The 69,822-nt window shown below is 49.3% G+C and overlaps 1 protein-coding gene across 20 annotated transcripts; it reads left to right on the forward strand.

Annotated features, from left to right (window-relative positions):
- The first annotated feature begins 31,840 nt into the window (after window positions 1-31,840).
- On the forward strand, window positions 31,841-58,930 carry PSEN2 (presenilin 2). Of its 20 annotated transcripts, none has more exons than XM_070501408.1 (15): window positions 31,915-32,053; window positions 32,587-32,728; window positions 32,870-33,140; window positions 37,119-37,466; window positions 37,996-38,031; window positions 42,100-42,260; window positions 44,264-44,478; window positions 45,658-45,799; window positions 47,648-47,715; window positions 48,369-48,589; window positions 49,275-49,373; window positions 51,922-52,005; window positions 52,382-52,483; window positions 56,180-56,298; window positions 57,602-58,300. In XM_070501408.1, exons 6-15 carry the CDS (start codon window positions 42,120-42,122, stop codon window positions 57,755-57,757), a joined length of 1,347 nt encoding a protein of 448 aa, XP_070357509.1. In that variant the 5' UTR covers window positions 31,915-32,053; window positions 32,587-32,728; window positions 32,870-33,140; window positions 37,119-37,466; window positions 37,996-38,031; window positions 42,100-42,119; the 3' UTR covers window positions 57,758-58,300. The 20 variants fall into 20 exon arrangements, 18 of the variants coding, with proteins under 18 accessions (XP_070357507.1, XP_070357508.1, XP_070357509.1 ...); XM_070501414.1 differs by having other exon boundaries at window positions 52,385-52,483; XM_070501409.1 differs by having other exon boundaries at window positions 37,381-37,466.
- The last annotated feature ends 10,892 nt before the right edge of the window (window positions 58,931-69,822 follow it).

Below are 69,822 nucleotides of genomic sequence, written 5' to 3' on the forward strand. Positions count from 1 at the left end.
AAATAGAAGTCATTGTTCAGACAGAACTCACTGTATCCACATCCACAATGATTTCAATTCCTTGTAGCCATATCAGCACAGCCCCATTACCATGGACCACTGATTTTTGCATTGCACTGGGAAGTAATCTCAGTTACTATGAGAATTCTGCCTGAACTTTTAATGAGTAGGGTCAGGCCCAGGGCAAATCCTCTCTGGGGCCGAACTTTCTAGTGTAATGAATAAAGCACACACACCATTAAGGAAGGGAGGATGCTTCCAAGACGTCTTTCCAGCTTTCCTCTCGAAAGAGTTCCCTGTGAACCAGCAGTTTCTCCCTAAATGTAATGAGCTCCTTAGTGAATGTCCTCACGTCCCCCCGCCCCCAATCAACACTTAACTGCTGAAACTCATTGCCTGGGAAACTGTTCTGCTAAAGGGACGCTGGAAAGGATGTGATCACATATTTATATTGATTATTATTGAATTAGTAATTGTTGGCAAGGTGTTAACTTTTACCTTTCTAAAGACTCTGGATTAGGATGTTTGAGCCTTAAGCCCAAGGAATAAAAATGTCTAAGGGCAGATTTCAGGCAATGGAAATCAGAAAACCTCTCCTGAACAATGTTTTGTCGGAAAAAATCTTCCCGGGATTAGCGTTCTTCAAATGAAGCCATATATAAAACCACTCTACCTTAATTGCCCCTTGTAAGATCCAAGAAAACACAAAGAACTTCCCCTGGGGGCCGTGGGACCATTTAGAGACGTGGATTTGATTTCATAGCAGGTAAAATTCCTATGCTTTCCCGAATGCCCGCTAACAATTTTTCCCCCTTCCTTTATGCTTCTTAATTCTCGAAAGCCTCTATATAACATTTAATTTTCTGGTCAACATTCTTGGTTCAGGGTTTCCAGAGCATCCTCAGAAGTAGAGGCTCAGTATAAAATCTCCTTCACAGAGACACTCACACAAAACTTCTGATTTCCAAAGTGCTTATAGACTGTCAAGTGACTCAGAAACACCAAGGACGAGTCCTGAGGGAGAGCAGAGGGAAAGGATGACTCCATCGGAAGCTGCCCCAAAGAAGACACATCTGTCATGTCCTTGACAGGGTTCCAGGCTGAGCCTGAGCTCCTGGAGGCAGGATGTGTATCAAGGCTCGGCTCACATCTGGCTGCCTCGTCCGTGAGAGCTCTCAGCCCCAGAAAGGTCAGGAACACTTCCCACTCTTCCCCCCAACCTGGAAATGCTACCCTGGGGCAAACTGCCTCTGAAAGATGCTTCTAGCAGCTCCCTCACCTGTGTCTGAGGAAACTATGTTGGTAATCTCTCTCCTCCCCACCATGGGTGCTTTTGCAGCCCACTTGAAAACCCTTCCTCCCTCATTATCTGGGCCACAGTCCCTCTCTGGGACCACTCAAGGCTTACAGAGGACCAGCTGCTCTGTGGTGCTGTGATGCTCTGCAGCTGTAATTGGGAACTAATGTGCACTTTGGCCTCCATTTCCCAATCCAACTGAACAATTTGTCCTGGCTGGAAAAGGACCACTTCACCTTCCAGCTGCTAAAATTGACAGGCTGCTTGCTACCATGCCACGAGGTGATGTATCTGTCAGAGTCCATAACGGCAAACGAAAAAATCCACACTGCAAGATTCAGTAGCAAACTGACTTACTGAAGGCTGCTGTGTGGCTTACGGAATCTCCAGGGAGGCCAGGAAATCAGGCCTGGAGGCTCTACAGCCTGGAACAATACCAAATCTTCCTCCCACCATTGCTGATTGCAGGTGCCATTAGCATCTTAGATACTGAGAAGGGACACCACCACCAGCACCTCTGCCACTGCTGCCCTGAGATCTAAAGGATGCTGCCCCCAACTCCCTAGGAAAGAGTTCCTCCAGGCGCTTTCTCACAAAGGTGCATCTGATTGGTTGGGCCAAGGTCACATGCTCATGTCCTGGTTGTGAGGGATTCTGGGAAATGTAGTTCTGGCCTAAAAGTCTCATCAAATAGGGAAGATATTTGTTCAAAGATGCTAAGCAGTCACAAATATGACACATATCCACTCTACATGGCCCCTCATTTTAGTCATTATGGCCTGAAAATAGGCATTATATAAATATTATTATTTATTATATTATTCACATATTATGCATCTATTTTATATCTGCTGGTTACCTTCTCTTGAAAAGGTAAGGCAGTGCAGTTGGTGTTTGTATTAGCTTACTGTGGCTGCTGTAACAACTTACCACAAACTTAGTGGCTGAAGATGACACAAATTTACTACCTTATATTCTAGAGGTCAGAATTCTGAAGCCAATGTCACCAGGATAAAATCAAGGTGTCAGCAGGTTGGCGGTCCTCCTGGAGACTCTAGAGGAGACTGCTTCCTTACCTTCTCCAGCTCCTAGAGACTGCCTGCATTCCTTGGCTCATGGCCCCTCCCTTGTATCACACCAACCTCTTGCTTCGGTTGTCACGTCTCCTACTTCTCTCTCCAATCCTCCTTGTCCCTCCTTTAAGGACCCTCATGATTACATTGGTCCCACTCAGATAACAATCCAGAACGATCTCTCCCTCTCAAGGGCCTTAACTGAATCACATCTGCAAAGTCCTTTTTACCACATCGAGTGATGTATTCGCAGGTTTGGGAGATTAAGATATGGACATATTTGGGGGTCAGTATTCATCTTTCCACATCCTACCAGGCCAGCTGGCTGTCTACACCAAGGCGTCTGAGAGCAGAGTGGAGTTCCTCTGGTCAATCGACTGTAGTCCAGGGTCCTGTCTCCATCCTGGCCAGTATCACAGAACTGACGGGACATGTAGAGGTTGGCTCACCACCGTCAGACACTCAGGACATTGTTGAATAAACTAGAATGCCAATTAATTTGTGTATTCATTTTTAATTGGCACTATTCCTTTCCAGAGGGGTCTGCCTGGCATCTGCATGTCTGTCTGGCCTAATTAACAATCAGAAGGCTGTTTGGTAAGTGTGAACTCAAGCAGACGGGGAGTGGATGTTCTCAAGGAGTGTTTCACTCAGGTATCGAGATAGCCAGTGAGCTGTCCCAACCACAACAGAGCTCACCTTTCCACTGGCCAGATGTTGCATTTTCCCCTAAGCAGAGCTGAACACAACACCCAACCACCTATCAAATGAGCCAGGATCCTAGAATCATCCTCAGCTCCTCCCTCCCTCCCACTTCACATTCAGTCCATCACCAAGTACCATTTCTTCTTCTTCCTCAATGTCTCCCACAGCCAACCACATTTTTGAGTCCCCACTGCCACCCCCCAGTCCAGGCCTTCTCACCTAGACCACTGTACCAGCATCCTAATGGGCCTTCCTGTCCCTCCTATCTCATTCTCTACCCTGCAGCCAGACAGCAGTCCAGATACAATCTGACTGCATTGCTCCCTCATTTAAAGCCTCCAATGGCCATTATCCTTAAGATAAAGCCCCCTGTGTTAGTCCAGATCCTCCCAGAGGAGACATCAAGTTGCGATTAAACATGCAAGGGTCTTCTTTGGGGAAATGTCTGTGAGAGACACACGAGAGGGAGCTGGAGGAGGCTACGAGAACCGTCAGACTGCGATGTGAGTCTGACCCCCAGGGAAGGAGAGAGAGAGGGTGAGAAGGGAGGGTAGAAGTGTCCTAAACTGCTGTGCAGTCTAAGGGAGGTTCAGCAAAGTCATTGCAGAGTCCCTGAGCCAAAGCTGGCATCAGAGCAGCCCCGTCCTCCCAGGAATGAGCCTGCCCTGCCCTAGTATCCCGAGGCACTCAGTCATTGCCTGGGAACAGCTGGGGGAAGCTGGCTTTGGTGTGAATGCATTCAGAGCACAGCAGCAGGAACTCCTCCTCAGTTACGCCCCCTGGAGTTGGAGGTCTGCAAGGGGCATTCCTCTGGCTACCACACCCCAAATCCTCTTGGTGCCTGTGGCCCGCCTCTTCTGCTCGTCTTCTCCTGTTCCAGCACAACTTACTCTTTCGAATATCTGAGTTTTTGTACATGCTGTTTGCTCTCCCCGAATTACTCATCTTCTCACCTCCCCTGCCCCCTTTCCCCTCACCCAATGACTTCTTCAAGTCTCAGCTGAAACATCACTTCCTCCCAGAGGCGGGCCCATTCCTCTGCCATGTCTTCCCATGACCCCAGGTTCTTCTCCGTCCACACCATTCATCTCATGTGTTTGATGCCCGACTCGTTCTTCAGACTTGACTCCAGCAGGGCAGGAACTGTGATGATTTTATTCACTGCTGTAGCCCCCAAACCTGACATAGGGTAGGTGCTTGGTAAAATATTGGTTGTTGAGTCAGCAAGGTCACCTGCAAGACCTGGTGTAGGCAAAGAGAAAATGTCACAATTGGGAGAGTGGTCAACCATGGAGGTCCAGAAAAGGGAGGCACAGGAACAAATGGGGCAGAGCCCATCCAGGCACCATTGATTGATTGAGCTCCACAACACGAGCACCTATCACGTGCTATTGAGTGCCTACTATGTGCGAGATGCTGGTAATTAACCAATGAGTAGAACCTCTTGTAGTCTAATGAGGGGCTTATAATCAGTCCAGGGAAGAGACAACCCTGTCAGGCTACTAGAAATTCTGCCTTTTCTAGCAGGTTTATGTGCACCTATTGTGAAGGATGATGTCAAAAATATTTAACTGATGTGGCAGCAGAGGCACTCACCAATCAGAACAGACTCCAGACATCAACATCTAGTGCAGCCATGGAGGGTATTCTAGCTGAATATCCGTTCTGACTGGATGCAAGCAGAGACCTCTGCCACTTACGCTGGAGTCATACTTCTCGCCACACTTGTTCTGAGCCATGGCTACCAGGGATGGGGCCCCCTTTCCTTGCCCCTGCCTGTTGGGTTGGTTGGGCTGATCTAAGTGCCTGATCTTATTTCTCATTATAAGTGATGCCTTCATTTCTCAGTCTCTTGTGAGCCTCCTTGCGTTCCAGCACCACTGAGTCATGGGCAAGATAGAGAGTTTCCCAGCATGCAAGGCCAAAGTCTAGAACCTGGACCACTATAACCCACCTTCTTTAGATCCAGGCCAACTTGTGAGCTTCCTTCTCTGTAACTCTGGATGCTGTGCTGCCAGGCAACTGTCTTCAATGGCTGTCATTTGTGCCTATAAATTGATGCTTGACTCAGGGTGGGTGGAGTGGCCTCTCAGCAGACAGGCCCAGGAGCAGTCTTCTGAGAGGTTGCCTCTGATGTTGGAGGCATGTGGGGGCTCAGAAGCGAGTAATTACAAACTGGTGGCAGATTTAGTCTGAGATCTCAACACTAGACCCAAGGCAGATAGCCAAAGACTGCTAACCAGAGGCTCAGGAATTACTATGAGAATCAAGGAAGAAAGTGCTGGAAGCTGGGCTCCTGGGAGTAGCAGGGGATGGGAAATCAGGCATCGTGTGTGTGTGTGTGTGTGTGTGTGTTCATTCCCATGTGCCCTGAAGATGCAACAGTTTGTGCCCCTGTGACGTGACTTTTGTCAGACTAAGAGGCGCCAAGAGTCTCCCTCCCAATTACTTGTCACTTGTGCATCAAGTTGTCCAAAGAGAGTTTTTGTTCGGCACGTCCCAGACACGGGATGGGTAATGATTGATTCTTGAAGTTGTTCATATCAACTTTTACCAAGCATCATCGGAGCTGGAGGCACGACACAAAGTCTAAAAATTAGCTACCGTCTGGCTGCTGGGCTGTGCTTGGAGAATGGTCACAGTGGTCAGAGCTACACAGTGTGTGTGAGTTTGCAATTGGAGCTGAGAGAAGCCCTGATATCGAGGCGGGAGAGGCACAGCCAGGCTCTCATTCAGGGGCTTCCATCCAAGAGCTCAGTGAAATAATGAAAGCAATTGAGAGGGTTCCCAGGCTCAGGGCAGTCACAACACATCAGCAGGATGCTGAGGGTCCCGAATGGGAAGAATTGAGGGGCGGGGCGCTGGGACACACCACATTTCAGAAGCTAAGATGGGGCCTGCCCAACAGGCTCCTGAGTATACAGGAGAATTAGTCTCCTACTGAAATATTAAAATTCATGGAATTCCTGCACGGACCTTTCCCAATTAGAAGATGAAATTTACATTAGAACTCGAAGATTAAGTGAACGGCACCAGAGAACCTAAGTCCAGTGGAAATTTTCTCAAAGTGGGGCTTGAGGGTCATCAGAAAGCAGGTTCTTGGGCTGCATCATGGGCCTCCCAAGTCGGAACTCCCGAGGGTGCGGCCCGGGCCTCTGCTCTTTTTACTGGTGACTCTTAAGAAGCTTACATGGTCCAAATACCACCAAGAGGTCACACAGTCAAGTGAGGAAGCAGAAGGGATGGCTTCCTGTGCCTCCCACACAATTTTCAACTTTGTAGGAAGTACCATAAAGGAAGGCAAAGTAGATGAATGCATTTTTCTTTGGACCATGCAATTTTTCTTTTATTTTAAAATTTTACTCTGTTTTGAGAACTCAAACTTCAACGAGGACAAAGGCGTTCTTTCCCCTCAATGGGCCTTGAGTGCTCTGTGAAAGGTGACCTGTCTTTCTCCACCTCATGGTCTGCTTTCCAACAGGGAGCTGACTCTCAGGGGATCAGGGCCAAGGTCCCCAAGAGAATATGCTGTTTCCTGACTCAGTGGGGTCTCTGGGCCTGAATACCCAAGGCCAACACAGAGGGCCTGAAAATAGAGCCAGGAGGCCCAGCCCAACAGGAAAGAGCCAGAGGCCTCCCTGGATTTCCAGGGCATGTTCTGAACAAAGGAGGCCTCCGCCCTCTAGTGGAGAGAAGCCGCTTCCCGGCCCTGGTGAAGGACCACGCTGAGAGGTGGGTGCTGAGACCCCCGGCCAGGCAGCAACCAAAGGGGTGAGGCCCTGGAAACACTCCCCCCTTAAGATTCCAGACTAGCAGGAGAAAGGAAAAATTGTACCGCTCGGGTTGACTAACTTCCACGTGATTTTAGAACACATTGCTATAATGTGTAATGTTTTATTCAATGACTCTCTTCGTTATTTCTCAGTGAGATTAAGGCTACTATCACTAAATTCACACATGTAGCATATGGTCCAAGCACCTCAGCCTGCCACACCCAGAGATCTGTCTGGGAAGGCTGCTCTCTTGTGGGGAGCCTGGAGCTTTGGCACAGACGTCCGGGAATGATAAAAAGGGAAGAGGACTCTTCCGAACAGGATATTTGGCTGAATCATTCCAGGCACTTTCTGTGGGGGCAGATGTCTCTGGGCTAAATTGTCCTCTCATCTGAGGATATCAACTCAGTTACGCTTAAATCAGAGAGAGAATGCGCTCCTATCGTACACATCTTGAGAAAGAAAATATACAGATGAACATCTGACATACAGACAGAATACGGAAGATCACAAAGTGCCGACTCAGGATTTGAAAGAAATCAGATTATGACTAAAAGACACCAGGCTCTAAATAAAAGCTTGAAAAGTAAAAGCATATGCCACCTCACACCCATTTGGATGGCTACTGTGAAAGAAAGACACAAAGGAAGGAAAGAAGGGAGAGAGAAAGATAGAGAGAGAGAGGGAGAGAGGGAGAGAGAAAAAAAAGAAAAAGTGTTGATGAGGATGGAGAAATTGGAACTCTTGTTCACTGTTGGTGGGAATGTAAAATGGTGCAGCCACTGTGGAAAACAATATGGTGGTTCCTCAAAAACAAAAAAAATAGAAAAATAGAATTACCACACAATCCAGTAATTCCACTTCTGGGTACACATCCAAAAGAATCGAAAGCAGAGTCTCGAAGAGATATTGCACACCCACGTTCACAGCAGCATTATTCACAATAGCCAAGAGGTGGAAGTAACCCAAGTGTCCCTCAACAGATGAATGGATAACTGAAATGCGGTACATCCATACAATGGAATATTATTTCAGTCTTAAAAAGGCATGAAATCTGACACATGCCACTGCGTGCGTGAACCTTGAAGATATTACGGTAAGTGAAATAAGTCAGACACAAAAGGACACATTTTGTATGATTCCACTTACGTCAGGTATTTAGAGTAGATGAATTTGTAGAAACAGAAAGTAGAATAGTGGTTGCCAGGAGCTGGAGGGAGGGGGGACAGGAAGTTATTGTTTAGTGGGTATGGAGTATCAGTTTTGCAAGATGAAAAAGTTCTGGACAATTTCAGGTGATAATGTGTGTCAACGTGGGTTCACAGATTGTAACAAACGTACCACCGTGGTGCAGGTTGCCATGGCAGGGAGGTTATCTGTGTGGGCACAGGGAGTGTATGGGCACTCACTGTACTTCCCACTCAATTTTACTGTGAACCTAAAACTGCTCTAAAAAAGAAAGTTAGCAATTATTAAAAAAACCAACTCTGCAGATGGATGCTAGTGATGGCTGCACAAAAGTGTGAAAGTACTTAATGCTACTGAACTGAACACTTAAAAATGCCTAAGATGGTAAATTTTATGTGTATTTTACCCATTAAAAATAAAAATAGGGGCCGGCCCCATGGCCGAGTGGTTAAGTTCACGCGCTCCGCTGCGGCAGCCCAGGGTTTCACTGGTTCGGATCCTGGGTGCAGACAAGGCACCGCTCGTCAGGCCAAGCTGAGGCAGCGTCCCACATGCCACAACCAGAGGCGCTCACAACTAGAATATACAACTGTGTACTGGGGGGGATTTGAGGAGAAGAAGAAGAAGCAGAAAAGAAGATTGGCAACAGTTGTTAGCTCAGGTGCCAATCTTTAATAAATAAATAAATAACAAAAATAAATCAAGTGAAAAACCAAAGGCAGAAGGAGAAATGGGCTAGAAAGGAATTGTGATCTGGGAACCTTAGAGGACTGTACCTTTAAAAGTTCCGTAAGTAGAAGTTACAGTGTATTTTTGATATATTTTTGTTTATTTTATATTAACAAAAAATAATTCAAAATTTCAATAAATAAAAGTGCATGGAAGAGGGTGCTTATCAGGCAAAGTCAGAGAACACCTGGCAGGCAGAAGGAAGAAAGCAGAGGGAAATCAACATTTTCGGACCTCTGCTTTGAAGGGAACGTTACTGGGGGCCTGGAAGGAAAAGCAGCCATGGAGAGAATCCGGGAACGAAGCAGGAACTCAGCCCTCACCTAGGATGCAAGTGAATTTCTGTTACTGCTCTGAAGTCAAGTGGGTAGGAAAGTGGTCATTTTTTAGGTTAGAAAATTGTGGTGGAGGGAAATACAAGAAAAACTATTTTGTTCTTTCTCCAAGAACCTTTTCACCACCTCTCACCCGTGAAGCCATCAAGTGAGAGCAGGAGAGGATGAAAAATTTAGAAAATGAGTGCGAAAACGTTAGAAGCAGGTTTGACGTCTGCTTTCCATTTTCAGCAGAGGGGAACTTGGTAGGTGATGTTGAGGTCCAGCGTTCAGTGCTTTGCGTGGTACCAAACACAAAACCCTAACAGAATAAGGGATGCAGGAAAAGCGTGATGAGAAGCCCAGCAGGACTGAGGTGTCCAAACGAGGGAAGCCCCTTCAGAGTGTTCTCCATGGGGAAGGCTACCAACCACCTAAGGGACATCAGAAACTCTGCTGGCAAAAATGTCCGGAGTGTGGAGCACATCCCCTTTAATATCTTCACTGGTGGCAAATCTTTGTCCCTTCTAGGGTGGGCTAAATTTTTGGAAACAGCCAGAAGTTATTCACAACCAACTGACGTGACTGAAGAAAACCAAGCTGACTGCCCCTTTGTGGATCCTAGGCTGATTCCTACAGCAGCTTTAACAGCAGAAACGCAGAAAGAGTTCTGAGCAAGGCACCCGTGTGGCGCTCCCCACAGTGATGAAGTCCAGGGCATGACGCTCATTAGCTAGGTGAGTTGTAGACAAGTTTCCAAACAGCTTTATCTTATCTTCACATTTTGCAGCGTTCATGAATCCCCGATAATTCTGGCCCCCCAGCTTTAAATACCCTCAAGAAGAGTGCTGTGAAGACCTGTAGAAGACCAAAAAGGACTGCCTGGCTGCTTGTTGTCCTTGAAGATGTCGCTGTTGCTAACAGGGGTTGCCTTGTAGACCTGGCTTTGAAAAAGCCTTTGAGACACCAGTGTTCTCTTCAACTCGAGCCAAGACCAGCTGCTCTTTAGTTCGAGGAGAAAGTCTAGGTGCCACGAAGCCTGGCACGGAAACGGTGCCTACAGGGGTCAGACTCAGGCACTTCTTAGCGCTACCGAATTCCAACTCCCCGAGCTCCCCATCGCCGATGCCCAGAGACCAGAGCCCCTCACTGAACAGCCATCTCCCCCAAGGGTCATATTCATCAGATTATCATAATATTATAGCCGTATAATAAGATGGTTATAATATTCCATTTAGAGCATTTCCCTGTTTTTCAGATAACTATTTCTTCTTTGTCTTCTTTTCAGCATTTCATGGTCTCTACTTTTGTTTTACTTTCGAGGAAACAGACCAATTTCAAGCTGTATTAATGAGAAAATGAGGCCATTTAGAGAAAGATGGTCAAGTGCAGAAAAGGGACAAGTGCCCCCTTGTGACCCAGTCTCTCTAGCTGTCACCCTGAACAGCTGCTTCACGCTTTTCTATACAGATGTAAAATATACATGTATAAATAAGAAGAAAGAATGAAATATTTTTTCAAATTTCTATCTGGGCAAAGACTTTTTAAGCTTAGATTGCAGGGAAGATAATACCAAAGAAAAGAGAAGATAAAACATTTAAAAATCTTTATTATTTATTTTAATTTAAGGTGTTGTATGTTTACAATGGGCAAGAAAAGAGGAGACAAAAAACCCCCAGTCAAATGTATTTTATTTTGTTTTTGATCTTCATTAAGTAGCATTTATTTTTCAGATGTTGGAATACCCATAACAAAAAGAAATATATGGTATATATATTTATATATATTAAAATTTACATATGGGGCTGGCCCTGCGGCCGAGTGGTTAAGTTCTCGCACTCCACTGCAGGTGGTCCAGCGTTTCATTGGTTCGAATCCTGGGCGCGGACATGGCACTGCTCATCAAACCACGCTGAGGCAGCATCCCACATGCCACAACTAGAGGGACCCACACCGAAGAATATACAACTATGTACTGGGGGGCTTTGGGGAGAAAAAGGAAAAAAATAAAATCTTAAAGAAAAAAAATTTACATATAGTGAAATAGACAGACATTAAATATACAATTGAATGAGTTTGGATATGTGTATACACGCATTTAATGACGACTATGATAAAATGTACAACAATTTCTATCACCCAGTCGGTTCCCAATCCCCCTTCCAGTTAATCTCCACTCCCCATAGGAAACCGCTGTTCTGAATTCTATCCCACAGAGGAATTTTTCCCATTCTTAAACTTCACACAAGTAGAATCATACAGTGTGTACTCTTTTGAGCCTGGTTTCTTTCACTATAACATTTTTGAGATATTCATGTTGTTGCACAGGTCAGTACATTATTTTTTATTGCTGAATATTCCATTGTATAAATATACAACAGTTTATCCGTTCTTTTGATAGATATTGGTGTTGTTGCTAGTTTTTGGCAATTATGAATAAAGTTGCTATGCATATTCTTGTTCAAGGCTTTTTCTGGACATAGTATTTTATTTCTGTTGGATAGACACTGAGGAACGGAACTGCTGGGTCGTCGTAGGATGGATGAACGTCCAACAGTTTTCCGAGGTGGTCCGATCCTTTTACCCTCCGCCAGAATGAGAGCTCCAGTTGTTCGACATCCTCACCACCCTTGGCATTGTCAGTCTTTTTAATTTTAGTCTTTCTAGAGAGTCAGAAATGGTATCTCATTGTGGTTTTAATTTTCATTTCCCTGGCGACTCATGATGTTGAGCATCTTTTCATGCCTTTTCTCGCCGTTCATATTCCTTCTTTTGTCAGGTGTCTGTTCAAATTTTTTGCCCATTTTTAATTGGGTGGCTTGTCTTTTTGTTATTTATTTATGGAAGTTCTTTATATATTCTGGATATAGGTCCTTTGTAAATATATGTATTGCAAATATTTTCCAACAATCTGACTTGTCTTTTTGTTTTATTAATGGTGATTTTTAATAAGCAGATATTTTTAATTTCAAAAAAAGTCCAATTTATCAATTTTTAATTTTATGTTTACTGCTTTTCTGTGTCTGCTCTGAGAAAACTTTCCTTATCCCAGGTCATGAAAATGATCACCTAAATTTTTTTCTAGAAGCTCTGTAGTGTTAGCATTTACATTCAGGTCTATGAGATAGGAGACAAGGTCCATTTTTGCCATACATTTGTCTGATAGTTCCAGCACCATTTGTTGAAAAGACTTTCCTCTCCCTGTTGACTTACTTTGGCAACTCTGCCAAAAATCAACTGATTATCCATGTGTGGACTCTATTCTGTTCCATTAATCTGTTCGCCTACATGCCAATAGCATCCTGTTTTGGTTACCATGGCTTTCTAGTAGTCTTGAAATCAGGTTCTGTGAGGCCACCAATTATTCCGTTGCTCAACCGTTTTGGCTGTTCTAGCTTCTTTACATTTCCATTAAAAATTTTAATCAACTTATCAGTTTCTACCAAAAAGATTTTAATTTAATTGAGACTTTAATTGGTATGACCTTGAATTTATAGATAAATTTGGAGAGAATTGACATCTTCCCACAAATAAACATGACATATTTCTCCATTTAATTAGGTTTTCTTGAATTTCCTCATGATTGCCATGTGGTTTTCATGGTAGAGTTCTTGCATATATTTTGATAAATTTTTTCCTAAGTATTTTTTTGTTTTGGGTGCTATTAAAAAGGAATTTTTAAATTTTCATTTTTTAATTGCTTGCTTTAAGTATATAGAAATACACTTAATTTTTGTATATTGACTTTGTATTCTGTGACCTTGTTAAACTCGTTTATTAGTTCTAGTGGTTGTTTCATACACGCCTTATAAATGGTTATGTCAGATGCAAATACAGTTTTTCTTCTTCCTTCCCAATCTTTATGCCTTTTATTTATTTTTCTTTGCGTGACTGCAATCATTAGGAGCTCCAGGACAATGATGACTAGTATTGAGAAAAGACATTCTTACCTTTTTCCCCAATCTGATGGGAAAAACATCCAATGTTTTACTATTAAGTATATTAGCTATAGGGTTTTCAGAGCTAGCCTTTATCAGAATGAGGGAATTCCCTCGCATTCCTAGTTTTCTGAGATTTCTATTATAAATGGGTGTCGAGTTTTTTCAAATGCTTTTTCTACATGTACTGAGATGATGATACGGTTTTTCTTCTTTATTCTGTTCATATAATGAATTACGTTGATTTCTAATATGAAACGAACCTTGCGTTCGTGGGATAAATCCTATTCGGACTTGATGTATTGTTCTTTTTATATATTGCTGATTCAATTTGCTAATAATTTGTTAAAGATTTATGTATCCATGCTCATGGGAACATTGGTCCGTAATTTTGTTGTAGCATCTTTATCATATTTCGGTTTCAAGATTGTTTGTTGCTGGTGTCATCAAACAAATTGGAAATTATTCCTTCCTCTTCTGTTTCCTGAAAGGGTTTGTGTAAGACTGGTGTTATTATTTTTTCCTTAAATGTTTGATGGAATTTGCCAGAGAAACCATCTGGCCCTGGAGTTTTGTTTGTGGGAAGATTTCAATTAGGAATTCAATGTGTGTAATAGATAATACTTGTAAAAAAGGAGCATTAAGGGGCCCGCCCAATGGCACAGTGGTTAAGTTCGCAAGTTCCGCTTAGGCGGCCCAGGGTTCACCGGTTTGGATCCCAGGTGCGGACATGGCACTGCTTGGCACGCCATGCTGTGGTAGGTGTCCCACATATAAAGTAGAGGAAGATGGGCATGGATGTTAGCTCAGGGCCAGTCTTCCTCAGCAAAAAGAGGAGGATTGGCTGCAGATGTTAGTTCAGGGCTAATCTTCCTCAAAAAAAAAAAAAAAAAAGGAGCATTAAGATTTTATATTTATTCTTGTGTCAGTTTTAACAACTGATTTTTCAAGGAATTTTCTCATTTCGTCTAAGTTATTGGATTTAATGGCATCAAGTTATTTATAATATTCGTTTATAATCTTCCATCAAGTTATTTATAATATTCATTTATAATCTTTTACTGTCCATAGGATCTGTGATGATATCCTCTCTTTCATTGCTGATAATGATAATTTATGTTTTCTGTCTTTTTTTCTCTTCCTAATCATCCGACTGGGGTTTATCAATTTTATAAATTGATCTCTCTTTTGAGAGAACCAATTTTTGGATCTGTTAACTTTATCATTTGATTTTTATTTGGTTGCTTTCTGCTCTTATCTTTATTATTTCTTTTCTGCTACTTACTTTGGGTTTAATTTGCTCTTCTTTTCTAGTTCTTGAGGTGAAACTCGGGTCATTAATTTTAAATCTTTCTTCTTTTCTAACACTGTAAACATTTAACACTATAAATTTTACCCCAGGCACTGCTTTCCCTGCCACCCTCAAATTCTGATATGTCGTCATTTTCATTTAGTTTGAAATATTTTCTAATTCTCTTTGTGATTTCTCCCTCGTCCCATGGTTGTTGTTTAGTTTCCAGATATGTGGGGCTTTTCTGTTATCTTATTGTTATTGATTTATAGTTTATTTCTGTCATCATAAGAGAACATACTATGTAAGGCTGAAATGCGTTGAGATTTTTTTTTACGGTTCAGCAAAAGGTCTATTTTGGTGAATATTCCATGAGCACTGGAAAAGACTTGACAGTGTTTGTAATAGACTGAGCAACGGCCCCAAAGGCATCTAGGTCCTGACCCCTGGAACCTGTGAATGTTACTTTATATGATGTATTAGTCAGGGTTCTCCAGAGAAACAGAATACGATGTGTGTGAGTGTATAAATTTATACAGAAAGAGAGATTTTAAGGAACTGGGCTCGTGTTAAGGATCTTGAGATGGGGAGATTTTCCTGGGTATCCAGGTGGGCCCTAAATGTGATCACAAGTGTATCACAAGAGAGAGAGGCAGAGGGAGATTTGATTACGATGGAAGACAAGGTGATATAAGGATGAAGCACAGAGAAATTTGAAGGTGCTGTGTTGCTGGCATTGAAGATGGATTGAGGGGCCATAAGCCAAGGAATGCAAGCTGGAATCCCCAGGAGAAATCCTTCTAGAAGCTGGAAAAGGCAAGACAATGGATACTCCCCGGAGCCTCTGGAGTGAGCATGGCCCTGCTGACACTTGCTTTGGGCCCACTGAAGCTGATTTCAGACTTCTGACCTCCAGAGCTATCAGAGAGGAAATATGTGTTGTGTTGAGCCAACCACCCAGTTTGTGGTAGTTTGTGACAGCGGCCATCGGAAACTAATGTAGATTTTGGTACCTGGAAGTGCAGTGCTACTGTAACAAATGCCTGAAAATGTAGAAGTGGCTTTGGAATTGGGTAACGGGTAGAGTCTGGAAGAATTTTGAGGAACATGATATAAAAGGCCTAGATTGCCATGAACAGCTTGTTGGTAGAAATATGGATGTTAAATAAAGACTCTGCCAGTGAGGGCTCAGAAGGAAGTGAGGAGCACGGTAGAGAAAGCCTGAATCCTCTTAGAGAATACCTGTATAGTCATAAACAGACTGTTGGGAAAAATATGGATGCTAAAGATGCTGCTGCTGGTGAAGGTTGGGAGGAGTGAGGGACATGTTTTTGGAAACTGAAGGAACGAGGATCCTTATTATACAATGGCAGAAAGCTTAGCTGAATTGTGTCCTCCAGGGACGAGGAGAGCAGAACTTGTAAGCCATGAACTTGGGTATTTAGCTAAGGAGATTTCTGAGGAAAGTGCTGAAGACGCAGCCTGGTTTCTTCTTGCTGAGTAGAGTAAAATTTGAGAGGTAACAGGTAAATTGAAGGAAGAACTTTTAAGCAAAAAGGAACCAAGACTTGATGATTTGGGACACTCTCAACCTATCCAAGGTGCAAAAGATGCTAAAATTAGGAGATTCATTGTCCAGAAAGCAGACTCTAGAGAGAAGGCCAAGGTTGTGGCTGGACAACCGTTTGCCACTGCTGAAGAGATCGGACATGTGACTCGCGGATCCCCTCAGCCATTTGAGCAGAAGCCAAGAATAGAGATGGGAGAATCTAGGAAAGATCTGGGGCAGACTCCTGTTTAATCATGTGAGTCCCTATGACATACACAAGGCTTCTGAGAATGTTATATCAGCAGAAACACTGCCAGCTTGAACTGAAAGGAACAGGGAGAGGATGAGATGAAAGAAGGCTATCAGACTCCCAAAATTCTACAGACAGGAAACAGGCTGATAAAACTACTCAGCTGCAAGCATGTGCTACCCTTCAAGAAAAAGGAAGATGACTCTGGGGAGGCAAGGGCAGCGGTGGTGGGGGCCTCAAGCCACAGAGGCCTCAAGCCCCTGGGTCTTAAGACCTAACAGAGTTTGCCCAGTTGGATTTCAAAATTGCTTGGGACTTTTGGTGTTGATGCGGGCTCGGTGAGTTGAGGAGTCGAAAGAAAGATTTCTTGGACTCTCAAGGTCTGGCAGTAGTGCTCTTTTATTCAGAGAATAGAATGGAGTAGCATGGGGACAGGACCCATGGGCAGTGAAGAGCTGCTGGCATGGGGACAGGACCCATGGGCAGTAAGAGCCGCAGGCATGGGGACAGGACCCAAGGGCAGGAAGAGCTGCAGGCATGGGGACAGGACCCATGGGCAGTGAAGGGCTGCAAACGTAAGCTGAGGGTAGAGCTAAATTTAAGGCATAGGTATGTGAGTTATCTCTTCAGAAGACAAAGGAAAGACTATATTAAAAAAGTCATTAAAATGGGATCAGTGCATGTGGGGTCTGGTTCTCGGGTGGTCCTATACCTTTGGAGAGGAATCAGGTGGGATCAGGTCAGGAGTCCTGTGCTTCCCGGGGGATGACAGACATCAGGACGTAGCGCAGGGCGCCTTGGGCTTCTCTCCCTGGGGCAGGCTTGATCCTCATCAGTGTCACTCTTGGTGACTATTTGCTTCCTTCAGCTTTCTCGCTTTGGGAGTGGGAATGCCTGCACTGTTATCCTGTGCCTGTCCACAGTTGTATTTTGGGAGCAGATAACTTATTTTCTAGTTTTACAAGTCCACAGATGAAGAGGAATTTTGTTCCAGGATGGATCATACCCAGAGTCTCATTCATATCTGTGTAGGGGAGAAAGAACATTTCCTCTACCTTCTGGGTCCTTCTGGTTCAGCTATGAATTAAATTGACACCAGACAGAATACGAGGAGAAAAATCAAGCAAAGCTTTATAAGATGTACACATGGGAGAGACTCAGGAAAACTGAGCAACTTACCAAAATGGCGGAGGCTCTCATCTTAAATACCATCCTCAGCTAAAGACAAAGGAGGATGTTGGGGATAGTGGTTTGGGATTTCAGTGGGGAGGAAGGCAATTTACATGGAGATGGAAATGTAAATGGACCAACTATAGACAATGTGACCTGAGAGACACGTTTTACATTGCGCTACAGTTATCTTAGGATGTTAGCTCCTTCCTAGAACAGGCCCTTCTATTTTAAACTCTTTCAGGTAGTTGTGGGAGGTGGTCAAAGTTTCTTTCAGAGTCTTTTGTTTTTAAAAATAATCAAGCCAAAGAGACACATTTTGCTGTGGCCAATTCTGATCCCCTACACCTGACTTAGATGACATAGATGATGAGATTTGGAACTTTTGAACTGATGATATTTAGACAAGATTTGGGGCTTCGCTTGATACTGTCATGGGTTGAGACTCTGGGAGATGCTAGGATGGGGTTTTGCATGTGGGATGGACATGACTCTTTGAGGGCCGAGGGTTGGCTGTGGTAGACTGAGTAATGGCCCCCAAAGAGATCCAGGCTCTAATCCCTGGAAGCTTTGAATATTACTTGATATGGCTTTAAAGAAAACCTCAGTCCTCCTCCTTTACTCTCACACTACTACCACACTCACAACACTTCTCACACCAGATGTGTGTGGGTTTTTCCCACACCAAGCAATTCTGTCACACTAGCCAAGTGTCCTACAATTCTGACACTATCTACCTGGAGATAAAGTCAGATCCTACAGGTTAAGAATATTGCTACCCTCCCAGCCCTCTATTAACCCCCCCACACTTCACATGACAATTGCAAGTCCAAGCTGTCACCTGGGCTTCTGACTGGCCAGATATAGATTGGAGGTTCCCATAGCCCCCTCCTCGGGGTTGATCAATTTCCTAGAGCGGCCCACAGAACTCAGGAACATAGTTTACTTACTGTTTACCAGTTTATTATAAAAGAATAATGATAAAGGACACAGAGGAACATCCAGATGGAAGAATTGCATAGGGCAAGGTACGTGAGAAGGGGCACGGAGCTTCCATGCCCTCTCCAGGCACGCCACTCTCCCAGCACCTCCACAGGCTCACCAACCCAGAAGCTCTCCAAATCTCATACTTTTGAGATTTTGATGGAGGCTTCATCACGTAGGCATGATGGATCATTAACTCCATCTTCAGCCCCACTGGGAGAAGGACTGGAAATGGAGTTAATGATCTATCATGCCTACGTGATGAAGCCGCCATCAAAATCTCAATAGTATGGGATTCAGAGGGCTTCCGGGTTGGTGAATATATCCACGTGCTGGGAGAGTGATGCACCCCGACTCCGCAGGGATGGAAGCTCCCAGACCTCAAGCTATGTCTCTCTCCATCTGGCTGTTCATCCTTTATCATATCCTTTAACAACAGATATAAATACATATAAATGACAAATATAAATAAGTGTTTGACTTCTGTGAGCTATTCTAGCAAATAATCAAATCCAATGGGGAGGAGATCACAGAAACCTCTGCTTTGTAGCCAAGTTGGGCAGAAGTTGTGGTAACCTGGGGACCTACTACTTGCCATTGGCATCTGAAGTGGGTTGTGGAGGGCAGTCTTGTAGGACTGAGCCCTTAACTTGTGGGATCTGACACCATCTCCAGGTAGGTAATGTCAGAATTCGTTAAATTGTAGGACACCCAGCTCGTGTTGCAGAATTGCTTGATGTGGGAAAAACCCCCACACATCTGGTGTTAGCAGTGTTGTGAGTGCGGCAGTAGCGTGAGTAAAGGAGAGACAGACAGGAGTGGTCTAGGCAGAAGGGGTTTTGCATGTGTGATTAAAGTAAGGATCTGAGATGAGGAGATTATCATGGGTTATCTATCTAGGCGGGCCCTTAATCACAAGGGTCCTTGTAAGAGGGGGCAAAGGAAGATTTGACCACAGAGAAGAAGAACTGTGAGGACTGGAGCCACATACTACACTTCTGGCTTTGAAGGTGGAGGAAGGGAATACAAACCAACGATGCAGCTCCGGAAGCTGGAAAGAGCAAGGAAACAGATTCTCCCGAGAGCCCCAGGCGAGTGCCGCCCTGCTGACTCCGTGTGTGGGGCCGAGGCAGCTGAGGGCAGCCTTCTGGCCTCCAGGACTGTAAGAGAGTAAATCTGTGTTCTTTTAAGCCATCAAGATAGTGGTAATTTGTTACGCAGTCATAGAAAACTGATACAGTGATGGTCAAATCCCCTCTATCCTTATTGTCTTGTGTGCACACGAGCGTGTATGTTTTCTATCGTTTTATCACTTCCTGAGAGAGGACTGTTAAGCTCTCCAACCATGATTCTGGGTTGTTCTATTTGTCCCCTTAGTTCTCAGTTTTTGTTTCCTGTGCTCAGAAGCTCTGTTGTTAGGTATGTACACAATTAGAATGGTGACGGCTTCCTGATGGATTGTCTCTTTCATTGTTGTAAAATGTCCTTCATCTCTGAGTAACACAGTTTGGGGGTCAGCCATGGATTTGAGGGGAATTGACATGCAGATCTGGGGTTCGTCCCTCTGTGGCTCCTCTTTTCCAGGATGGCGTCCCTCAATTTCCAGCTGCTCTGCCAGCCTCAAACTCCACCCTCTGGTACCCGAAACCGATGTCACTGTGGCTTTCTGCTTGACTTTCAGTCACTCCAAGCTGTCATGGACTGATCAGTGCCCCCAGGAAAGGCCATAAAAAAGATCTCACAAAATACTGATCTCAAGGGTCAGTTTACCCTCCAGTCCTGTCTGCTTGTGGTCGTTCCCCAGTGCCTTCAATAGTATATTTTAAAATATTTTGTCTAGAGTTTATAATTGTTGTCTGTAAGAGGATTAGACTAAGATAAGCTACTCCGTCATTATTGAAACAAGAAATCCCTTTAGTTACAATAGAAGTTTTTAAAACTTCTAAAGTCAAAAAAAAAATTAAAATGCAAACATCTGCTTCGGAAAATGGGGAAGAAAGAAGTGAAGCAGCTGGCTTGTGACCCATTCCTCTTCTGATTACAGGTGGACGCTCCCAGGGAGAGAAAGTAGGCCAGTGACTTGGTCTAATCTCTTGTAAATATCCTGATAACTGGATATTTGCTAGGAGGAGAGTCCTTATTAATCAAATTCTTTCCACACGATGTCTCTGGTTTAGAATTGCCTGTGCTAAACAAATCTAGCCTCTGTGGACTTATGGCTGAAGAAGATCACATTCGTTCTACAGCTATCTGGGATATAAAACGGGGATGTTTCACAAGGAAATGCTCCCCACTGTGTGAGGTGCCCCGCAGACCTCATTAGAGACCTCACGTATCTCTCTGAGCCAGAGAGCACATGTCCAAGCAGGAAGGACAGACCCGGGAACCACCCAGGATGCCTCAGACCCCCACCCCCCATCCCCCCACCCCTGCTTTCCATGTGCCTCTTGATTACTTATATTTGTAAAACTGGATACTGGCAAGATCTCTGCTTCATGGAAATCCTGTTTCATCTGATGCTTTGTGTCAGCTCGAAAATATTCAGACCAAATATGTAAACAGGGCCGATATTTTTCTTACAAAAATTCAGATACGTTAGGGAAAGCATCAAGAAACCAAAAGATACAAAAGCAAAGGACTCAATAGGTAATTCACAAGACAGAAAATATAAACATAGAAAAGATGCACGCCTCCTAGCAATCGACGTAAATTATAACAGGATTTTTTTTTAATCTTTCAAATTTGAAAACAGTTTTATAAAAATGGTAATATCTAAAAATGGGCGGGGTAGAGGGAAGAGACATCCTCACGCCTTGCTGGGGGGGATAGGGGGGAAACAATGCAAATCTTTTGAAAAGCAATTTGATAATATACCTCAAAAGCCCCCATAATTTCATTTCTGCAGATTTAGCCTAAGGAAATAATTGTAAATACAGAAAAAGAGATCTATGCCCTAAAATTTCTAAAACTGGAAATAATCTAAAAAGTACAACAGTAAGGGAATGGTTAAACATAGTGTGGTGTATCCATTCACGGGAATATTGTCCCACTATTTTAAATACTGTTTATGAAGACTACATAATAATACATGAGGATAATGCAATTTTAGGGGGAGAAAGCCCAAAATGGTTTACATAGTGTATTTCCAAAAATAATTTAAGGAAATGCACCAACATGTCATCATTGGTCATCTTTGGGAGGTGGGACAATTAGTCATTGTCTTCTCTTTTGTACTGCTTGGAACTTTCCATTTTCTTTCATGGACATGTATCACTTCACCATAGAAACAAATTTCGTAAAGCCAGAAAAAACGATGAGTGTTGATTAGCATGCCGTAACCCAACATCACCTTATGATTTAGATGTGGAGGAAAACAGTGTAATGAAAGTAAACATTGTCCAGACATACGCAACCAGAGCCAGCCCTGAAGGCCTAGTGGTTAAAGTTCGGTGCACTCACCATTTCCCGGTGGCCTGGGTTTGGTTCCGGGCGCAGAACCACACTGCTTACCTGTCAGTAGTCATGCTGTGGTGGCAGCTCGAATAGAAGAACCAGAAGAACTTACGACCAGGTTATACAAGTATGCACAGGGGCTTTGAGGAAAAGAAAGGAAAAAAATAGAGGAAAGATTGGCAACAGATGTTAGTGCAGGGCAAATCCTTCCCAGCAAAAAAAAAAAAAAAAAAAAAAAGGCAGAATGTTTTCTCTTTATTAAAAAAAAGGTAGGGGCCGGCCCCGTGGCGCAGCGGTTAAGTGCACATGTTCCACTTTAGCAGCCCAGCGATTGTTGGTTTGGAACCCCAGGTGCGGACATGGCACGACTTGGCAAGCCATGCTGTGGTAGATGTCCCACATGTAAAGTAGAGGAAGATGGGCACGGTTGTTAGCTCAGGGTCAGTCTTCCTCAGCAAAAAGAGGAGGAGTGGCAGCAGATGTTAGCTCAGGGCTAATCTTCCTCAAAAAAAAGAAAAGATAGATTGAAGCACATTGACATTTTCAAGAATTTGTTTGAGCATACATCTATTTGAACTGGGCAGCGCCAAACCAAAGGTGGAACTAGGGGAGGGGGTTTTTCTAGAGAAGACGCTGAAGCAAAGCAAGAAAATTATTTGGCCACAACTTAAGCAGTTGCCTTGTTTGGGAAAGCCTAGTTGGCTGTTTGTGATGGGTTGTTCTTCAGTTTCACCTTCTCAGATTGAAGCTCATTGACTGACAGGTTTGGTTTGCTTGTGTGGGCTCCTTGGGCATCAGAGCCACCTCAGTCTAATGGCCTCCTTGTTTAAATATTTCAACATGCATTCTATCTTTTCCCTCCACATTCAACAAACTACTTCCTAAGTGGGAATAACCCTATGATAGCTACCATTTTCCTTCGTAACCAACATATGTAGGATGCTACACAGAACCAGAGAAAACAGCAAAGAGGACGCCAGGCTATTTAAAAGAAAAACGTTTGCTGAACTGTCTGCAAAGCACGTGTTGTGAGTTTTATAAAGCTTGTTAGAAACACAGCAAGGTGAGGTGCACATCCTTGAAACGGTTCAAAGAAACAAACACCCAAATGCTGAGCCCATCGACTACGTGTGGTAGAACTGTGGATGAGGGTGGAGATGCCCGACACAAAACGGCTTCCGCCAGAAGCTCTCCAAGCGACATCTGCAGGCCCCTGGGGCATGTGTGGGCAAGGCGGCTTTGATAATACTAAGACTTTGTTATTTTTTCACTATGTTGACATGTGCACTGTTGGAACAAAAGCAAGGGTGAGTAAAATGGCTAGTGCCTTGGTGTGAAGGACTCTGTGGCACCAAATAGTACCCCTAGCCCCTGTATTCTTCACCGCCACAAATTTGTAACTTTTTTTAAAAGCCAGTTTCAATTGAGAGTGTATTAAAAAAGTAGTAAAAATTATCAATTTTATTTAATCTCCACCCTTGCGTGGTTACTCTTTTTTTTGTCTTTTTATTTATTTTTTGTCTATTTTTTTAAAGGTATTTTTTTTCCTTTTTTCTTGGTGAGGAAGCTTGGTCCTGAGCTAACGTCCATTGCCAATCTTCCTCTCTCAAGCCCCAGTACATAGCTGAATATCCTAGTTGTAGGTCATTCTAGATCTTGTATGTGGGATGCCCCCACAGCATGGCTTGATGAGCGGTGTGTAGGTCCACACCCAGGATCCGAACTGGTGAATCCCGGGCTGCTGAAGTGGAGTGCACAAAATCTAACCACTGCACAACCGGGTCAGCCCCTACTTGGTTACTCTTTGTAATATTCTGTGTATGAAATGGGAAGTGGGCACGGAGTCTTTCTGCTACAATCTGAAGTACCTGGTTGTCTCTAGAAAAAGTACTTCTGTGGTTACGCTTATGTGTAAGCTGGACCAGCTGCTTTTTCTGTAGAACATTTTTGCTTGAAAGTATGACAGACAACCTCAGGTTACTGAGCCTTGTGTATTTGGTAGGCATTTTCTTGAAAATGAACAAAGCGAGCCTGTCGTTTTAAGGGAAACAACTGATGGTATTTGTTGCTAATGAGAAACTTTGAGCTTTCAAGTGAAAATGAGAATTCCAGAAAACTTGTGTCTGCCATGGTGAGTTTGATATCTTTATAATACTTGAAGATCTTTCAGATGAGATTGGTGGTGATATTAACAAATCTGCTGTTTTACATTGTATAACGAAATGTGTCAACATTTGGAAGATCTGCATAATTCAGTGAACCGAGGTTTTTCTAAATAATCAATACATGATGTTATAAAATCATGCATGGGTAAAAGAGTCATTCAAAGTGCAAGATAGATAGGTGGGTTTTAACCTAACAGACAGGAGAAGTTCATCGATATGATTTCCAGTTCCACCCTGCAACTAAACTCTGAGAAATTATAGTTAAATTTGGTGCAGTATCAGAATAATCCACAATGATCTGGAAAGGCTATTAAAATACTCTTATGTTTCCAACTTTAAATCTATGTAAAGGCCAGATTTTCTTCATGTACTTCAACCAAAGCATTATAACACAACAGATTGAATGCAGAAGCACGTGAGAATCCAGCTTGCTTCTATTAAGCTGGATATTAAAGAGATTTGCAAAAACGTTCTATTTGTTCTCTACAGCTGCTATAAAAATATTCCACAAACTTAGTGGCTTAACAACTAACACACACTTATTATCTTAGAGGTCTGACGTCAGAAGCCAACACAGGTCTCCTTGGGCTGACATCGAGGTGTCACAAAACTCTGCTCCTTTTTCGAGGTGCTAGTGAAGAATCTGTGTCCTTGCCTTGGACAGCTTCTGGAGGCCACGCTCATTCCTTGGCTCGTGGTCCCCTTCCTCCATCATCAAAGCCAGCGACGTCGCGTCTCCCTCTGACTCTTCTTTAGCAGTCTTGCCTCCTTCCAACCGCAGCTGGGGAAGTTCTCCACTTCAAGGAGTCACGTGATTGAGCCCGCCTGGATAACCCGGGCCACCTCCCTACCTCAAGGTCCTCAACCCCAATCTTTAAAGTCCCCTTTGCCCTTTAAAGTAACATATTCACAGGTTCCGGGGATATCTTTGGGGGCCGTTATTCTGCCTCCCACAAATGTAAAACGAGGCCACTTTTCTCACTAAATTTTTTTTGCAAAATAGTTCTTTTTCATAAAAATGTTATGTTAACATGTCATTGGTTGTTATTACTTTTAAATGAATTATTATTTTAAAAAATTTCTCGGTTTTGATTTCTAATACAGTAAATATTGGTAGATGTAACCCACATAAAAGCTTTTTGGAGTCCTCAGTTTGAATAGCTTAAAGGAACAGTGAAACCAAACAGTTGAGAATTGCTGGCTTAAATTATTGAAAAGGTGAGACCAGACAACCTAAGAGCTCCTTAAAATAATGCAGACCTCCTCCAAGGGGCAAGGAGACCATCCCAGCTACGGCGCAGAGAAACGCCGGCAACGTCATGTTGTTGGGTGAATTGAACGGACTCTTTCAGGCAATTGCTGGCAATTCCTAGACGTACTGGCGAAGCCCTGTCGAGGTAAGAGCTGCTCCAGGGTGTCCTTCAAGCAGCCCTTCTGTCCACAGTGTCACTCATGACCGGCAATGCCTGCAGATCTGTTGCCGGCACCCGGCCCACGGCTGGGTTTCATGCCAGGCAGACCGGCTCTGTCCTAGAAGCCTATTGGTGAAATTATTTGGACATGGAATGCCATGGAACGTGGCTCTGCATGGCCCGTGGCAAAGAAACGGCTCCAGGCTCACTCCGTGGTGCCCATGGAGAAGGCCTGACATTGTTAGGGTTCATCTATCCTTCTGTTCATCTCCTTTTCACAATAAGCAAGGCTTCCAACTTCAAAAATTCCTACCAAACTCTCACTTAAGAAAATTTCCAAAAGAAATAGTGGAAAAAAAGATATAAGACAGAAGAAGGAAAATGTTAGTGGGTGATTTTTCTTTTCTTCTATTTACTTTTCTGTATTTTCTAAATTTCTTACAAAGTATACAAACTTTATAACAAGAAAAATGACTGTTTTTGAAGTACCCACCACCAAAAACATTAATGCAGTAAATAAATCTTTTAGAAAAGCTTAAAAAGAAAAATATTGCATGGAACTATAAGATGCTAAATGTCAAACAGATGAATCAGATCAGGCTAGGCTAGGCGGCAGTAACAAATGACTCCCAGTCTCAAGGGCTGAAGTCAAGGAAGGTTTATTTATTGCTCAGGGGACATGTCCTTCACGTGGTAGCTGAGGACCAGCCTAGTGGAGCAGCCTCCATCTGGAACACAGCTGGTCTCCTGCAAAAGGGACACGAGAGTGGAGTGAAGCGTGCCCAGGATCTCAGAGCTGCCGTGAAGCACTTCTGTCGACATTGGCCAAAGTCACATGGCCAGTCACATGCTCAAAAGAAATGTATGATGCCCCGAAAGTGAGGGGGCAGAATATTGGTGAACGGTAATACAGTCTGTCATTTCCATGTCAACCAAGACAAATCAAAACTCGAGGTAAAATAGAGGAGAGAGGAAGGGGCGGGAAGACAACCAGCATTCATTGAGCGTCAGCTGGGCTCCTGTCACTTTTCTCCTATTTCTCTTTTAATTTTCTCCATGTTCCTCGGAGGGAGATCATTATATTCCTTCCCAAATGAGAAAACCGAGGCCCACTGAGGTTAAGTTATTGCCCCGGGGTCATGCAGCAAATAAGTGGAAGAGGTGGATTTCAAACCCAGGGGCATCTGGTTCTAAAGTTCATGTGGTTTCCACTGCCTCACACTGTCTCCCAGGCAGTCTTTGGTTTCTAAACTGTGTTAAAAGAAAAAACAATCCTCTGAACACTAAAACCCGAAGCAGAGGCCATCCCTTACCCAACTGAGGTCAGGTTCAGGCAGGCGCTTACTCACCCCTTAGCAACCAGCATGTGAAAAGCAGCTGAGAGTGACGACCTCAAAGGAGAACCAGGAGGGGAATTAATTCATCAAAGGTCACTCAGCCACAGCCCAGCCCATGCACTGACACGGCACCTTCTAGGTGGGGTGGAGAGAGCTGCTGCATCAGGTCAGACAGACTGGAGTTCCACATTTAGTTCTGCCGCTCGTTATCCACGCACACTTGGGAAACAGCTTGGCCTTTCTGAACCTCCCTTTCCTCGTCTGTGAAAGAGCAGCAATAATGCCGCGCCCCTTACAGACTTGCTCCAACAATTAAAAGGCAAATAAAATGTAAAGCCCACATAAGTGGGACCCAGTAAATGTCCATTCCCTCTCCCTCCCTTTCTTGCCTTAAAGAAGTTGATCACAAAGCAGGAATCCAAGAAAGGTACGGTCCTCTGCTGCAGAGATGTTCACGGGCAGTGAGGAAGACAAGCGAACAGACCCTTATAACACCTCGCAGAAATGCCGTGCAAAGGAACGGAAGCAGAGATGGCTGCAGGTGGTTTAGCACGGCCGGTGGAACACATGGTGTATGGAGAACGGGGCTGAAAAGATCTGTGTATTAAGGAAGCTTTGGTTTAGCAGCATGTGAAGGAATCGCAAAATAACAATGGGCTAAACAAGATAAAAGCTGGTTTTCCCTCCCGGAGGCAAAGTAAGGAGGTGAGCACTTCTAAGCTGGTGGCCCCACAATCATCGGAGACAGAGCGCCTTCCATTTTGCTGCTTCTCCATCCTCATAGTCATCATGGTCCAAGATGGCCGCTTGGGCTCTGGCTAGCACCTCCATAATCTAGATACCAAGAAGAATGGGAGTAAGGACGTGCCGTTCTTCCATCTTGTTAACCAGAAGTTACTTACACGGCTTCACCTAGAGCGGTCTGTGGGATTTCTGAGTGGAGCAGCCCATGGGCAGTTGTCCACATGTCTGGGGCCCTGGAGAGAGGACTAAGTTGGAGATTCACCACTGGGCTTCATCAACAGAGAGGTGGCAGCTCTGGGCGTGGCTGGGTTCCCCAAGGAGAGTGTGCACAGTGAGGACAGAACCCCACCGAGGCCTGGAAGCAAGGATGGACAGAGGAGGTGAACTCTGTGATGAAGGAGAGAAATAAGGAGAGCACGGTATCAAGGGGAAAAATTAGCAACCAATAGTGCCCCGTGGTAAAAGTGAGGCTACTTAGGAGGGATGTCAGGGAAATTGACAGATGAGAAGCTCCAAGAATTGGTCCCTCCACTTAAGCAAACATTAGGCTGGCAAAAACTGACAGAATCAGCTTTTTTGAAACTCTGGAGTGTAATTAAATACTTACAGCAACCAGGAGAGTGATTCATGAAGAAAAAGACTCCTAAATTTCAGTAAGAAAGTGCTGCAGCATTTTTGCTTACCTGCCTCCCATCTCCCCCCCTCCCCCGGCCCAGCAGCAGCCATGGGGACAAGAGCCCCCATTCCTGGCGTAGCCTGCTGGCACAAAAACACGGTTGTGTCACTGACTAACGCCCCAAGTAACTCAAAGGAGGTTTGGGAAGCACTTAACTGTTTCTCGAAATTGTTTTCTAGTTATGTTAGGAGATGCAATCACCGACTGCCTTGAACCGGTCCAAACCCCATCACAAGAGTGACACCTGCGCAGAGGGGCCGAGAGGTATCCAAGAGTTACCTCTGCTTCATTTTAATGTTAACATTTCCGCCCCAGGAGGGGCTTAGGCCTTATCACCATAACATGCGATGTATGTGGAGGCATGTTTTCCAACTGCACCTGCACAAGTGAATACCCGTCTCTACCTGTGATGTCAAAGCCTCCCTTTTGAATATTCATTCCCCATGCAAAATAAAAGTTACCTGTTTTCCCTTGCTCAGGGGCCACAACTTTGGAAGTGATTCCTCCTGTTGTCTTTATTTGCTGCAAATAAATCTTATTTTGCATGACCACTACTTCTGGTGCAGGCTTTGATTTCAACTCACCAAGCAGCAAACCCACTTTGGTTCAGTAACAGTTGTGCATGTTGACTTGGCTGGCAGTTCCCCGAAGGACTGGTGCAGAGGCTGAGCTTTGCTTTGGCCCTCTCAGACTGCAGCAGCCTCCCAGGTGGTGTCTGTGGAAAGCATTTAAAGACATATACCACCCACAGCTGTGTGGGGTAGGGGATGGCAGAAGGGATGAACAGCAGACAGACCAAAAAGCCTGGGAAGGAAGAGGCTGAGGAAGAAGATACTGGGGGAATAGGGGCTTGAAGGGCTACTTCATAGACCAGGGGATCCAGACTGCAACACGTGTCCAGGGCTGGACATGTGCTCAGAAAAGACCAGAGAGGACCCTAGGCTTGCATCTTTGGCTAATCTCTGTGCTCCATGCAGGCAGGAAATAAAGACTAAGGCAGACTTATAGGTGGCCTGGCTAAGAGCGGCAGGAGTTCCCAGTTTAGACCCAATCTGCAAAGACCAGGAGAGGTTGCTTCTAGTTTTGGGGTTTTTCTGGCTCCAAGTATTTAAGGAAATGTGTGTCAGGTCAGTGGCTGACCACTGAGATATTGGAACAGAGACCTCAGTGACTGCACATGATAAGGAATACAGTCTGCAACAAGAGTTTGGAAATGTCACTAAACAAATGGATGACTGCAGCCCTTAACAAGCAATAAGAACAAACCTTACAAGGCATACAAAGAAAAAGAAAAGTATGACTCATTCACAGGAAAAAGAAATTGACAGAAACCATCCCTGAGGAACCCCAGACGTTGGACTTGCTATGGCAAAGCCTTTAAATGAACTGTCTTAAATATGCTTGAACAGCTAAAGGAAACCGTGGGCAGAGAACTAAAGGAAGCCAGAGAACAATCATGTATAAAGAAACAGGCGATATCAACAAAGAGAAATTATAAGAGGGAACCGATGGAAATAATACTGGAGCTGAAATGTACAATAACTGAAATGAAAAATTTGGAAAGCTCAAAAACCTGACAAATCTTTAGCTAGACTGACTAAGAAAAAAGGAGAGAAGATGCAAATAAAGTCAGAAGTGAAAGTGGGGTTATTACCATGACCCTTATAGGAATAAAAAAAGGATGATAAGAGAATACTATGAACAATTGTACACCAAAAAATTAGATGCCCTAGATAAAATGGAAAAATTCCTAGAAACACAGAAATTATCAAAACTGACTCAAGAAGAAATAGAAAATCTGAGCAAACCTATGACAAGTAAACATTGAATTAGTGACCAAAAATCTCCCCAAAGGCAGGATCAGATAGTTTCTCTGGGTGAATTCTACTTAAAGAAGAATTAACACCAATCCTTCTCAAACTCTACCAAAAAATAGAAGACGGAATACTTCCTAACTCATTTTATGAGTCTTTATGCTCACATTAGGGGCTGAAAGTCAATCTCCTAATAAAGTACAACACTGACATTTCCCCAAACAGCAACAAACCAGGCCGGGCACCCCATTCCTGGGGATTCTGCAGAAAGAGTTCATGCATCAGTTAGAGTCAGAGTTTGTGACCCTTGAGTGCCCCTACATTTTTAAGAACCTATTATTTTATAATTCTTTCTGTTAATTGTAGTTCATTCCTTTAATTTATCAAAGGTCATTATGTGGATCATTATTTTATCTGTGGAAATGCTGGCCTGCTCCCATTTCTCTGTCTGGTTAATTTAAATTTAAACAGCTTTTTAAAAAATATATGGTTTTTCCCATTTATCTAAGGCCAATTGATTTTTTGACAAAGGGGTCAAGACCAGTCAATGGGGAAAAGACAGTGTTCAACAAATGGTGCTGGTACAGCTGGATATCCCCACACAAAAGAATGAGGCTGGACCCAGACCTCACACCACACACAAGAATTAACTCAAAATGGATCAACAATCGAAATACAAGTGTTAACACCACAAAACTCTCAGAAGAAAACATAGAGGTAAATCTTAATAACTTTGGATTTGACAATAGATTCTTAGATGTGATACTGAATGCACAAGCAACAAAAGAAATGATAGGTAAACTGAACTTTATCAAAATTAAAGATGTGTGCATTAAAGGACATTATCAGAAAGTGAAAAGACAACCTACAGAGTGGATAAAATGTTTGCAAATCATATATCTGGTAGGGGTCTAGTATCCAGAATATATAAAGAACTCTTACAAGTCAACAGCAAAAAGATAACCCAATTTAAAAACGGGCAAAGAATTGAAATAGATGTTTCTCCAAAGAAGATATACAAATGGTAACAAACACATGAAAGATGCTCAGCATCAACTAGAATGAGGTACCCTTTCATACCTATTTTTTTTCAATGGAAAATAACGTGTTGGAAGATGTGGAGAAATTGGAATCCTCTATTCATTGCTGATGGGCATGTAAAATGATTCAGCCTTCGTGGAAAGCAGTTTAATGGTTGCTCAAAAAGTTAAGCAGAATTTCCATACGATCCACCCATTCAACTCCTAGGTATGTACCCACAAGACTTGGAAACAGGTACTTGTACAAGCTTGTTTATAGTAGCACTACTGACAGTAGCTAAAGTTGCAAGCAGTCTGGATGTCCATCAATGGATGAATGGATAAACAAATTGTGGTATATACATACCATGGAATATTATTCAGCCATAAAAAGGAATAATGTGATCCACGCCACAACATGGAGCAACCTTGGAAACATTATGCTAAGTGAAGGAAGCCAGACACAGAAGGTCACATGTTGTATGATTCCATTTATATGAAATATCCAAAACAGGCAAATCCATAGAGACAAAAGTAGATTGGTGATTGCCAGGGGCTGGGGGAGGAAGGGGAAGAGAAGAAGCTGTTTAACGGGTAAGAGGTTTTATTTTGGAGTGATGGAAGCATTTTGGAACTAGATAGAAGTGACAGGGATTGCACAATGCTGTGAATATACTAAATGCCCTTGAATTGTACACTTTAAATGGTTAAGTTTGTTATGTGAATTTCACTTTAATTTTTAAAAAAGTGAAACTACTCAGAAATGTCAAGTTGTTGGCAATCTCTACTCATTCCATGGACCCCAAATCCTGGAATCACAACCGCTCCGTCTGGCCAGTTCTCAGGTCATCGGTAGCAATTTCATGCCTGTTCCATTTCATCTGAGCTCCCGGTGGCTCTGGAGATCGAGAAGAGAGCCGGAAAACGCTGCTACTAAGATCAGCGCCCAGCCCAGCGTCCGGTTGATCGGGGATCACGCGCGCGATGGGCGGCAGACCAGGCCCCTCCGCGCGCCGCGCACCCTCACGCGCGCACCCGGGAAGCAGACGGGGCCAGACCAGGACCGGGAAACGCGGCGTCACCCACGGGGCGGGGCCGGGGGCGGGGTCTGCGCCGGCGCCGGGTCGGCCGGGCGCTCGGCCAGCCGCGTAAACACGGCCGCGGCGGAGCAGGTGAGCGGGCGCGCTGGGGGCGCGCGGGCCGGGCCGAGCGGCCGCGCACGGAGGGCCCGGGGTGGAGCGGCGCCCCGCGGGACGGGCCTGCCCTCCGCGCGCCCCTCGCCGCGGCCACTTCGCCGGCCCGGGGGCTGCGGTCCCCTCGCGCCGCGGCCCTGGCCTCTGCGGCCGGCGCGGGGGCGGAGGGGGCGGGCGCCAGGAAAGCGGCGGGGGGGCTGGCCCGGAACTGGGGGTGGAAGGCGCGCGGTGGGTGGGGCCCCCGAGCCTCGGGCCCGCAGCTGGGTGCCGTGGTCCTCCCCGCCGCGGTGGGCGCGGTGCGAGCTGCTCACGGCCGGGGCCGGGCATTTAAAGCAGCAGTGCACGTGCTCTCAGGGGCGTGTGGTCTTCCTTGCTGGCTGGGACCTCCTTGGCACTCGCCCCAGGGCGCTGCTTTGCAGGGATTGCAGGGGAGGCGGGGGTCTTGTGAAGAACCAGGTTGGGGTCTGGAGCTGGCGATTTCGTTATTAGCGGTGTCGGGCTGTTTTTTCCAGGCATTGACGGCTGTGGGGAGACTCCCAGTGTCAAGCTTTTGAAGCTGAAAGAACCTGAAACAGAAGCTAGTTTCCACCCCAAATTTTATCCATGAGGAAACTCAGCCCACAGAGCTGAAGTGCCTTTGTCCAAGTCTCCCAGGTAGGATACAGCGGAGCCAGGCCTAGAACCCGTTGTCCTGGCCTCCAGTTCTGCTGTCCAGAGCTGGGACCAGACCTCAGCCCTTTGGCAGTTGGGGGAAGTGCTCCTGTCTGTTGACTTAGTGAATATTCCCTTTTTAAGGTGTGAGCTGTTGGTTGGTGGACTAACTGAGCCCCATTGACAGATGGAGAACCTGAGAGGCACCCCATCCAGAACAATGGCAGAGCTGGCTTAACTCGAAATGCACAGCCTGGGCTGCCGAGCCTGTCCTGAGTAACTTGAGCAGCACGGACCTGGCTTCCGGTGTGGATGCCCCGGATGTCTGCATAGTCCGTTCTGTAGACACCTGAGCCTCCAATGCCTTGGCCAAGGCCTTTGGCGGTAACTAAAGGCTCTGGATCAGCTGCCTCAGGTGTGTGAGCCTCGGGCTCCCCTCTGTATGGCCGTGCTGTGTGGGAGTGGGGCAACTGTGGCAGCGGTGTTTTCTGGGCCCAGCTGGTGAAGGCCCCCGGGGTCTCGACTCCAGCCCAGGGCTGTGGCCTCAGCCACCCGGGCAGGCTGTCCAGGTTCCGGCAGAGTGGCGCGGATGTTGTCAGGTTTTCAGGGAAAACTCTCTGTCCTTGGTGTCAAGGTGCCTGTGCAGCAAGCCCAGCGTCTTACTTGGTGTGTGTATGGGAGGTGGATGCCCTGTTGCTGCCTGTTTGAGAAAGAGGAGGATGAGGAATAGCCTGGCCACAGGCTGCCACTCAGATGTGCCTGGAGACTCGTGCAGGTTGTCAGCCTGCCACCCCGCCCCTCAGCTCCTCCGTGGCTGCTGGCAGTCCCGCTGCACGCACCGGGTTTGCCAAAGGAGGGGCCTCCGCCTACCTTGGCCTCTGAGTTATTGATGATGATCATGACATCATAGCTTCCCCTGTGAGTTTGTCATCTGCAGTGAAAAGCTGTTTGCACAGTAGATACCACAGTTACCTTAAGAGCTTCAGTCACACAAAAGTAGCTATTGTCACACAAAAGTTAGCCTTCTACAGAAGGGGAAACTGAGGTTCAGGGGGTTAAGCAGCTTGTCCCATTAGGTGGCTTCAGTGACTGTGAGCCCTGGGATTTGAACCCAGCTGGCTGCGTCGTCTTCATCTTTGGAGTTTTTGCACAGGATGCTTCCCAGGTTTACCCCCGACCCATGTCTCTTCTCTACTGCCCAGGAAATTTCTGTGTGGTCTCCATTAGTTAGGTCTACCTGACAAAGCAAAAAGGAAAAAAAAAATTTTTTTTTAAACAAATCAAAGCAGTGTGTGTAGGTTCCGTACGTGTTTCCACTGAAGACATCTTTGGCTGCTTTTCAGCTGTTGCTTTGATTTTGGGACACTGTTTATTGGGCACTGGCAAGACAACAAATGTTTCTGCAAGTATTTCCACCTGTTGCCTGATTCTAGCAGCTGGGGGCGGGGCTGGGGGAGGAGCGGTGGGGCTCCTAGGCTGGCACGCCCTCCAGGCTGCCACTGGTCAGGGCTTGGGCTGTTCTCCTCACCTTGAGCTGGCCAGACCTGACGTGGGCACCAAGCCTTGGAGAATCACTGTTGGCCTCCAGGCCTGGAGCTGGCAAGGCTGCCATGTTAAAGTCTGGGGAAAGAGTAATTTCGGATCAGCCCTCAGGAAAGACCATGTGTTGGGGAGGGACATCATTTTTGTCCACCTCTTCATTGCCTGGGAGAATAGGTTGCTCATTCATCTTTGCCAGAGCACGGGCTTCTGGGGCCTGGGAAGAGAGATGGAAAGGGTGCTCCCCTTTCTGCTGTACCTTAACCAGAAACTGCCTGACTTTTTGAAAATAAAAGTAATACACGTTCATTCTAGAAAATTGAGAAAGTACTTTTTTAAAAGTCAGCCATTACTCCTCAGCCCAGAGATGAGCACTGTTGACATGCGTTTCGTTACAGCCCTCCATGCACATACATACATTCGTCTGTTAAAATACGAGACTGGAGATGAAGTGTGTCCTTCAGAATTTGCCCTTCATTGAGTGTTCTTGGAAAACTGGATTTGATGGGTGTGTGGGGCGTTTGAACGTGCCATGTTTATCTCACCAGTGCCACCGCGGGACACCTTCCCTTTTGAACTGACCCAGAGAGGCCCTGCCCTGACTCCCGTCCCTGTGCCACGCCCAGGTTGGAGGTCCCCCTTGCCCTCATGTGGATCATAGAGGGGGAGCAGAGCGGGCCTCCAGGCTGGGGTGGCGGGGTGGGGACAGGACAGAGATTTTATTGAATTTTTCCAGCGGCAGGTGATCTGGTGGGGGAGGGGTCAGGAGGCGTTTGTAATTCACTGACCGCTCAGTTGGCTGTGTCCTGGAGAAGCTGGGTGTGAGAAAAGACACACACTTCCCTGCCTGGGGCAAAGGCATCGCCTTATAAGTGGGTATGTCCCTGGAGAGCCTGCGGGATGGCTCTGTGGGCACCTGCGGGCCCATGGCCCTGGGCCCCTGAGCATGTGGCCCTCACTTGTCCGTGGAGGGGGCAGGGAGGAGCTCCCCAGTTGGCCATCTGGAGACCTGGGCTGTAACTGTGGCTTTTGGTCATGGGACTTGAACGGGTGCCCCCTGTCCCTCTGGGCTCCAGTTTCCTTAACTATAAAAGAGGGTGCTGTTCGGATCCTGGGCGCAGACGTGGCACTGCTCATCAGGCCATGCTGAGTGAGGCGGCATCCCACATGCCACAACTAGAAGGACCCACAACTAAAGATATGCAACTATGTACCAGGGGGCTTTGGGGAGAAAAAAGGAAAAACAAAATCTTTAAAAAAAAAAAAAAAAAAAGAGGGCGCTGACTAGATGGCCATTAAGGTCCTTGCCAGCTCTGACATCGGTCCTATGGACATGCCCTCTCTTGCGACAAAATGTTCCCATTGCCAGAGTGCCCTGGGCCGGGGCTGGGCGGAAACGGGCCATCTCCCCAGGGCCCAGATGAGGTTTGGTGACTTCCGTAGCTCAACTCGTGGGTCTGGTGGTTTAGCAGATCTGGAACTTTCTGGGAAGAGCATCAGCAGGCTTCCGTTATCCACTCTCCCTGTGTCCCTGCCTCGATCTCATCTTCATCATAACTGCCGTTGATTGAACACCCGCTGTGTGCCAGACACTTTACACGTCGTCTCTGGTTTTTACAGTCCTCTTGCAAGGTTTGCCGATTCTACTTTTTCCAGAAGAGGAAATGGGCCATGTCAAGTTAAATAAATTGTCCGAGGCCTTGGAGCCAGGGAGTATGTGGTTCAAGTCACACAGCTGGGTGGTTGGAACCTGGTCAGTCTCCACAGCCCCTGCTTTTGACCACTGGCTTGCTGCTGCTTATTAAAAAAAAATTTTTTTTTCTGGGCCCTACTTGAAGATGGCATGTTAGAGGCATGGCCCGTGTGGCCACCTGCACAGCTTCTCTTCTGCACCCCTTCCAGGCTACTTCAGGAAATAGAGAGAAAGCTGCCTGGGTCCTGGGCCCTTCTGAGTAGGGGAGCGCAGACGGCAGTGAATCGAGAGCATGGGTCAAGGTTCATGGGGTCCTATGAGGGTCCCCTGGGGCCTCTGATCTGGAGGATGGAGCAGTCCTTCAGGGCCTCCCTGTGGGACTCAGGCCCCAGCACTGGCCTAGGCCGCCTCCCTGTGTTGAGGAGAACCATCTGGCAAGTGACGTGCATCCCAGTATGGGCTGAGGTGGATGGACAGATGGATGAGGGTCAGCCGGGGCCAACTACATGGTCAGGTGCCCAGGACTCCAGAGACGGGCCGGCAGGGAGGCTGTGGGAATTTCCTCATCTTAGCAAACCCTACCCTCGTATGAGAGAAGGCTGTGGGGACTCCCCAGGAGTCATGGGAGCACCGTGAGGTAACTGTGTGATCCTGGAAAGTGGCCTGTTTAAAGCCAACACCATCCTCTTTGAAAGCGCAGGAGCATTGTTCCGTTAGGCCTGCTGTGAAAAAGAAATGCAGTGCCCGGGATCCAGACCTTTCTCTGCAGCCCCAGGTGTAGGTGGTAAATGCAGGAACTCCCAGTTTGCTTTTGGAGCAGCGGTTCCCATCTCTTTCCATCAGGCTCTTAGTGTCTGCTGTGGCATTTTAAAATCTATTTCCTATTTAGATCCACTGGCCTTAAATTTTAAGGTCTAAACTGTCTACGTTTCTCCGAAATGAAAAGAAGGTCGAGGAAATTGGGTCACCAGGTTTCCATAATAATTGCAGGAACTGCTGACACAGGGCGGAGGGGAAATTCTGAGTCAGACTCCCCTGGTTCGGCTAATTCAGCATTTCGATCCCATTCAGCTGATTAATGGGAGCGAGCAGTGGCTTCTCTGGGTCTTTGATTTTGCATCCTAATCCAAGGCAGCTTTCTGTCACGGTGCTTTCTTCCAGGAAGGGTTTCTAGAACAGTCTCGTACTCTGGACGCCCCCTCCTCCCATGAGCCCCTCTGTTTTCCTGCTGCTCCCTCAAGAGAATGAGAGCTGGTTGCTGTGTGGTTGGGATTTGACATCAGTCACCCAGCCCCACCCCCACCTGCCCGTGAGTCAGCCTCCGGCGGGAGTTCTTGGCGTCACCGGCGCTCCGCTGTGGACAAACGTCTAGCAGGAAGGTTGTTTATCTGCACACATTCAGGTGGTGATTTTTCCCTCCAAGGATTTCAGAATAGCACCAGGCTTCAGTTGCAACTTAGAAGCAAAAAAGAGTACATCCCGGCTGCTCTTTTCTCCTTCAGGAGCCAGGTAACCAGAGGGGCTAGGAGATGTCAGGAGTCCATCTGCTCCCCTCAGTCCAGTGGGAGGAGGTGCGGGAGGAGGCAGGAGTCGAGGAAAATGCCTGAATGTTCATACTCATTTCCCTTTAAAATATTTACTGCTTAAAAACCCCTACAGATGCAATGTGTGTTTGTTATAGAAGCTTGAGAAATGCAGAAAAATATAAAGTAAAAATCACCCACCATCTCACCATCCAAAGATGAGTCTGTAGTCTTGTAATATTTCTTGCCAGTCCTTTGTATACATACGTTTTCTAAGAAAATTCAGATGATTATGTACGTGAAGTTTTATATCTATTAAATTTGACATCTTGTTGTGTTTTTTCATGTTATTGAATATTCTTTGAAATAAGATTTTTTAGTGGTCATGTTAGAAACTCCCATCCGATGGATTAATCATAGGACAGAGTCAGGCATTTCAGTCATTTTTACCTTTTTTACACTTATAAATAACTGTAGCAAACATGTTTTTACGTAATCTTTTATTATTTTCTTAGGACAGATTCCGAGAAGTAGCGTTTCAGGATCAAAAGGTATGAATCTTTTTGAAAGCTTTATTTTTCCTGCCTTCAGAAAGGCCCGCCCAGTTTGTCCCCACAGCAGCCTTGGAGAGCCATTTTCCACGCCGTCCTCTGAGGGGCCATTGCTTGGGGACATTCTCAGCCTGAGCCCTCTCGCCTGCCCCTGCCCTCTCCTCGCCAGACGAGCTTCTTCTCCTCTGCCTGCGGTCGCTCTCTGACCAGACACAGCGTGTTCAGGAGGAGGGACTGTACCTTCTCTCGTCCCCCATTTGGAGCGCGAGCCGTGGAGCAGCGGGGCTGCCCTGCCTCCTCGACAGGGAGGTGGACGTCACCGGACGTGTGCGGCGCTGAGCTGGGGGCCCAGGCTGGGGCAGCCCCAGGGAGGGTCTCCACCAGCTGGGGAATCACCCAGGGGCCATCTCAAGGTGCAGATCCCTGGACCTTTGGTCAGGATGGAGGCGGGGATCTGCATGTTAAATAAGCAGCTTACCAAAGTGTTGAAAAGCGCAGCACCTGACCACCTGGGTCCGAGGGTAACTTTGAACCTAACGCGTTTTAAACTCGTTTCCTCATCTGTGAAGTGGGGAAGAATAGCAGTAGCCAGCCCCCCAGGTTATTGTGCTCAGTGTGGAGTGAGGGCTCAGGGGTGGTCTTCTGCCACCACCTGTCGGGCGGCCTGCACCACTTTAAGAAATGCCATCCTAAGGGGTCCAGCCTTTCCTGGTCCCAAGTCGTGCCCCCAGGTGCTAGGAGCTCAGAGAGGCACCTCCAACCCACTGGGCCCTGGGGGCTGTATCCTCGTTTTGACAGCCAAGACCAGCTCTTCCTGATCCTCCCACTTTTCTGGGAGCCTTGGGCACAGCTTCAGGGAGGGTTTGGGAGGAATTTTGAGAAGTGGGATGGTGAAGGAATCTGCCCAGAGAGTGTCCATTTTCCAGCCAGGAGGCCATATAGGAGTTACGTTTGGCGGCGTGAAAAGCCTGATTTCTGGTTTTCTGGTGTTTCTCCATCTTTTCAGTCCAGTTCCACCCGGAAGGGACGCCGTCCTTCTTTAAGCTCTCCCTCCCCGGGCGGTCCTTCTCACATGGCGGGACACTTTGGGAGACACAGTGCTTTCCAGGGGCCGTCTTGTTAGTGACTGGCTGAAGCCGTGGAAATTCGAAGGACTTAACTCCCCTTGAACCTGGGTCCCCCACTTCTGCCCGAGCCTCCCCGCAGCTCTTTCTCCTTTCAAGAAGCCTCTTTGCTCCCTGTCTGTCCGTTTCCCTCATGCTGTGCTGTTTGGGAGTCCCCGGTGCTGCAGCTGTCATGGTTCCGAAGGGCGAGCTTACCTTCTGCCCTAGGGCACAGCCCTGGACCTCCTCGGGGCAAGGACTCCTCCTGTGCTCCTCCAGTTACTGGGAAGGTAAATCACAGGCATCCCGGAGGCTGGGAGGCACAGAGGAGGGAGATCCTAACTCACTCATTAATTCACATCCCAAACAAAACCGACGTGCTAGAAAAGAAAGTGTTGAGGGGGCTGCCCGTGGCTCTTCCCCCATCTCAGCGCTGCTCCAGGTGGACATGGTGATTCACCATGAGAAAGCACAGCCAGCCCTTTGTGCCGGGGCCCCTCTTTGAGGAAGGATGGACCCACCTTTGGCAGAGTGGGTCATGAGGGGAACCGCTGGGTGCGCAGCGGGTTTGTCCAGGATTTATCTATTGGCAAGGCCGAGCCTCGCAGAGGACGACTCTGAAGTTTCTGCTTGCTGGTCTCCGTTAGATAGTTTCTTCCGTAGAGGAAGGACCTAAAGCTGAGAACTTCCCGAGGTCTCACGGCCTGCGGGGGCTTCAAAGCGCGTTCCCTCAAATTGGGCTCTGTTGGTTAGACTCTGCTGGTTCCAAAGTGTGGCCACCAAGGGCAGATCCACCCTCCTGTGGCCCTGGGCTGAGCCTGGCTGTGGGGAGGAGGCCCCCTCCCCCCTGGGGAGTGCTGCTCAGCTGGCCCTGCTTTCCTAAAACTCAGTCTGTTCAGAAACCTTCCCTGGCTCCCGTCTACTGGATTCAGCTCTCCATCCTCAGTCGGGTGCCCATGCCCTCCCTGGGATGGTCCACCCCACCTCTCCAGCCTCCTCTCCCACCACCGCCTCCCAGGTCCCCACGCTTCAGCCGCATCAGAGTGCCTGGGATTGTTGGAATGGGCCCATTAGGTTCCCCCATGCCACCCATTTACTTACGAGGTCACTTCTTTCCAGGATGCCCCACCTCCTTCACTCTCTGGCAAGCTGTTCCTAACCTGCGAGTCCTTGAGACCTGAGACATCTAAGCTGACAGCTGATAGACTGTCCCTTCTCTTAATCCTGACTCCCGTAGCACAATGTCCTTGTCGCCCCTCCTGGCATCTTCTTCCTTTGCTTCCTTGTGCTGCTCCTCCGTTCCAGTCTTCCCTACCCTGCACCGTGGGGAGCGGCTTCACTGTGAAAGCCCTGCGAGACGACGGGGAGACTGGTAGTGAGGGGAACATAGACAGGCTCTGTGGGGCCCGTACTCGGGGAATGGAGTTGAAATCCACGCGGGAGTAATCCAGGCCGCAGCCCGGGTCGCCGTCTTCAGAAAGAGTTGCAGCCACAGACCTGCAGGCACGAACAGAACTGACTGACCCTTTGGAAGGATCCTGCAGCTTTGTCTGAAAATCGCATCACTTCTGGGGGTGACTGACGTGGAGACAGACCAGACTTTCGGCAGAGAGCCGACCTTGCTGGCTGTCCCTCGTGACATGCAGCTCAGTCCTGAGGGTCTCCGGGAGGCAGTGGTGGGGAGAGCCGGCTCTGCTGGTAGCTCAGCTGGCCCTCTCGGGAGGTTGGTGGGGACCGTCAGATCCACCGGGGTTATCGGAAACTCTCCCGGCCCCTTTGGGCTCTGCCGGGCTCGGCGTGGTGCTGCTGCCTGCACACACCCTCGGGACAGCACCGCAGGAGTGGTGACAGGCTCCCTCCTGTGTGGTCCACGGGTCCTGCCCTGGGCTGCGCTTTCCCACACCGCACACACACATGCTCCCCATGTGGTCTCGCTGTCCCGTGGCTTCGGCTGCCACTTCTAGACTCACGACTCTCATCTTCTGCTCCTCCACTTCAAGGCGGCCCTCTTTCAACCCCTTCATACCCAGCAGGTTCCTGGATCCAATCCACAAGCTCTCCTCTCCTCTCCTGTCTCCCTCCAGGCTTGGCTGTCGTCCTGGACTCCGTCCTTTGTCTGATCCCCTGCATCCGGTCCTGCCTGTTTTCCTCCTCGCCCTTGCTGGGGTCTGTCCCCTCACTTGCATCCGTCCTGCTGCCAGCTTGGGCCCTCTTCGCTGCCCCCAGGGGGTCTTCAGGGGGTCACCTCCCCTTCTTTGTGCTCCTTTCTCGGTTAGTGGCTAGACTGACGTTTCTAAACGCCGATCTGATCTGCCCATCACCTCTGACCTCGGGATGACGTGCACCCCCTTGACACGGCACAGGAGACCCTTCATACCTTCTGCCCCGCAGCGCCAGGCCCTGACTGGAACATTCTTCCTGCCCTCTGCCCTTCCCTCCTACCTGGAAAGTCTCTCTCTAGAAAACGTTCTCCATCTCTGAGATTTAGTTCTTTCTTTGTGCTTCTGCACCTCTTGCTGAACATGTGGATTATATCATTTGTCCCGTTGGATGGTTGGGGTTTTTTTTAAGGACAAAAGTGTTTTTTTTAAACTCATCTTTATATCCCCAGAGCCCAGCACTGTTGTTGGCACACTGTAGCTGCTTAATAGATGTTTGTTGATTGAATGAATGAGTGTGCTACAGTTTGGAGTGGCCCTGACTTTTCTAGCTGGGTGTTTTGTCCCCCTCTCACCCCTGTGGCCTGGATCTCAGGGCTATTCCCTCCTGAGGCCACTGCAGCCTCAGTGGTGGCTCTTGGGGCCTGTTGTGTTAGAGCAGTTGTTTGACACGCATGCCCTGGGGGGGTCATTGCAGGGCAGGACCTGTGTCCAGGCTTTAAGCAGCTTCCAGCCTCCCCTCTCAGTCCTCTGCTGTCTTTGCCTCACGGCAAAGTGGAACGAGGTCCGTGTCCTCCTTTTTCCAGGTGCTTCCCACGGTGGGGCTATGCTCACGTTCATGGCCTCTGACAGTGAGGAAGAAGTGTGCGACGAGCGGACGTCCCTGATGTCAGCCGAGAGCCCCACGCCGCGCTCCTGCCAGGAAGGCAGGCCGGGCCCGGAGGACGGAGAGAGTGCTGCCCCGTGGGTAGGTTCCTGCCTGTGCTCTGAGGACTCCTGTTCCTAATGGGTGGAACCCAGACGTTCCCGGATGTGGGAGGGTGGGTGAGAATGGACCCAGCGGGTGGGCCGTCCACCGTGGTGGAGCTCACGGCCGCGGGGCTTTATCGTGGACTCGGCGCATTTGCAGCCTGTGAAAGGTCGACTGCAGTGGCCCGAGTGAGTCTCTCCATGCAGCCCTGGGCCTTAGATTCACCTTCCTGGTGTGGGTCACTGTTCCCGCAGGGCCGTGAGAGTGAGTTCGCATGCCTGGACGGGTAGCACGGGCTAAAAGGTGGCAGGAAGACAACTGCTGGAGGGGACCTTTGAGGGAGATGGCCAGACGTGAGGAGCATACCCAGTTCATGTTTGACTCTTGAGCTGGGGATGTGTCGTGGTCCATTCAGGCTGCTGTAACAAAAAGACCACAGACTGGGAGCTTAGAACAAGGGGAATTTATTTCTTACTCTTCTGGAGGCTGGAAGTCCAAGACCAAGGCACTGGCACATCCCGTGTCTGGTGAGGCCCCTTCCTGGTTCATAGGCAACCGTCTTCTCCCTGTGTCCTCCCAGTGGAAGAAGGGAGGGAGCTCTCTGGGGTCCCTTTTATAGGGACACTAATCCCACTCATGAGGGCTCCACCCTCATGACCTAATCACCTTCCTAAGGCCCCACCTCCTAAAACCATCCCCTTGGGGCTTAGGTTCCAATATATGAGTTTTAGGGGGACACAGACATTCAGCCCATAGCAGGAGGGGTCCGCTCAGTGGGATCTTATCTCTGCAGCCCACAAGGCAGGAGATTATAACGTTATGGAGTGGGGGGCATGCTTGGGAGAGTCACCCAGCCCCTCCACCTCCCTCCCCATCAGGGCAGAACAGCGTCTGCTTTTGCCTGGATCCTGTTGTCCGTTTTGCCCGCTTACTGTGTTTAAAAACCTTTCCGTGTGGACTTCTTCCTGCCAGCCTTAGCCCCCTTGCTGACCTCTGAGCTCTCTTCTTCTGCCCGCTCTGTGCCCGAGCAGGAGCTCAGCAGCTCCAGGCCACCAAAAGGCCGCTCCTTAGCCTTTTCTTGCTCATCTGTTTGTTTTTCATCTCCTGGAGTTTTTGTGCGTGTTAGTTTTCAGTTCCTGTCCATTAATAGTTTCCTTTCGTTCTTGGCTGAATATCTAGATTGGAATTCTCTGTGCAGGGAACTGACACTGAAGCGATGGTCATTTTTGATTTCTGTTTCATTTGGCTTTTGTTTTAGCTGTTAATCAAATGAACAAGGCAGCCAGTGAATTGCCTGAATTGCCACAATTCCAAAAAACAGAGATTCTTGCGGATGAGTCTGTGCCAGCATCAGGCAGGCGTCCTGCCCTGTCGTTTAGCCCGTGTCCTCCCCGGGGCTTGACGCCCGTCAGCCGCTCTGGTTCACAGCTGCAAATTTGGCATGCTTCATTGGGGGGGGGGGGCAAAAAGCTAAAAGTAGCTTCTTCGTCTGCAAATTCCCAGTGTCACCGTCATAATCAGAGAGTCCTCCTGTATGCCAACTATTCTGGTTTGTGATTTGTCAACCAAAAATGTTTAGTCTCTGTTTTCCCTCTGTCACCTGGCCTGTCTCCTCTCGAATTAGTGTGGCCATGCGAACAGAACCGAGTGGCATCCTGAGGGAGGGCAAAGATCCGTAGACGTGCTCCAAATCCACTAGCCATGAGTCGTGGGTCTGCCCGCTGCCCTCCTCGGGGGCCGCCGCAGCCTCCCTTCTTGCATCTCTAGTGGTTGGTACCAACTCTGAGTCTTCTCTGCTTGTCCCCATGAGGAATTTTCCAGTGTCCCGGATCCCAGCACCCTGACAGCCGAACTACAGCCCCTAGGCTGGTTCTTACATCAGGAAAGTGACATTCAGACTTCTTGTTTCCCCGTACAAGGCACCCATGCATCACATCAGTAGGCCACCTGGGCGGGGCGGGGGGGGCGGCCTGTGGCCCTCACGCTGTGGTTCTCCACAGAGAGGCCAGGATGGCGAGGAGGACCACGAGGAGGACCCTGACCACTACGTCTGCAGCGGGGTGCCTGGGCGGCAGCTGGGCCTGGAGGAGGAGCTGACCCTCAAGTACGGGGCAAAGCACGTGATCATGCTGTTTGTGCCCGTCACGCTGTGCATGATCGTGGTGGTGGCCACCATCAAGTCCGTGCGTTTCTACACGGAGAAGAACGGACAGCTGTGAGTCGGGGGCCAGGGTGGGGGGTGGCACCAGGCTGGGGTAAGGGGCTTGCAGCCTCTTGGGTTCCCCCTGCAGCGCCATGCCACAGTGGGAAAAATTGGGGATGAGGAGCTGCCCAAGTCCACACCTGGTCCATCCACTGCCTCCTGGCTCTGTGACCTGTTGGGCATGTTCCTGACGTCTCTGCCTCAGTTTCCTCCTCTGTACAATGGGTTTGATGACGAGGTTACCAGGAGAATCAAGTGAGTTAATCCACGTAAAGGGCTTAGCCCGGGGCCTGCCGCAGTGCACGCCAGGTGTTAGCGTAGAAGGCAGCTCTTGCCATCCCGCCCAGGCTCAGTGTTCCGGGCGCCGAGTCCCTGTGTGACCACAGTCGGGTCGGTTCCTCTCTGGGCTTCTGTTCCCATGAACGTAAACCATACTGGCTGTGCAGGGTGATTTCTTAGCTCGCTGCCAGCCTCGTGGGGGATTGTCTTTATTTTGGTAAAAAGGACGCAGACAGCAGCGGCACACAGAGCAGTGAGAAGCTTCGCTCTGCCCCCTCGCCCTGCTGTCCGTGGGAGTCCCTGCTGAGTGCCTGCTCTGAGCACCTTTCCTTTTTAGTTGGGGAGTTTTGTTCAGTTTTGCGTTGGTTCCTGTAAAGAGAGGAGCTGAGAGAGACGCCCCACCCTTGGGAGGCTTAGAGTCCGTGGGGCTCCAAGCAGCACAGGGGAAAAGCACTGAGGGAGCCTGAGTGCTTTGCAGGCAGTTTGCTCCCACCGGCCAGGCTGGACGAGGGATCACTGAGCTGCTTCCTGAGTCTGTTAAGTGCACGTGCAGCCCCTGGGCTACCTTGGGTGTGCAGAGGGGAGGCAGCGGGGCATGTCCTAGGCGGCATGGGGCTGGTGGAGAAGTGGATATGGGACCTGCTGGGTCTCCCTTGACCAGAGCTGAGAAGTGAGGGGGTAGGGAGGCCTTGGTGGGCCTTCCAGGTCCTTCCATGCCACTGCATCGGGCTTAGTCATCAGGCTGGGGTCGGGGGGCAGGAGACGGGTCGGAAGGCAAGGCAGCTTGTGGGTTTGGTGGGCAGTGGTGGGAGGTTCCCAGGACGCCTCCTTGGGCGGGTCTGAGACCCCCGCAGGGTGGGGGTCGTCCGGAACAGGCAGGGAGCAGAGACCCAGCTCTGCCTTCTCCGTCAGCATCTACACGCCGTTCACAGAGGACACACCCTCGGTGGGCCAGCGCCTCCTCAACTCCGTGCTCAACACCCTCATCATGATCAGCGTCATTGTGGTCATGACCATCTTCCTGGTCCTGCTCTACAAGTACCGCTGCTACAAGGTACGCGCCCACCTGTCTGCCCGCCAGACCCCCTGCCTCTTAGGCAGCAGCCTTTGTTGCTGTCAGAGTTCTTTTTTCTGCAAAACAGACTGAGTTCTGGTACTCTTTCCTACCCTACTCCTACCCCCCACTAGGATTACCCAATAGTGTAATCTTTTAAATTTATACATAATGCCACTTAATTGAGTTCCTCGTTGCAATGGTCACAGTGTCACTTCTCATATTTGGAGGTTAATTTTATTTTGCTTCTCCTTCCGAAGAAGTGAGATGTTCTATTTTAGGGTCCCTTCGCCCCATAGTTTCCCTCCAGGTTTATTTTTATTTTCCCATTTCCCTTTCAGCTGGGGATGTACAGACGCCGTGCTGAGGTCTTCCAGCCGTGGGAGACGTCTGGGTTTTGGGTGGACCCCTGTGCTTGTGGGGCAGCCCAGGAAATAGTAGAGGAGATGAGTCCCACCTGGCCCACGTCATGGGCATTGTCTGTTCCCAGGCTGCCGTAAGCTTTTAGACACGGGTGTCGGGCTTTTATCCCAAGGAGGGCTGTGCAGCCCCAGCACTGAAAGGAAGTTAAACTGGGCATCGCCTGACTTGGGACTGTTCACATGCGGGCGTGCATAGCACTTTGTGTTCAGCCTGCCAGCCTCTGTGGGGCAGGTAGAGAGATGAGGAGGGTTGGTCTCGAGAGACGAGCCACATCCCGCTGGGGCTGAGCCATGGGAGGGCTGTCAGAAGTGTCCAGGAGTTGAAGCTTATCAGTAAGTCATCACCTGTGCAAATGAGGCAGCGTTTTTAATTGGGGTGGAGAGCGCGGTGGATGGTGAGAGGAGGGTAGAGGGCTGCCTGTTGGGAGCAGAGGATACAGCGTGCTGAAAACAAGCTAGAGAGACCCTGGAGAGTGTGGAAGGCTGGCCCGGCGTGGGCAACAAGGATCAGGTGACCAGTCACAGGGACTGTTAAGAGGTGGCTCACCCATCCATTCAGGAGGTTTCCTTGCAGGTCCCATGACACTCAGGTGGGAGATGGTGGGAGCCCCTGGCGGGCAGGGGTGGCTGGGATGCGGAGGGTCAGCACATTCCAGAGGCGGCTGCATGCACAGCACGGCCTTGGCCGCAGCTTTCATTCCAGGTAGACCAGGTTCCTGCTGAGGTCCCCATTGGCCCACTCTGGTGACCGATGGGTCTGTCCTGGGGGGGAGGCTGGTCGTAGTGATACCACTGTGCCACTCATGGCCGGCTGAGGACCTGGTTTAGGATCAGCCTGCCCTCGTCCTTGCCCCTCTGTTGTTTGGCCAGGAGAGGAAGAACACGTCTTTCCGAGGACCTGTGTATAGACCCTCAGGTTGGGGGGACTCCCTGGGTCGCCCCTGTCAAAACAGGCTCCCTCAAGGGCCTGCCTGACCACTCCATCAGAGTCGACCCCACTGAGTCTCCTGTCATGTTCTCCTGCCAGGTGTTTCCTCCAGATCCCTTAACACTCCTGTCAGTCTGTGTTTGTGTTTACCGTCTAACTGCCCTCACACTGGGATGCGACACACGCAGGCAGAGGCATAGCGCTGTCTCTCCAGAGCCTAGACGGGCACCTGGCACGGCGGCGGCATCCCCTTTCCACGTGAACGCATGGAGCTCTAGGGTTTAGACCTGAGGGAGTTTCGTCTCCTCCTTCACGCACTTGCCGGGCGGCCTTGAGAGGCCTCCTTGGATTTCTTTGCCCTCCTTATCTGTAGAGCAGCCATTCCAGCATGGTCACGAAGGAGCCTGGGGAAGAAAGCCTTCTCAGGCTTGGGTGTCCGTCCCGGAGCCCAGGGCCTTGTGATCTGGGCCTGTGGTCACCCCTGTCTCTGTTGTCTAGTTCATCCACGGCTGGCTCATCATGTCCTCTCTGATGTTGCTGTTCCTCTTCAGCTATATCTACCTCGGGTAAGTGGCACCTGGGGAGCAGCAGTGTCCTTGGGGACCACTCCCTCCATGGATGCGAAGGACCTGGGCGAGGAGGGGCTTCCACTGGGCTCCAGACTCCCCCCCGGTGTCACTGCCCCAGGAGCCCAGGCCTTCTTGCCGCAGGAGTGGAGCTGCATGGTGGGCCACCCGTCTCGTTCTGCTTCCTGATTTAAAACAAATAAGCAGAGCCATCACGGAGGAGGCCCTTTGTGAACCCAAGGGGGTTAGAAACCTCTCAGAATTTACATTCTAATCTTTGGGCCGGGCCTGGGTACTTCCTCGTTTGTGGAGAAGTGATCTGCTCTGTTGCCCTGGATTTGGGATATTAGCCTGGGGATATTGACCTTGCCCATGGGCAAAGGGCCTTCCAGGTTGGGCCAGTGCACGTTTATGTGAACTGACCCAAGGATGAGACATCCGTGTACTCCCACCTCATTCCAGGAAAGATTTCCAGTGGTTAGTTGTAGGGCTCATGGAAATGGGGGAGGGGGTATTAGTAAACAAGGCCAGAGGTTGGAAGAACCCGGGTTGGGACCGAATGGTTGAGGACCAGGGGATGTTGAGCTGTGTCTAACTGGGTGCGACACCTCTCCTGAGTGTCCTGCCCTGAGGGCTCGACTTCGGATCTGCAGGGAAGTGCTCAAGACCTACAACGTGGCCATGGACTACCCCACGCTGTTCCTGACTGTCTGGAACTTCGGCGCGGTGGGCATGGTGTGCATCCACTGGAAGGGCCCCCTCGTGCTGCAGCAGGCCTACCTCATCATGATCAGCGCGCTCATGGCCCTGGTGTTCATCAAGTACCTGCCGGAGTGGTCCGCCTGGGTCATCCTGGGCGCCATCTCTGTGTACGGTAGGTGGGCGCTGGCAGGCCATGAGCCTGGCGGTGGGCAGTGGGGGGCATCTGGGGCTAAGTCCTTCTCACTGCTGCATGAGGGTGGTGGACACTGAACGTCCCCTCCTTCCCCGAGGAGCCTGGACGGTCTCCCTTCTGCGAGGTTCACCACCTTCAGACTCACAGGGTCCCATAGACTCATGGCCGTGCCGTGGTTACTGATAAGAGTTGGTGTTTATTGAATATTTGTGCTGTTAAGCACTTGACACATTGTACATTGTTTGCTTCTCAGGACAACTGTGGGATCAGGCACAGGACCTATAAAGAACAAGCATCCAGAATGTTAGCGGCCCTTTAACTGGTGTTGGCATGATGACCATCCCCAGTGCTGCTCTTTCCATTCTAAGGACAAAGAATTCGAGGCTCGGAGAAATGGGGCCGTGAGCCTGTCCTCTGGGTCTCTGAGCCCACATGATTCCTTGTTTGCAGTGAGCCACTTGGACCCTGCTCTGGGCTCCAGCCAGCGCAGACTCAAGATTGTGGCTGCAAACTGGTGGCTTGGGATGCTAGAATGAATGGCAGGGCGTGGTCCAGGACACATTCGTCCCTACGCTCCGGTGCCAGAGGGCTAGCTCCTCTCTCTGGGGGCTGCTTGGGAATAAATGTCTTTTTTAACTTGCCAAGGACGTCTTTGTTTTCCCAGATCTCGTGGCTGTGCTGTGCCCCAAAGGGCCACTGAGAATGCTGGTGGAGACTGCCCAGGAGAGAAATGAGCCCATATTTCCTGCCCTGATATACTCATGTGAGTGACCGCGTGCCTCTGCCCGAGCCTGGGCTCCCAAGGTGGCTGAGGTGGGACCAGGGCTGCTTCCCACCACGGCCTGCAGGGTTGACGATGAGATAAAGTTACTCTCCCCCGACCGAAGGGGAGGAGGCGGCCACGGTGACCCCAGGGCTGGCTCCACTTCTGGAGACAAAGGTGGGCTGTATCTTCCTGTTACAAGGAAGGAGCTTGGAGAGTTAGGGCAGGAAAGGGGCTTCGGGGCCGTGGTCCCACCCCACACCTTCATCCCATCCAGCCTCCACTGATGTGTGGTGGGCACAAGTGCATTCCGTGAGCCCAGGGCCACCCCGTCAGCCCTTGGGGCTCCTGAGAAGGGACTTTGGAGAGGGCCTCCCCAGGGCGCGGGTGTGGGGAGTGCAAGGCGCCTGCCTCTCATTGGGCTCCTGGACAGCCGCACAGCTGGGTGAAGGTGGGTGTCTGAGGGACAGCTCGGGGATGGCGCTGGCCTCACGGCCCGTGTAGGGATTTGGGTCTGTGTGTGCCTTCAGCAAACCTGCGTAGATCCCTGCTCTGTGGTGGTGCTGAGCTGGGCATCAGGGGTGCAGCGGGACACAGGGCACCCTTGGTCCGGGCCTCACGGAGCCAACAGCCCTGTGGTTTTGATGCCTTGCATCTGTGGGTGGGGGCCTTTTTAAGTAGATCCTGGATTCTGGGGCTGAGCGTCTGCAGCTGCCCTGGGAAGAGTTCATGCAGCGGCTCCGGAGCGCTGGGTGAGCTCTGTCCTCGGAGAGTCGAGCTCGTAGAGGAGAGTCGTCGGCAGCCTGGCCCCGTGGGGGAGGGCGCATTCCGGCACGTTCTGAGGAGGAGCAGAGACCTTGTGTGGAGAGACTGACACGGCGCCTGGGCTTGTGTTCCCCGGCTCTGCTCTGATGGAGCTTTCGTCCTAGGAGGGGAGACAGACAGTGACGAAACAGCCGAGCATGCAGGTCAGGAGGCGAGTGCCCTGAGAAGGATGAAGCAGGGCTGGGGAGCTGAGGACTCCAGGGGAGCAAGGATGCTGTTTTGCATAAAGTGGTCAAGGAAGCTCTCTGTCTTAAGGTGACATTTGACAGAGACCTGCCTTAGGAAAATTTGGGAATGGAATTCCAGGCAGAAGGAACAGCAGCGAGTGCAAAGGCCCTGAGCAGAGGGAGCAAAGGGAGGTGAGGGGGCAGTTCCAGATCACCTGGGGCCGTGATGAGGACTTCAGCTCTTACTCCTGAGTGAGATGTGGCGCCTCTGGAAGATTTGGGACCGGCCTGACTTTACATTCTTTACACTTTAACAGAATCACTGAGGTTGTTGAGCGAAGAACAAAGTGTACAGGGACAAGAGTGGAAGCAGGGGCCGGGTTTGGAGGCTGACTCAGTCAGGAGAGCGGGGATGGGGTTTGGCCCTGGGCAGCAGTCGAGGTGCTGAGACGTGCTTGGGTTCTGGAGATGTTTTGGAGGCAGAACTGGCAAGATTTGCTGGTGGTTGGGACACGGATTGTGAGAAAAAGAGTCGAGGATGGAGTCAGTGCTTTGGGCCTGAGCAACAGAAAGGATGGAGTTTACTGAGAGGGAGAAGGCTGTGGGGCAGGTCGGAGCGTGGTTGTTGAGAGCATTTGGGGCATGTTGAGTCTGAGATGCTCACTGGACATTCGGCTGGAGAGTTGGAGAGACGAGATGCAAGTTCAGGAGAGAGTTTCTGGGCCAGAGAGAGGGAAGAAAATTAGTACCACGTGATCCACAATCCCGCTTCTGGACATATACCCAAGAGAACTGAAAGCAGGGTCTTGAACAGATTTGTGTACACCCATGTTCATAGCAGCCTTATTCACAATAGCCAAGAGATGCAAGCAACCCAGATATCTATGGACGGATGGATGGTAAACAAAATGTGATATATGCATACAGTGGAATACTATTCGGCCTTAAAAAAGGAAGGAAGTTAGGATACATGCTACCACACGGATGAACCTTGAGGACATTATGCTAAGTGCATAAGCCAATCACATAAAGATAAATGCTGTCTGATTCCATTTAATACAAGGTACCTGGAGTAGTGAAATTAATAGAGACAGAATGTAGAATGGCAGTGGGGGAGGAAAATGGGGAGTTGTTGTGGGTACAGGGTGTCAGTTGGGAAAGATGAAAAAGTTCTGGAGATGTTTCATGACAACGTGAATATTCTTAACACCGTTACACTGTACAGTTAAAAACGGTTGATTCACTTTCTGTTACGTCTCTCTTACCACAATAAGACAAAAACACAATTAGTTCATCAACCCTGTTCACTGATAGTATTATTATTATCAGTGTTTTTGTGAGCAGGTAAAAAAGACAGGAAGAAGCACTGTCTGCCCACACCTGGTCAGTGAGTCTGGGGCCCTCCCCAGTGGCCTCCTGACAGTGGGGTATAAGCAAGTCCCCTGGGAACAGAGGGTCCTGTGCAGGCTCTCTGGGGGGCACACTGGCCCACCTGCCTCCCAGGCCCAGGGCAGCCACAGCGCCGCCTGAGGCATGCTCCTCTCCTCTTTCCCCAGCCGCCATGGTGTGGACCGTGGGCATGGCCAAGCTGGACCCCTCTTCCCAGGGAGCCCTTCAGCTCCCCTACGACCCCGAGATGGGTAAGTACTGGGGGGCTGACAGCCTGTGGTCGCTGAGGCAGCCCCTCACCTGCACCCACCTCAGCCTGGCCTGGCCTCTCCAGAAGGCACAAGGTCAGGAGGGGCAGAAGCGGAAACTGACCCTCCTGGACACGCACATCGTGGGGATGGAGTGAAGGGGCTCTCATCTCCTGCCTCAGCCCCGTTCCCCTTCCTTCCCTTGCCCTGTTACTCTTTCTCTGTGTTGGGGCTGGGCTGGCTGGTGGGTGAGAGCAGGGCTGCCCTCAGCACTGGCTTTGCTCCCCGAGATCCAAGCACCCTCTCACGGGGCTTTTGTCTCTCTTCCATGCCCCCTCCTCATGGCGATGACGGTCATCTTCTCTTCCTGGACACCCAGAAGAAGACTCCTATGACAGTTTTGGGGAGCCCTCGTACCCAGAAGTCTGTGAGCCCCCCCTGCCTGGCTACCCAGGGGAGGAGCTGGAGGAAGAGGAGGAAAGTAAGGTGCCCGTGTCCAGATGGTCTGTGTGGGCCCGGGGGTGGGGGCGGGGGGCAGAGGTGGGGCCCCCTCAAGTCAGGCGAGGATATGAGGGGAGAAGCCCCTCTTTACATCAGAGACGGCTCTGCAGAAGTCAGGGAGAAACCCGCCAGGGTGGAGCCTTGATGGCAGGCCACAGGCACTTGTGCATTCAGGCTCCCCGTGTATATAACACACGTGGATTGAGTACCAGCTGTGTGGCTGCATTGTGCTAGGGGCAGGTGGGGGTAGCAGTACAGGCCTGGCTCTGGTGGGACTCACCATCTAAGGGCGGCCCACACTCTGTGCACTGGGGGGGGACTGGAAAAACATGGGGTGCTGGAGAGCACTGATGGAGGTGCTCAGCCTGTCTTGGGGGTCAGAGAGAATTACCTGAGGAAGTAACTTGGGTGCTGAGCTCTGGAGGTCGAGCGCAGGGGTAACCAGGAGAGGGGGACACATGGTGGGGGTATTTCTGGCCGGGAAGACAGAGGAGCAGAGACCCTGAGGCAGACGGCGCCAGTGAGCTAGACAAAGTGAAGGCAGGATGCTGAGACCGAAAGTGCAGAGATGGGCTGGGAGGCCGGCAGGGGCTGGAAGGGCCTTTAGGTCAAAATGGCGATTCCAGTTTGTCCCAGGAGCAGTGGGAGCCATGGTGGGTTTTGAGTTGGTGGGGGAGGGACATGATCGGGAGGGGGAGGATTCCATCCTGTGTGTGCTTGAGTGGCCTGTAGGATGTCCCATTGTGGCTGTGGGGAATGCAGCGGGCATGGGCTCTGGGCTCAGGACAGGCTGGGCTGTGCGGGTCAGCTGCTAACGGCCCTGCTCCACGTTGGGGCTGACAGTGGGCTCTGGAGCAGGGGGCAGGGGCAGAGTTGGGGTGGTGGCTTCCCCAGGCAGAGACCATGTGGCTGGGGAGACAGGAAGAGCCTACATGGAAGATGGTCTTGAAGACACGCCCAGAGACGTTCTGAGGTATGGCTGTGTTCCTGAGGGGATTAAGGTAGTCATTCTGTCAGTAGAGTTGTGGACCACCTGCTGTGTGCTGATGGCACGTGGGGGCAGGGAGGTGCTGCAGCTTTATAACAGCCTGTGCCCTTGACAAGTTCCCCACGCGAGCGGCCCAGGCAGGGAGCAGTTAGGTAGGTACAGAGTACTCAGGGCAGATGGGGACAAGATGGACGTGAGGTGGGCCTTGAAGGGTGAGTCTGGTCGCCCAGCACACAGGCTGATGGGCTGCAGTTTAGTCCTGGCCCTGACCACCCGGCGTCCGCACAGATCCCATGATCCCACAGGCTACGGGGCACAGTCCACAAAACCACCCTCGCTTCACACACCAGCCGCAAGTTCTGGGGGTCTCCAGGCCACCCACACTTCTGACCGACTGGCTACAAATCTGGGGGTTCCCACAACCCCCTCAGGTTTGACAATTCACAGAAATTCAGGAAAGTGCCGGGCTTACAATTACAGTTTGATTGTGAAGGATACGAATCAGAAGCAACCAAGTGAAGAGACACACAGGGCGAGGTCTGGGAGGGTCCCGGACACAGAGCCTCCGTGGCCTCTCCCGGTGGAATCGGCGTCACCCCCGGCCTCGCACATGGATGCGTTCATCAGGCGTCAGTGTCTAGAGTTCTTGTTGGGGTCTCATTGCATCGGCACGATTGATTGAATCACTGCTCACAGGACTGAGCCTCACCTCCAGGTGCCCTCTCCTCCCCAGAGGTCGTGAGAGCCCTGAGTCCCAGCCCCTCATCACAGGGATGGTCTTTCTGGTGGCCAGCTCTATCCTGAGCTCATTTGCATAAACTCCAGTGTGATCTGAGGGGCTCCCAAATCACAAAGACACTCCTCTTAGCTGGGAGATTCTGAGGATGCAGTCTCCCTCCCAGGAACCAGGGACAAAGGTCAGTCAGATTCTTTATAATACGACAGCATTGGCAGAGGCTCAGGTGAGAGAGAAGGAAGCCCGCAGGGAGGTCTGGGGCTGTTTGGTGGCTGGGCAGAGGGTTGGGGTGTGGCTGGGAGCGGTGGGAGGGCCGGGTTTGCTTGAAGTTGAAGGGTTTGCTGCCCTCCTAGGGGAGCTCAGATTTTGTCCTGGGGGCGGTGGAGAAGCGTGCGTGGTGTCAGCAGGGAAATAAAATGAGCAGAGCCGCGTTCCGCACAGACCCCTGGCAGTGGTGAGGGACACACTCTGTTGGGAGACTAGGAGGGCGCCTGGCCGTGGTCCAGGCGGAGAAGACACATGCAGGGCCAAGCTCAGGAGCAGACTGAGAGGAGATGGAGCCGCTGCACAGGCTGGGAGGCGTGGACGGTGACCCCGGGGAGCGTGGGCAGGCAGGTGTGAGGGTCTGCAGGACATCTGGATGGACTTGCCATGGACACATGAAGGGAGTGGCATTGGTTTGGGGCTGGAGTGGGAGGCATCAGTGTATAGTTGTCAAAACCCTGGGTACCAGAAAGGGTACCTAGGGAGGGTGCAGGGTCAGAAGCAAGGGCAAGAGGGACAGAACCCGAGGTGGCAATGTTTACAGGATGGAGGGGAGGGTGCCTGTGGGGAGGACCCTGGGGAGCAACGAGAGGAGGACAGGGTGCCGACACGGCGAGTAGCAGGATGGCCACAGGTGTCATCTGGGGGCCATGTGGTGGCCTTACCAGAGCTCATTGGTTGGGGGATGTGGGGCCTGGTGCCTCTAGGTCTCTGAAGTGACTGGGAAGGGAGCACAGAGTTCTTTTGAGAAAGAACTGATTGAAAGAGGAGAGAGAGAAGTGAGGGGAGAGAACAGGAGTGGGGATGGAAGTGAGAGAAGAGACGAGGAGCTGAAAGGTGTTTGTCGTGCGCCACGGGAGGAGCCAGCCAGGGGCGCTGAAATCAGAGAAGGGGTCTGGTGGACGGAGGGACCGATGGGGCCGAGCCGAGCACGCTGCCGGACCAGGAGGAGGGGCGCCTTTGTTTGGAGCCCGGAAGGGAGCAGGCAGTGGGTGGACCAGCAGCCTTTCCTCCGGGAGGGTCCACTCAGTTCCAGTTTATCATGTAAACATTTTTATTGTCTGCAGTGAACAAAATTATCCTATAAACAAGCATCCAGGGGCGATTATACTAAAGGAAACAAACTTGAAAACATTCTAGAAGCTCTCATTTACTTATCGGTAATGGAGAAGCTCATTACAAATTCTCTTTACCTATTTTAAGGGGAACGGGTCTCTAGAGGACGTCTAGGTGTTGTGCACGTTCTTGAAAGTAGTGAAATTAAGGTTCCTAAAAAATATTTATAATTCACACTTAGCCCCGAGTTGTGCAACCTCACACCAACCCCAGACAGTACATATTACTTGCTCTTTTCTTGACTCAACTAAGTGCCGAGCACCGGTTTTACCTGCGTTACCAGAAATCCCAGGTGTTACAGCCCAGATTGCAAGTCACCCAGTCCACGGGTTCCCCCTTTTTCCCATTGGCTGCTGTTTTTCCAAGGCAGCCAGTCCTTGTCCCAGAGTCCAGGTGTGTGGCTGGCGCCTACCCCGTCTGGTCCCCCAGAGCCTGAGGACTGTGGCTCCTGGGCCCCTTGGGCGCCTTGGGCTGGGCCGAGCCGTTGGGCTGTTTGGCGGGTGTCAGCCTTCTCTGACGCTTCCTCGTGGGGCTTCTGAGACGCACGGGCTCACTCTCTCCTCCCCACACAGGGGGCGTGAAGCTCGGCCTCGGGGACTTCATCTTCTACAGCGTGCTGGTGGGCAAGGCGGCAGCCACGGGCAGCGGGGACTGGAACACCACACTGGCCTGCTTCGTGGCCATCCTCATCGTGAGTGAGCCGGGCGATGCTCCCTTCCTGTCCCCGAGTGGTGGAGCCCCTGGGGGTCTTCATGGGGGCCCAGGATCCCAGGGGAATTTTCAGATGCTGTCGTCCCTCGGAGGGGCAGAAGTGATGGCTGGGCTGGGCCGCCAGGCAGATTCTCAAGATGAGACTGAGGTTCACAGGAGGCCCTGGTCATTGACAAGATGCAGGAACAGTGCAGGGGAGGGCTGGCTGAGGGGCTCTGACGTTCCTGAGCATGCATACCAGGGTGTCAAGGGCTTGGCTAGCTTTGTGCGTTGTCTCATGACACCTGTGAGGCAGGAATGGCTACCTGAAATTTAGGGACGAGGAAATAGGTTGAGGGCCTTGCCCAAGGGCACAAATCTGGGGAGGGACCAGCTGTGATCTGAACTCAGGTCCCTGACTCCCGGGCTGCATGTTTTCCCTCCATGCCACCCAGACACCATGGCGTTCTGAATCCCAGGGGTCTCCTGGGGCCCGGGAGGAGGGGCCCATCATTTCGAACCCCAGCAGTGAAATTTGGGGGCTCCTATAGTCACTTAACGTGGCCAGATGCACACAGTGGGGTAATGGTCCTCGGATGATCCCATCTCGGAGGGATGGAGGCTCTGAGTGGCGCATGCTCAGTCTCATCTCCAGGGAACTCCGGGCCACATGTGGCACATTGAGGCTGAGCCTCCAGTGTTTTGGAGATTTTTTTATCTGCCTGCAGTGTGTGTCGGCGATGGGGTAGTGGACCCCACGCTCCTCCTCAAACGCCTGCCCTGAAGCCCTGCTCTCCCCAGTGATAGGGCGGGCGCTCTGGTTCCCGTCCCTGCCCTGGACCATTTCTTGCATCATCGGCTGGCGCTCAGACTGGTTGGGCAGCTGCTGTGCCTGCCTCCAAGGGGGCGGGTCACACGGCATCTTTGGGTCCCTTGGTGTCAGCTGCTGACAACCTTGCTGGCATTTGGGTCGAGCCCATGCCATTCTTGTATAAATATGTGTCCCCCAAGGGAGGCATCCTGCCATCAGGTCACACAGGGCACTGCTGTAGCCGGACAGGGGGAGGTATTCTGGTGGAGGTGACACCGTGCTGGATCAGGAGCTCTGCTTTCTGGTTCTCCCGTTAATGTGCGGGACATCTCGATGGGGCGAGACTCCTGCCCGCCGGCTCCTCGCAGAGCTGTCGCGAGGACCTGGGAAGCTCATGGGGTGTCCAGGGCTGTTGTCCGACAAGTCCTCGACGAGCTTCTGCGCCCGGGGCCTAAACCATCGCTAACGGCTCCCCTCGCCTTCGTTCCCGCAGGGCCTGTGCCTGACCCTCCTGCTGCTCGCTGTGTTCAAGAAGGCGCTGCCCGCCCTGCCCATCTCCATCACGTTCGGGCTCGTCTTCTACTTCTCCACGGACAATCTGGTGCGCCCCTTCATGGACACCTTGGCCTTCCATCAGCTCTACATCTGAAGGGTGTGGGGCCCGCGGGCCGGAGGCTGAGGCGATTGTGACTGGATACCGTTGTCTAGTTTTACACTCTAGTGCCATATATTTTTAAGACTTTTCTTTCCTTAAAAGACGAGGAAAAATACCGTGTTGACTTCGTGAAGAGGAAGATCCGGCTTTTTGGTGCTAGTTGTTTGTCACCTGACCGTGGCTCACCCCCTCGTGAGCACTCGCCTCACCAATGGGAGATGCAGGAAGTGGGTCCAGATGGACTGAGGCAGACGGAGGAGGCCGCCTCTTCACGCCGGTGGCCTGGAATGTTCCAAGGGCCCAGACGAAGGACGGTGTGCGTATGTTCGGGACCAGGAGTTCCTGCTCAGGACGACACTTGGCACCTGGTCACGCTGGCCGGAGAAGAAAGCCAGTTTTCTCCTCGAGGAGTGTTCCCAGTGCTTTGTCCACAGTGTTGTTGTTTTATCACCTTTAGAAACCAAGTCTTGTTACAGCATTTACTGCTGAGAAGTGGCTTAATATTAATATCAATAAATGGATGAACCCCGTTGTCGTCTTGGAGTTTGGTCTGCTGCTCTGTGTCGGCCCCTCGTCCCTGATCTCGTGGCCTCTCGCGGGATAACGTGTGCTCCAGGCATGGGAGGGATTTGCCAGGTTATGAAGGAGAGGCCTGACCACCCTGCTTCTCTGAACTCATTCCTTTAACTAGAAAGTTCCCTGAGCAGAGGTGTGCGGAGAGCGGCGTGGCCTGCTGGCTGCCCGCTCCGAGGTGACAGGCTGCGGGTGCCGAGCAGATGCATCCTGCTGGCTTCAGCTCTGCATGTTGTCACAAACACTGCAAGACGGTTGCCAAAACAGAGCAAGTGTCAGTCCTCAACGGAGACCAGCATGAGGGCGGGTTGGGTGGGAGCCCATGTTCAGACTCGCTCTCCTTCCTTCTATGGCCTTCTCTCTAGGCAATGCGGTGTGGGGGTAGACAGGTTGGTTTTTCCTTTTTCTCTCTCCATCATTCACGGGTGGAAAGAGAATCTCAGCAATGCCCCTGGACCAGGACTTGGGCCCCTTGAAGCAGTGCAGAGCGGCTGCGGCCCCACTGGGGAGCCTGGCTGGCTGACAGCTGAGAAGACGCAGGTGCTGTGTTGGCAATTCAAACTGGTAGCTCTGTCTCCTTGTTCCAGAAATAACGTGAGTGCTGTGAAGCTGGCTATTTATCATGAGAGGAATAAAAGAATTATGTATTTTGATGTTTCACAGGAGCTTTCTTTCCCCAGGCTGTTTGTAGAAGAGCCGAGAAAAATGTGGGGAGGCCATTTGGCCCGGTGGTGGCATTTCCGAGCACTGGCTGGCGGCTGGAATCCAGAAAGCTATAACTGGCTGTGACTCACTTGCTGTCAGAGACCAGGGTGGCGGTGTCACAGTCGTGAGAGCCGAAAGTAGGGAGCATTTTAGGAAGTGAAGCCTGGTCCCAGATGGTAACAGTCTCCCAAGAGATGAGAGGCCAAGAAAAACTGGGAGAAGCTGATTCAATTCAGCACCGAGGGCAATATTTGTCTGTGAAAGAGTAGTTTCAGGGTGGGGCTTCCAAAGATGAGGTTTGGCACGTGTTTGGATTTGTTGGGCTTCAAGACGTCTTTGTCGAATGCCTAGCCAGGGCGTTGGGACGGAAGCCACACTGAGAGGTGAAAGCAGAAGATGAAGGGCCCCAGATTGAGGCAGATTGACAAGGAAGGAGAGATGATTGGTGCCCAGGGAAAGTGTTAAGACTGCAAAAAAAAAGTCAATGTGAGAAGGCCAAAGGGTGAGAGCCACTGGAGAGAAGACAGTGGGGAGACTCTACCTGCGGAAGAAGCTTCTGGGAGACTGGGGGCCTCGGCACACCAGTGGAGGAGAGCAAACATGCTGAAAAGAAGAGAGAACTGATGTGCAAACAGCTGTGTCCCCATGTGACCCGACAACTCATCTTTATATTTTTTCCATATTTGCTCCAGATTTGTTTTGACAAATAAAAGCTTATAATGCCGAAGTCTGTTTACACACTACCCTAGTCTTATCCACTCCTTCCACTGTCCTGAAGTCGACTGGAGGCCTTCCCATCCACGTTTAGCTTAGTTTTAAACTTTATGGAAATGACACCACGCTGTACATATTTGACAGTTTAAAAAATTTTAATACTGCCTTCTCAGACGTTCACCTGTGTAAATGTAGCTCTGGTTCAGTTATTTTAACTCGTGTTCAGTATTCCGTTGCATGATTGCCCACTATTTATCCATTATCAGGTTTCGGCAGGATTTCTGTGTTCTAACCACTGCCCTGAGCATTCTGTGCTGTGAGTTTGCGTGCGTACCGGTAGGATCTTCCCACTTGCTCCCCAAGCACCTACATCCCTTTATCCTCCCATCAGAGGATCTGAGAGTTCCCCCTTTTCCTCGACTCTGCCAGCACTTGGTACCATCAGATTTTTCAGTTTTGCTAATTGGGTGGGTGTTAGCTCCTTGAGGTTTTAGTTCGCACTGAGGTTAAGCATCGTTTCACGTGTTTTGACTGTGTAGGTTTCCTGATCTGTTATTTGTTCCTATCCTTTGCCTGTTTTCATTTGGATGGTTTGCCGTTTGCTTATGGATATTAGGCACTTAAGATATTCTGGAGAGATGCTAATCTTTGGTCAATTGTATGTGTTTCAAGTTTTCTTCCCAGGCTGTGGCTTGTCCTCACCTCTGCCCTCCCTTGGAGTCTTTTGTGATGCCAAAGTCTTTTTTTTTTGAGGAAGATTAGCCCTGAGACATCCGCTGCCAATCCTCCTCTTTTTTGCTGAGAAAGATTGGCCCTGAGTTAACCTCTGTGCCCATCTTCCTCTATTTTATGTGTGGGATGCTGCCTCAGCATGGCTTGAGAATGTGGTGCTAGGTCCGTGCCCAGAATCTGAACCTGAGAACCCTGGGCTGCCGAAGCAAAGTGCACCAACTTAACCTCTATGCCACCACCACCGGGCTGGCCCCCAAAAGTCATTTTTAAATGTTAGTGTTGCTAAATGTATCAGTCTTTTGCTTTATGACTTATGCCTCTGACTCTTCTTTAAGAGATCCTCCCCTCCCTCAAGGTTTTCTACCAGCTTAAGTTTTTATTTTCATATTAAGATGTTTCATCCATCTGGAGTTTAGTTTTGTGTGTTAGCAGGAACCCAGTTATGTTTTTCTGTGTCTTTAGCCGGTGGTCCCAGCACCGTGCACTCAGCAGTCCCTCCTTCCCTGGGTCAGTAGAACCGAGTCTCCACATCGGACGGATCGGCTTCCCGGCTCTCCGTTCTGTTGAAGCAGAGAAACCCGGTGGTGAAAAGAGAAGATGGGGCTCCTCCTGAGAGTTCTTTTCCCAGATTCTGGAGAGAGGGATTTAAATCTGAAAGTGCACCGGGTCTCCTGAAACAACATGAAGCTACAGAGTTGTAACAGTGTGGAATTGCTGTGGGAATGGGCATCTGTATCTGGGGGATAAAGAGAGAGTGGAGTGGAACCTGGTGTAGCTGGAGTGCACCCGCATGCCAGCTTTGTCTCTCCTCTGTGTCCCCTCCTGTACCACAGTGGGAAGGGGATGCAGTGTGTCTGGGAGGCGTGTCCACTCCTTTCCGAGTTGTGAGTTCCTTTTGCTCCCTTCTCTGGCCCCCTCATGTGCTCACTTGGCTGCTTCTTGCCGCCTGCAGCTCGTGACTGCAGTCCCTTGAGCTGTGCCCCCATAGTGACCTCGGGATGGGGCAGACCCCACTTCCCTGAGTGTCCTGATGGGCTCTGGAGTGAAACTGCCAGCATTCAGACCCTGGCTCTGCCAGTTACTTACTGTGTGACTGAAGAAAGTCTCTTAAACTCCCTGAGAACAGGATTAGGTTCAACTGTATGGAACGAAAATGGCAATGATTTAAACAAGATGGGTTATTGTTCTCCCACAAACAGCAGCTTAGGGAGGGCATGATAGCTCGAGGAATCGGGCCAGGCTCCTATCTTCTTGTTTTGATGTCTGCAATATGTGGCTTTCACCTCATAGTCCAAATTGGCTGCCAGGCTCTAGCCATCAGGTTCACACTCCATCTGGCATGAAAGGAGGATAGAAAAGGATCCATTTCCTCCTCTTAAGGATACTTTCCAAAGGTGCACACAGCACTTCTGCTTATATCCCAGGGGCCATTAGTCACATGGCCACACTTTGTTAGAAGGGGGACTGGGAAATGTCCTTGTTTCAAGTGACCATATATCCATCTAAAGAGGATAAGAAAGTATGTGGTTATGGTGGGTCTTCTGGTTCACCAACGTAGATGTTGACGTTACCAGAACATTGTGAGACAACGAGGTCATGAGGGATAGTGTGAACCACAAGCTGATGTCTTCAAAGAAGCGGGAAATGGGCCCTGGGAGATGACAGATGACAGCCACAGGGATTAAGGTAGACTGTGTCCTGGAGTTAAGGTAGGAGAGAGAGTGATGGAGGTGGACCTGCAGAATGGCCATGACCTGGGAGTCGCTGACCCCTCACACCGTCGCTGCCTTACAGAGCGCCTGCTGATGGCTTACAGCAGCGAAGGGCATGGTGCCAATCTGTGCCCCTGCTCAGTGGGCATTTTCCTGCCTTACAGCACAATCTACGAGGATTACAAACTGACCAGGCTACCCAGTGGAGCAACACTCCAGTGGTTTGTGATTCAGTGATGTGAGCTCTGTTTCTGTGAGCAGAATGGGGAGGGAGGGTCCTGGGGTCATCTGCGGAGAAGGAAGGGCCCCGAAAACCACCACCTTTCTTCCAGCTCCTCAGGAGGTGAGGTCCCTGGGGACAGACAAGATCCCTGAGAGCTGAGGAGAGGGAACATGGCACACCTTTGGAAGGAGCTCGAGGCAGTGGCTGTGGACCTTGTGGAGAGTAATGATGACAAGAGCAACCTCGTACCCAGGCACATACTAAATGGGTTCCTGTGGTTCATGCCTTTAGTCCTCATCACTGGGAGCTATAATAATAATACCTGGAGAGGAATTTGGCACCAACTTGATAAGGGAGGAGAAGGAGCCACTGGGAGGCCCCCGGCCACACGCTATGACGTAACCTCACCCGAGAGCCCCCGAAAATTTGATCAAGTCGCCCCAACCTGAAGCAGTGTGTGTGCAGACGACTCACAGAACCCAGTGAGTTGGGTCCCATCCTCCCTCTCTGGTCCCGCTCAGCACTCCTGGTGTCCTTTCCTTCTGAATAGTTGTGCTTTTGTTCAGATCCCAGAAGTGTTCTTTTCTTCTTTATTTCCTCTGTTCTCTCATTTAAGGACTTTTTTTTTTTTTGAGACTGCTTTAGATCTCTCAAATTGGTCCTTATTTTCTCTAATCTCTTGTGATCCATCCCTTTGTCTCGCCTCCCCACCCATATCCTAGAATTTATCTCTCAGCCCTCCAGCATTTTTAAGTTTTGGCAATCATATTTTTAAAATTTAGATGTAACTGACATATAATATTACATTAGTTTTAGGTGTACGACATAATGATTCAGTATTTGTAGATATTGTGAAATGATCACCACAAGAAGTCTAGTTAATATCCGACACCACACACTGTTACAGAATTTAGTGTGTGTGTGTGATGAATGGCAATCATATTTTTAAAAAATTTCCCAAAGCTATTCATCTCCACTTGCTCCTTTCTCATAGCTGACATGTTAGTTTTTTATGTAGGCAGTATCTTCTCAGATCTCTCTGGAAAAACTAATCATTTTTGAAAGTTTTCCATTCCCAGAATCCTCTCAGTTTTCTCCAGGGTCGTCTTGTGTGTTCATCTGTTCATCTTAAGTCCTTTTCTTTTTCATACCTGTTCAAAAACGGCTGATGGTCCTCGCTTGACTGTTCATACTTATGAAGGGAGAGCTGGAGTAGGTATCCCGCGTGGCTTCCCTTCGCAGATGTGTAAGTCTGGGGGTGGGTTAGAGTGTTGTTCAGTCAATGCTCCTTCCCTCCCCCACTGGCCTCCGTGCGAGAAGCTGGGTGATGCCCCTTTACGGCTGCCTTCCCTTCCCTGTCTCGCTTCTCCTCTGTCCCACCAGAGTGTCCTCCATGGTGCACAGGAACTGCCTGCAGTCCATCTTTGTCTTGGCTTGGGCTGCTGGGGAAACCAAATTAAGGCAAGACCTGCCCCAGTGTAACCAGGGTCTCCCTCCACTTTCTCAGTGGGCTAAGAAACTGTATCTTCACAAAGCAAATATCCATGGGATTCCCCTGTGGCCACAGCGTCCTAACAAGAGAAGAGCATAATATGGTAAAATGTATGGGAGTTTGGTGCCTAGAAAGCTGTTTATTCTGCTACCAGTAGCTGTCACCAGCTGGCCAGTTCACCTCTCTGGGCCTCAGTTTCTCACGTTTTAAAACACATTAGTGATTCCCAAACTAGTGATTAGGAGAGTAGTAAGGATGATCCAAATGGTGTTTTAAAGGTTTTTAAAATGCTATGACAAGGCCGCTCAAGCTATTAGCTAATGACAGTGCATTTGCAGCCCAGGATAAAACAGGAGGGGGCTGAATGACCCAGAACTCCCGGGAGGGAGCAAAGTGGGGCCCTCAGCACTAGCTGAGCTCTGCCTGTGCCCTCAGCACCTCGCCCAGGACTTCCGTTGACTGTCCCAGCAGCCCTGTGCTTCCAGGCCCTGTGCAGTGAGGGTGGTTTGGAGGGGCTGGCCCAGGCAGAGGGGGACGCAGTCAGTAGTCACCACGAGCAGAGACTCTTCTGGGGATGCCCTGCCTTGAATTCAGGAGGAAATTCACTTATTCATACCAGAGAACTTACTGCGTACTTGGTGTATTCCACGCAATGTGGAGATACAGAAATAAAAGACTCGGGTTTCACGGGGTTTGGAGTCTGGTTCACTGAAAGAATTTCTAGTTTCCAGAAGCACAAGTCAAAACCAGGAGAGCTGCAGTGGCAAAATATACAGCAAAGCAGAGCTGGTCAGAGGCATCTGTGCACGGGCCTCAGAGAAGGTACCAGAGGGAGAGGAGACACCCCCGACTCCAAATGGCCACACCGCAGAATGGAGGCAACTTAATTTCACACCGTGTATCCAGGTGTGAAAAACCATGTAAAACAATCAGGATACTTTGACCGCAAGTCCCCCAAGGCCGTAATAGAGGGTGACATTGGTTAAACTGGGCTAGTTCTTGTCTTAATTCAGGCTCCAACTGGCTTTAACAGTCAGGAGATTACTATCGCCCATGACAAAAAGTAGAGTGAGGTGGTTCTGGGTCTGGTGTGTTCGGCAGTTCAATGAAATCATCACTGATAACTGTTTCATTGTTTCCATTTTCTTCTCTGGCATTCTCACCTGCAGACAGCCAGATGCAGAGAGAGAGAGAAGGAGGACGGGGAGAGGGAGGGAACATGAGTCTTCCTGTGTCATTTTTTGAGGTCAGGGAAGATCGTTCTTAGAAGCTCCCAGGCAGATTTGCCCCTGAATCTCATTGGCCAGAATTGTGTCACTTCTCCCTGCCTAACCAATCACTGGCAAGGAGAGTGCGGTTGTCATGGCCAGCCTAGACCAATCAGGACTTAACCCTGACTCTCGTGGGGGAGGGGTGGGTACCTGAGTAAAATCAGAGTTCTGTTGGGAAGGAAGAAATGGGAGAGGAGCAGAGAAGGCTCCAGATAGACAACTAATGGTGTTTGCTACAATAACTTTTTTAGTTTTCTGTGACTTAAGCCCCCTTGAGCCTATTGGCAGAAAATAAACCTGGTAAACTCAGTTTTAAATCGTTCTCTTCTCCCCTCTCCTTGGAGCAGCACCTAAGTGTGAGGGGGTGGGGGAGGCAGGCACGTGTGGTCCTTCATTGGCACCTGTCTGCTTTGATTTCTTTTCATTTTTAATTGTGGTAAAAAACACATCACATAAAATTTACCGCCTTAATTATTTTTAAGTGTCCAGTTCAGCACTGTCAAGTATACTTATCTTGTTGTGGATTAGATCTCCAGAACTTTTTCATCTTGCAACACTGAAACTCTGTGCCCATTGAACAACAGTGCCCCATTTCCCCTCCCCTAAGCCGGTGGCACCCACCATTCTACTTTCTGTCTCTGTGATTTGACTACTCTAGATACCTCACATATGTGGAATCATACAGTATTTATCTTTTTGCGACTGGCTCAATTCACTTACTATAATGTCCCCAAGGTTCATCCATGTGGCATGATGGGTCAGAATTTCCTTCCTTTTTAAGGCTGAATAGTAATCCATCAGATGTACAGACCACATTTTGCTTATCTATTCTTCTGTTCATGGACACTCAGGTTGCTTGCACCTCTTGGCTATTGTGAATAATGATGCCGTGAACGTGGGTGTACAATATCTCTTCGAGATCTTGCTTTCAGTTCTTTTGGATAGATAGCCAGAAGTGGGATTGCTGGATCATAAGGTAGTTCTGTTTTTAATTTTTCGAGGAATCTCCACTATTTTCCATAGTGGCCGCACCATTTTACATCCCCACCAACATTGCACATGGCTTCCACTTTCTCCACATCCTCGCTAACACTTGTTATTTTCTGTCTTTTTGATAGTAGCCATCCTAATTGGTGGTACCTCATTGTAGTTCAGATTTGCATTTCCCTAAAGATTAGTGATATTGAACATCTTTTCATGTGCTTATAGGCCATTTGTATATCTTCTTTGGAGAAACGTCTATTCAAGTCCTTTGCCCATTTTTGAATTGGATTATTTGTTTTTTTGTTGTTGAGTTTAGGAGTTCTTTGTATATTCTGGATGTTAACTCTTTATCAAATATATGATTTGCATTTTTTCTCCCATTCTGCCTTTTCACTCTGTTGATTGCACAAAAGTTTTTAAGTTTGATGAAGTCCCATTTGTCTATTTTTGCTTTTGTTACCTGTGCATTTGGTGTCATATCCAAGAAATCCTTGCCAAATCCAGTATTATGAAGTTTTTCTTCTATATTTTCTTCAGAGTTTTGTTTTAGGTCTTACATTTAGGACCTAGATCCATTTTGAGTTAATTTTTGTGTATGGTGTTAGATGAGGGTCCAGCTTCATTCTTTTGCGTGTGGTTATCCAGCTTTCCCAGCGTCACTTGTTGAAGAGACTGTCCTTTCCGCATTGAGTGGTCTTGGCACCTTTGTCGAAGATCAAGGTGCCATATACACAAGAGTTTATTTCTGGGCTCTCTGTTATGTTCCATTGATCTATCTTCATGCATTACCACACTGTGGATTACTGTAGCTTTATAGTTAGTTTTGAAACCAGGAAATATGAGACCTCTAACTTTGTTCTTCTTTTTCAAGATTGTTTTGGCTATTTGGGGGCACTTGAGATACCATATGAATTTTAGGATGTTTTTCTTATTTCTGCAAAAAGTGTCATTGAGATTTTGATAGGGATTACGTTGAATCTGTAGACTGCCTTGGGTAGTATTGTCGTCTTAAAAATATTAAGTCTGCCAATCCATGACCATGGAATGTCTTTCCGTTTATTTGTGTCTTCTTGAATTTCTTTCAGCAATGTTTTGTAGTTTTCAGTGTACAAGTCTTTCACCTCCTTGGTTAGGTTTATTCGTAAGTATTTCATTCTTTTTGATGCCATTGTAAATGGGACTGTTTTCCTAATTTCCTTTTTGAATTGTTCACTGTCGATCTACTTTGGTTTTGACTGAGATGGTCTCTGCCCTTAGGATCCATACCACATCCGCTTGTCTCTACTACGGACCCTCTCAATTTCTCCCTTTCTGCTCCTCTGCTGGCTCTGTGCCCATCTCAGGGGCACAGGAAGGAAGGGCTCTGCGCCCTGGGACCACGGGAGACCCAGAGGAGTCTTGGGTCCTTCTGCTTGGACGTCAGTGCAGCCATCTCTGCTCTTGAGCGTTCATACCATGGTAGGTCAGGGGCCTCTGAGAGCCTGTGGATGCCAGGGTCCCAGGCAGGAGGGGCCAGTTCCCCTGTTATCTGGGGTTCTACCACCGCCTTAGAGGGAAGCCTGATGAGGGAGAAAAGGGGAGCCACGGGGCCCTGGCTCTTCCCAGAGACCCACGCCAGCACCTCGTTCTCTTGAGCTCCTCTTGCACACTCCTCTCCCTCAGCCTGGAGAGAATCTTAAAAATCTTGTTCCTGACGGGCAAACACTGATTCAGCCAATATTCTTCCCAGTTTTTCTGTCTCGCATCTAAAATTCCACTGTTTAAAACATAAAAGGAAAAAGTGTGAACGCTTTACCAGGAAGTTTCCCCTTGGAGCAAAGACCACTGGGAGCACCGCTCAGCCTGAAGGCGGTGAGTCAGCATAAAGGGAGGGCGGAGCACAGGACTTCTCCCTCCACCAGGCAGCCTCCCTTCCCTGCTCCCCCGCCTGCTCTCTTGAGCTGAAGGAGAAGGACCCTGAGTCAGGGTTAGTCCCTAGCTTAAACTCTACAGCAGCGGTTCTCAAAGTGTGGTCCTGGGGGCCCACCAAGTCAAAACTATGTCATAATAATTAATAATTCTAAGACATTCTTTGCCTTTTTCATTCTCTGTCTCTCACGAGTGTACACTGGAGTTTTCCAGAAGCTGCATGACATGATGTCGTAAGGGATTGAATGCAAAAGATATGAGAATCCAGCTGTCTTCTATTAAACTATTCTGTTAAAGAGAATTGCAAAAATGTACATAAATGGCACACTTTCATTAAAGTTTCTTTTTGTTTTGCAAGATATAGCTGTCTTTATAAATATTTATTTCAGTTAACATGAAATGTTTATTGTTATTTTTCAAAGACTTGATACATCAATATTTAAAAAAATTTCTCAGTTGTAATTGCTAAGTAGGACAGCACTAATCCACCTAACTAAAGGTCTGTGGGGTCCTCCATCATTTTTATGAGTAAAGGGGTCCTGGGACCAGAAGCTCGGGGCCTGCTGCCCCCAGCGTGGCTCTGCTTTCATCTGGGGCTGTCAGCGCAGCTGTCCCTCAGCCATCCTTGAGGGCCTCTCCCAAGGCTCCATGTGCCTCGAATTTCCCCGTCTGTCAGCTCCCAGCCAGAGTGGCCACATGAGGGCAGCAGATTCCGCCAGGAGCTGTCATGAGGCCCTCCAGCCCAGTTTCCACGGAGGAGTCTGCAGTGTTGAGTGCCTGTTGGGTCTCTGGCCAGTGGAGCTGGAGAAGCAGAGATGATAAATCCAGGTCCTTGCCATGGAAGGCTCAGGGTCCTGAGGCCCCCCCCACCCCCCGCAGTGAGCCGGGGAGCCGGCAGAGGCCCAGGCCAGAGCCTGACTGTGTGGCGGGGGGGAAGTGTTCAGTGAAGGTCATTGCCTCCAAGCGGTGCACAGCTGCCCTGGGCGGCCCGTTTTCCAGACTCTTGGCTTTGCCCCCGAAGTGTTTGTCCTTCCTGCCGTTGCCTGTGGGGAAGGAGCGCTCTGTCCTCCTTGCCGTTCAGTGGCGAGCAGCTGTCCTGCGGTAAAGCCCTAGGATGACGGAGGGAGCAAGGGGGTTCCACTTCCCTTTTATGTTGCCTCTGGTGAAGGTGGAGGTGAAGGGTGCCTGTGAAGTTTCACCCAAACTAGGGCTCGTTTTTATCAGGACAAGTCATGAACGTCTCTAGCTAGGAAAAGAAGGCCTTGTGGCCGTGTAACACAGAGATCATCTCTCACTTCCTGTTATCCGGTGATTCCACCCACCTCTCCCCAGAAGCTGAAGGCAACCTGGCATGAATAGCTAGCTCCACGCTGATCAGTGGAAGGGCGTGAGATCTAAATTTGTAAGACAAGGCTTCAAGTCCCATGGCTCCGGGCTGCTGGCCTGTGCGCTTTCCCTCTCACTATAATGCCAGCCCCATGGTGGTTTTTCCTTAAATAGTCATCATCATACTTAGTCAACCCAATGACACACAAAAACCGGTAGTCTGTTCAAGGATGGCCTGGCGGTTAGGAGCGGGGCTCGGACCCCTGGGGAAGGCAGGAACCGTCTGGGAGGCTGCGCATAGGTGTTCCCAGCTAGCTGAGGCGGCTTCAGACTGGCCCCACCTTTCCATCTCTCCCCTTCCCTTCCCTGAGTTAGATACTGGGTCACACACTTGAGGATTTTTGAGGTACTCCTATTTT

The sequence above is a fragment of the Equus asinus genome, chromosome 30, assembly GCF_041296235.1.
Source record: "Equus asinus isolate D_3611 breed Donkey chromosome 30, EquAss-T2T_v2, whole genome shotgun sequence".
NCBI lineage: Eukaryota > Metazoa > Chordata > Mammalia > Perissodactyla > Equidae > Equus > Equus asinus.

Excerpts from the sequence above, each read along its gene's own strand:
- PSEN2 (XM_070501400.1), top strand. The coding sequence starts at position 33,086 with ATGCCTTGGCCAAGGCCTTTGGCGGTAACTAAAGGCTCTGGATCAGCT. Across the intron at positions 33,141-37,995 it reads CTCTGGATCAGCTGCCTCAG|GACAGATTCCGAGAAGTAGC; the intron begins GTGTGTGAGCCT and ends TTATTTTCTTAG. Across the intron at positions 52,506-56,179 it reads AAGGTGCCCGTGTCCAGATG|GGGGCGTGAAGCTCGGCCTC; the intron begins GTCTGTGTGGGC and ends CTCCCCACACAG.